This window comes from Neofelis nebulosa, chromosome 3, assembly GCF_028018385.1.
Source record: "Neofelis nebulosa isolate mNeoNeb1 chromosome 3, mNeoNeb1.pri, whole genome shotgun sequence".
NCBI classification, from domain to species: domain Eukaryota; kingdom Metazoa; phylum Chordata; class Mammalia; order Carnivora; family Felidae; genus Neofelis; species Neofelis nebulosa.
Window position 1 is genome coordinate 1,056,749 of NC_080784.1, and position 70,795 is coordinate 1,127,543.

At 45.8% G+C, this 70,795-nt stretch overlaps 1 protein-coding gene and 2 long non-coding RNA genes across 14 annotated transcripts; 2 read left to right on the plus strand and 1 right to left on the minus strand.

Annotated features, from left to right (window-relative positions):
- Nucleotides 1-2,648: 2,648 nt before the first annotated feature.
- LOC131506291 (zinc finger protein 596-like) lies at nt 2,649-23,112 on the minus strand. Of its 12 annotated transcripts, none has more exons than XM_058719759.1 (8): nt 21,131-21,517; nt 13,249-13,293; nt 11,124-11,210; nt 10,180-10,345; nt 9,386-9,512; nt 8,562-8,657; nt 7,973-8,055; nt 2,649-7,525 (listed from the first exon to the last, which is right to left on the minus strand). In XM_058719759.1, exons 4-8 carry the CDS (start codon nt 10,291-10,293, stop codon nt 5,735-5,737), a joined length of 2,211 nt encoding a protein of 736 aa, XP_058575742.1. In that variant the 5' UTR covers nt 10,294-10,345; nt 11,124-11,210; nt 13,249-13,293; nt 21,131-21,517; the 3' UTR covers nt 2,649-5,734. The 12 variants fall into 12 exon arrangements, with proteins under 12 accessions (XP_058575742.1, XP_058575740.1, XP_058575743.1 ...); XM_058719757.1 differs by having other exon boundaries at nt 12,900-13,293; XM_058719760.1 differs by lacking the exon at nt 21,131-21,517 and adding an exon at nt 10,717-10,853 and having other exon boundaries at nt 12,900-16,160.
- An 844-nt stretch (nt 23,113-23,956) lies between these two features.
- On the plus strand, nt 23,957-27,134 carry LOC131506302 (uncharacterized). Its single transcript, XR_009258846.1, has 2 exons — nt 23,957-24,054; nt 24,792-27,134. It is a non-coding gene; the product is annotated as an uncharacterized LOC131506302 (long non-coding RNA).
- A 14,027-nt stretch (nt 27,135-41,161) lies between these two features.
- Nucleotides 41,162-49,675, plus strand: LOC131506304 (uncharacterized). Its single transcript, XR_009258848.1, has 2 exons — nt 41,162-41,294; nt 48,615-49,675. It is a non-coding gene; the product is annotated as an uncharacterized LOC131506304 (long non-coding RNA).
- Nucleotides 49,676-70,795: the final 21,120 nt, after the last annotated feature.

Genomic DNA, 70,795 nt, shown 5'->3' on the forward strand with positions numbered 1-70,795 from the left:
CCATAAGAGAATCTTTTTAAAGTTTATTTTTGACAGGGAGAGAGAGACAGAGCATGGGTGGGGGGAGGAGCAGAGAGAGGGAGACACAGAATCTGAAGCAGGCTCCAGGCTCTGCTGACAGCACAGATCCCGATGCGGGGCTCGAACTGAGAGACCGTGAGATCATGACCTGAGCCGAAGTCAGACGCTCAACTGACTGAGCCACCCAGGCACCCCTAGAGAATCTTAAATAAAGAGAACAAACTGAGGATGAATGGAGGGACGTGGGTGGGGGGTTGGGCTAGATGGGTGACAGGCATTAAGGAGGGCACTTGTGTTGAGCACTGGGTGTTGTATGTAAGTGATGAATCACTAAATTCTGTTCCTGAAAGCGGTACTGCACTATATGTCAACTAACTTGAATCTAAATAATCATGTAAAAAAAATCATCATCTCTTCTAGTGACAGGCTGTATACTGTTTGGCAAAACTCGTAGCGCAGAAAGAAGCTATGAAAATCTGATTTTTCTCAACAGCCATGAATCCCCAAATCACTAAATGGGAATGAGTCCCATATTAGTCCCTCCCATAAATACATGTAGAAGTCCGAGATGAGAGAGAGAGAGAGAGAGAGAGAGAGAGCGCTTCTCCTCTTTCAGGAGGACAAGGCAGTAACTGGCTCCTACTGTTCATTTAGAAATGACTAATATCCCTCTTTCATATGTGGAAACACTGAGAATCTAATTATCCTGTGCTTTTTGAAGGGTATTACAATGTCTTTCTCAGTTCCCCCACTTTATCTCTTGGGCTTTTGTGTGAATATTTCATATAAACATCCACGAGTTCACTAGTTTGGTTTTCTATTTTTTTTTTTAACATTTTAAAAGTTATTTTGAGGGAGAGAGAGAGAGAGAGCATAAACAGAGGAGGGTCAGAGAAAGGCAGAGAGACAGAGAAAGAGACAGACAGACAGAATCCCGAGCAGGTTCTGCGCCATCAGCCCGAACTGTGAGTCATGACCTGAGCCAAAACCGAGTTGGGCACTTAACTGACTGAGCCACCATGCGCCCCACTAATTTGGTTTTCTATGTAAAGCCTGTTAACCTCCTCCATTAATTTCACTTATAGACCAGAGTTCGCTAAAACCAGAGCCATTGCACTTGTCTCTATTTAAATATATTTTTATTACTTTATTCTATTTAACATAATTATTGTAAATTCCTTTCTTCGTGACTCCAATCTAAAAATATGCATGGGTTTTTTGGTCTTGTCTATATTTGTCCTTTACTCCCACCTCCCATCACGTTTCCTTACTTTTTTTCTTGTATACCTGAGATTTTCTTCTTCCTCTTCTTCTCCTCCTCCTCCTTCTCCTTTTTCTCCTTCTTTTTGAAGACTTTACTTTTAAGTAATCTTGATTTCCAACATGGGGCTTGAACTCACAACCCCGAGATCAAGAGTTGCATGCTCCACCGACTGAGCCGGCAGGGCGCTGCTCTGAGATCTTCTAAAAGGGAGACGCTGGCACTGATGTTGTTTTACATAGAGGTGGTGACTATCCCCTTCCTTAGGCAGATAGAATTGGGACACATCACATTTTCCCCATTCGGTAATCGGAATGCGCTCTGCCTGTGTTGCCACTTTGATTGGAGTGAATCTGACCTTCATGCCTTCAGGTTCATTCTTCTAAAATCACTGCGGATGTTTTCCTGCTGTTGGAAGTAATCTCCCAAAACCATGGGATTGTATTATACCACCTTTCTTGCCAGTCCCGACCTAATAGCCTGTAAAGAAAAGCAGCCCCGTTTGGGGGGACTCTTGCTGATTTCAAGCTGCCACGACAGTCTATGTGCCTATCAGCTTGTTTTTATTCCCTGGTGATGTCTTTCTCCCTGAGACTGTCAGTGTCCATACTAAGCAATTTCTTCAGGTGTGGAAATGTCTGGTGATCTCACCTCCACTAACGAAGGCTTTTACCCGGGTGGAATCTCAGTTCAGGTAATCCTTTCTGGTTCCACAACGTTTTAGACTTTAACAAATACACCTTTTAAGTGAATATTTAATTTCCACTGTTATTCCACCTCTACTCACACCTTATCTGGAAGCAAAAGCCCCAATATTTTGCATGCACAAAATTCAAACTCATTTCTACCAAGCCCAGAAAGGCTCCATCTTTTTTCCTGGAATTTCATTCTCCCACCACCCCGCTAATTTTCAATTGCCTCAGTAGAAAATCCAGTGTGGATGTGCCAATCATCTCATTGGATTTCCCTAGTCTCATGGATTGTACCTCAAAAACTCCTGTTTAAACAGGTAACATGACAAATCTTCAAAGATCTGTATATTTTAATCAGGTTTTGATGTTGCTTTTTATGGGTAAGACCAATAAAATCTACTCAGTCATGGCAGAAACTGAACTTCTTTTACTCCAAATACTTTTTATTTCTATTTAATTTTTTTTTAACGTTTATTCATTTGTGAGAGACAGAGCACAAGCGGGGGTGGGGCAGAGAGAGAGGGAGACGCAGAATTCAAAGCACGCTGCAGGCTTCAGGCTCTGAGTTGTCAGTGGGGCTCGAACTCACGAACCGTGAGATCATGACCTGAGCCGAAGTCGGACGCTTAACCGACTTAGTCACCCAGGCACGCCAAATATTTTATTTTTTTAAATTTATTTTTGGGAGAGAGAGAGAGCGAGCAAGCCTGCACAAGCAGGCGAGGGGTAGAGAGAGGGAGACACAGAATCCGAAGCAGATTCCAGGCTCCAAACTGCCAGTGCAGAGCCCAATGTGGGGCTCGAACCCACTAACTGTGAGATCATGACCTGAGCCAAAGTTGGGACACTTAACCGACTGAGCCATCCAGGTTACCCCTACTTGAAATATTTTAACGCAAAGAATGCTTCAGTGTTTATATGTATACAACATTTATATGCAAGTTTTAAGAGCAATATGAATCTTCTGAGGAAAAATCCTCAGCTGACAGTTTGGACTCATACTGAATCCTTCATGCATTCTCACGGGACCCTGGCCAAATTTTCTGCATGTTTTTCTACCAAAAAAAATTTTTTTGGCTGGTATGTTTGTACCAAACACTTAGTATGCAGATCCTTAGGCTCCACCTGCCTCTTACACAATATACCAAGAACGAGCACTGCCAGGCTCTGATGGGCATCAGCACACATTCTGTGCCTTGAGCCTCTCCCCTCTAAGCCCTGGGTTGTCATGTTGATGGCAACATGTGAAACGCCTCAACACCAAAACACACATGCACAGCCAGATTCCCTTTATATGATGACTATATGTGTGTCACCAATTCTGTGTGGTCAGAAACTATATAGTCATATGATCTGTACACAGTTGTGTGTCCCTGCGTTGTTTGACTGTGGGGGTGTTGGCCATTATTGCGTCTGTTGAGAGTGTGGTCAGGGTGGAAGGTCTACATGTGATTGTCAGAACATGTTATCAGATTGTGTGTGTCGAGGGCGTTTTGTTCACCGTGGGATCAGTGCATGCAGGAGGTGAAAAGCAAGGTCTGCCTGGCAACAGTCAAACCCCGGAGCACCAGTAAGTCCACTACAGGCCCACAGGCCACTGGGAAGCCTGGGAGAAGGGAAAGTAGCATCGTGGCATCAGGCCTGTGAGACTTGTTAGGGCCGTGGTGAAGGAAAGGCCAGATCCTGACCAGTGTGAAACTGGAATCCAGGGTCTGAATGGTTCAGAGATGGGGAAATCTGTGTGCACCAGTGATGGGGGCTGTGAGTGGCAGAGTTGTTAAGTTTGAACACACCGGTGCGGGGCAGTCATCAACACATGTAATGGAGGGGCGCCTGGGTGGCTCAGTCGAGTGAGCATCTGACTCTTGATTTTGGCTTAGGTCATGATCTCAGTTCGTGAGTTTGAGCCTCACATCGGGCTCTGCACTGACAGCGTAGAGCCTGGCTTGGATTTTCTCTCTCCCCCTCTTGTCCCTCCCCTGGTCATGCTCTCTCTCCTTCTCCCTCTCCAAAATAAATAAATATTAAAATGTTTTTTTGAACTATTATTTTTCTTCAATCGTTTGGTGGCCTATGATGGCACGTTTTGAGGCAGTGGCAGAGTGATCACACTCATTCTGGAGCTGCGGGTTGGATCCTGAAAACTGGGAGAGCCAGAATAGAGAGTTCCTTCCAAAGTCAGCTCTCCCAGGTCATGCTCTGTAGCGCCTGGCCAAGAAAAGAAAAGAAACATTACTTGTCCCCATTGCCAACTGAAAACAAGAGCTGCAACGAGAGGCAGATGAGTGTTTACTTGGGATTAAAGATTTGCAGTTTGGGGAGCACCGATTCCAGCAGTAAACAGAAAAGTGTCCTATCTGTGGGGTGAAAGCAAGGGCTTTATAGGAGAACGAGGAAGAGGGGCAATTACATGGCTTGGGTAAAAGAGAAAAAAAAATTACTCATTGCTACTAACAGGCAGTAACTATGACCAATTCTGGAGAATGTCTCATGGAAACTTGCCAAGAGTATGTTATTCTGCTGCTTTGGGATGAAGTGTGCGGTGTACCTCTGTGAAGTCCGTCCATCTCATCTAACGTGTCACTTATGGTAGATGTTATCTGATTTTTGTCCGAATGATTCGTTCATTGATGAAAGTGTGTATTAACATCCCCCTTCTACTGCATAACTGTCTCTCCCTTGACATCTGTTCGTATTTGTTTTATATATGTAGGTGCTCCTATGTTGAGCGCATAAATATTTATAGATGTTATATCCTGTTGTTGAATGGACCCCCTTATTGTTAGGTAATACCCTTTTTGTTTCAATAATGGCATTTTAAAATGAAAATTTATACAGGGTTCAGTCACAAACTATCTATATAAGAATCTTTAATTCATCATTACGACCTACATACGTGGTTAACAATATGTAGTAATGACGCATCATCTTGTGTTCTATGTTTTTCAGTTAATATTCAAAGACACTTTCTAGTTGAATCCAATCATAATTACTATTGCTGCATGAAAAATAGGACCCTGACCAACATAATGGATTTTTCAGCAACAAGTTTGCCTCATATGCAGTTCCAAGAACTACTGCAAAAAAATTATTGTTACAAAATACTGAATTTAGAATTCCCAGATGATGTCACAATTCTACATATCTTTCTTATATTTTTATAATAAGAGGCCATTAGGCAAAATTACAATTTAATGACTAAACTCTATTAAGACATTCTTGATAAATGTTTTTCCTAGTCAGGGATTTCTAATGCAAAGTCTAACGTTTCATCTGATTCTATCAATGTATATATACAGTGTGAGAAACTACATGTTGACTACGGAATTAAAATCACTGAAGACTTTCATTCATTCACTATTATATAGAGTGTGAAACTTCACATGCCTACAACAGTTTTTCTACTAGTAAAAGTTTTCCATGCATATAATAATGAATAACTTCTTCAGCATTAATTTTTCTGTTATTGTCCTGGAGTGATCTCCTTCTGTAAAGATTTTCCTGTGTAATTTCCCATTTAAGGGAGATTAGATTATTATTCATACTGGATTTTCTTGTCCACCCTATGACCAGAGACCAGCTAATGTCTCTTCCTCCTTGATTATAAATATAGGGTTCCTCCACATGCAGTTCACTCATGTTATGTAAGGATAAATTAAAAATGAAGGCATTTCCATAATGAATATGACCATAGAACTTCCCCCACATGAGTCTTGTGGTTGATATTACGTTAGAGCTGTGGCTAAAGGCACTTCCATGTTCACTCACTATAATTAAAGTGAGTTCCCTCATGGTCTCTAAGATCGGAGCTTGTAACAAAGGCTTTTCCACATAGATGACAAATATATTGTTCCTCTCCAGTGTGAGTCCCCTCATGGTCTCTAAGATCAGAATTTGTAACAAAGGCTTTTCCACATAGATGACATATATATTGTTCCTCTCCAGTGTGAGTCCCCTCATGGTCTCTAAGATCAGAATTTGTAACAAAGGCTTTTCCACATAGATGGCATATATATTGTTCCTCTCCAGTGTGAGTGTCCTCATGGTCTCTAAGATCAGAGTTTGTAACAAAGGCTTTTCCACATAGATGACATATATATTGTTCCTCTCCAGTGTGAGTTCCTTCATGGTCTCTAAGATCAGAGCTTGTAACAAAGGCTTTTCCACATAGATGACATATATACTGTTCCTCTCCAGTGTGAGCTCTCTCATGTTTTCTAAGACAAGAGCTTTGAACAAAGGCTTTTCCACATAGATGACATGTATATGGTTTCTCTCCAGTGTGAATCCTCTCATGTTCTCTAAGATAAGAGCTTTGAACAAAGGCTTTTCCACATAGGTGACATGTATATGGTTTCTCTCCAGTGTGAGTTTTCTCGTGCTTTCTAAGATTAGAGCTTGTAACAAAGGCTTTTCCACATAGATGACATTTGTATGGTTTCTCACCAGTGTGAGTTCTCTCATGTTCTCGAAGATTAGAACTTTGAACAAAGGATTTTCCGCATAGATGACATGTATATGGTTTCTCACCAGTGTGAGTTCTCTCATGTTTTCTAAGACAAGAGCTTGTAACAAAGGCTTTTCCACATAGATGACATTTATATGGTTTCTCTCCGGTGTGAGTTCTCTCATGGTCTCTAAGATAAGAACTTTGAACAAAGGCTTTTCCACATAGATGACATTTGTATGGTTTCTCTCCACTGTGAGTTCTCTCATGTTCTCGAAGATTAGAGCTTGTAACAAAGGCTTTTCCACATAGATGACAAGTGTATGGTTTCTCTCCAGTGTGAGTTCTCTCGTGGTCTCTAAGATTAGAGCTTTGAATAAAAGCTTTTCCACATAGATGACATGCATATGGTCTCTCTCCAGTGTGAGTTCTCTCATGTTTTCGAAGACAAGAGCTTGTAACAAAGGCTCTTCCACATATAGGACATTTATACGGTTTCTCTCCAGTATGAATTCTCTCATGGTCTCTAAGACAAGAGCTTTGAACAAAGGCTTTTCCACATAGATGACACTTATATGGTTTCTCTCCACTGTGAGTTCTCTCATGTTCTCGAAGATTAGAGCTTGTAACAAAGGCTTTTCCACACTGATGACATGTATATGGTTTTTCTCCGGTGTGAGTTCTCTCATGTTCTCGAAGATTAGACCTAGTAACGAAGCCTTTTCCACATAGATGACATTTAAATGGTTTCTCTCCAGTGTGAGTTCTCTCATGTCGTTTAATGGAACTTCGAACAAAGGCTTTGCCACATAGACGACATTCATAAGGCTTCTCTCCAGTATGAATTCGCTTATGTCTAGTTAAAGATGAAAAATACCTGAAGCGCCTCCCACACTGATTACAAGCAAATGGATTCTCTCCTGTGTGAGTTATTTTATGAGTACGAAGGTTGGCATTTCGGGTGAAGTGTTTTCCACATTCATTACATTTATAGGGTTTCCGTACAGTGTGAGTTAAGACATGTTGAGTCAATGTGTACGTGTGAGTAAAAACTTCATCGAACCCACTATATATGGAGAGGTCTTCTCCCGTGTGACATTTCTGCTGTCGGGAAAGAGATGGAAGACTGTTATAGGACTTCTCCCAAAAATGCATGCACCCAGTTCTCTACCTATGAATTCCAGGCTGACCACTCAGTGATAATCTCCAACTAAAACCTTCCCCAGATCACTTACATATACATGGGGCATTCATCTCCAGCATGCACATTTTTACCCTTTGTAGCATCTTTATTGGAGGGCTGAGAGTTTATGAAGATATCATTACGTGTCATGCCAATAAACCATAGTTATACAATTATCCGCTTATCAGAATAATTTTATCTTAAGTCCAGGATAATTTCTTCCCCATATTTAAATTTTCAATCACATTCTCTGAGAAGGTACTTATATCAAACTGTGACAATCGTTATATGATCCTTCTAAATTGATAATTTAGGCTCCTCCCAGGCCTTGAACGTGGATAGGCAAGGTTCCTCCTCATGACACTTACTACTGTCCAGCAGTTAGGTGGGTCGTTCATGCAGATATCTTGCATAGGTATTATTTCTTGCTTGTTATGGCTGTTTTTCATGCCTAAAATAATTGAGGAAAAAAAGAAATAAACCTAAGAAATACCTTGAGTAGGAAATTAAAGTGTTGAAAAGCTCATGAGACCAGGTAAGCACACGTGACCAAATGATGTGAAATTGAGGAAAATACTGGTGAACAGACATATATTTTAGAATAATATCAATTAGAACAAAACTCAATGTTTAAGTTAAAGAAGAATAAAATAATGATGGGCTGTTGCAGAGAATATCAAGAGTGGAAATCCTAAAAGAAATCATGACAAAGACCACAATGTGAAATTTTACCTCCAACGAGGACAGGAACATTTGCTTGCCTGAGGTGAAATGTAAGTACAGGTACATGAAGAGAAACTGATATGGAAGAAATAATGACACAGTCTGAGGAATGTTGTCTCATTGGCCACTCACAGTTTCTGAAGCTGTCGTTCACTCAAGGAAATCTGCACTGACATCAATAAGACCCTGCTTACTCACTAGCCTTCTCACACTGAGCGCATGTCTGCAGCTCACCTGGACTCCAGCCTTGGGGAGGTCCTCTTTCTTCCCTCCACAGCTCCCCTCTTTGCTCCCACTGGGAGATCACATCTGATCTGAAGAAATGACACCCTATATCAATGGAGAATGGTATGTGAATTTTCAGTTCTGTGCCAAGAACAGCGCCTGATGTTCTACTGTACAGGCAACCAAGGAAGAACATGAGCGTGGAAGAACAGCCCAGAAAATAACACCTTGAACACTAAAAACATTGATAAATGTTCTCAGCCTGACACTGCACCCAAGGACAGTAAGATCTCTGATTGCTGATGCTCCTGCCCAAGCTGAGAGAGAGCAGAAGGCTTAGTGTTTGCATCCAGAAGAAATGAAATGTTCTCACAAGGGGATTAACACTATTTTCAAAGGAATACAATACACATAAGCTCCACCAGAATATTCTGTGGAGTTTTATGTGGAAAGTGATACAAGATGTTATATTTTCTACTGTGCTCACGCTTCATCATACTGCCCAGGACAGAAAATATTCAGGATATTTATTTATTCATTCAAAAAATATTCATTGTATTCCCAGCATTGTTCTGGGTCTTGGAGAAAGTGCAGTAGATACACACTTGTGGCCAAGAAGACTGTATTCAAATTATCATGTAACACACAGGATGAAAGTAAAGAAAGTTACAAATTCCATCTAGTATTCAGAAATGCTACAAAAGATATGAGTTAGGGCAGACAGCTGTATTAGAATATGTGGAAGCTCTCCTGGATACAAGGTTAATAAACAGAAAGATGGATGGATGTATGGAAGGATGGATGAATGAATGAATAGATGGTGACAGACTCACCCACAGAGACCAGATGACTAATGTTTTCCAGCGTCACATCTCTGTACAGCGTTCTCTGGGATGTGTCCATCAGGGCCCACTCTTCCTGGGTGAAGTCTACAGCTACATCTTTGTAGGTCACAGATTCCTAAAATATCAGATATTGTTTCAGTAGGGCCAGGCTGAACAATCCCTAGGGGGCAGCTGTCAACATGATAGTGATAGCAGATGGGGGAGCTGTATGAATAGAAAACTGAAACTCCATTTGTGGTTCAAATCAAATGTTCCTACTGTGCCGATCTGCCTTCTGCCCTTCAGACACATTCAAACAGAAATACACACACAATTACTTCATCATAAAGGAATCTCAATATGAAATAACCTGGCAATTTTCCAATAAGCTGGTAATTTTGACATCCTGGGTGGCAATTATAACATAGGTTAAATAGTAAGTACTATTGAGAAGCACTTGGCTGGCTCAGCTGGAAGAGCATGTGACTCTTGGCCTCAGGATCATGAGTTTGGGCGCCAGGCTTGGTGTAGAAATTACTAAAAAAAGAAAAAAATATGTATATATACGTATATACGTATATATATATACACACACACATATATACATATGTAGCGGTACTGAGAGTTCCAGTGAGCTAATGTGCAGATGCTTCTTTTACAGCAAACACTTCATACATACAAGTGTAGGTATATTAACATTAAAGGTAGACACCTATGAAGCAATGCCCAGCATTCTGCAGGATGAACAACTCTCATGCAGAACTTGGGGTCAACAAGTCACACCTCTCATCTTAAAAACTCACTTGTTCTTTATAAGGTATCAGGGCAGACAGGTCCTGCGGTCCGGTTAGGGGCTCCTGAGATGGCTCGTCCGAAGGATGGCCCCACAGTGATCTCTCCTGCAGTGAGCTCTCCATTCTTAACAACAATGATCACTGCATCAATCCTCTGTATGTTAATCCCGTTTTTCTGTTGAAAGGCAATAGAATCCTCTCGATTACTTGTAGCCTCTCTAATCCTTCTAAAATTGCAACAGGATTCTAAATTTGACTCTAGTTTTATCCACATTCTGCCAAATACAGAGTTAATTTTTTGAAAAATACTCCCTAGGCACTGTTTGCAGATTTCCAATTTTAAAAAGTTTAATTATAATGGGGAAAATGGGTGAAAAGGGATAAAGGTAGTAAAGAGGATTTAGTCATCTTTGGAAGTTTCCAGATTAGTCAAGTGTATGTTACCAAACCTTTAGTAAGCTTAAAACTGAGGGGAAAAGAAATGATGGCTGATTTCCTCTCTCATACAAATGTTTCTTGTACTCTCTGGAAAACTGCAGAGCTGACCTGCTCAAAGGCCCGCCTCCTCAGTGGAGTGTAAACTGCTGGTCCTGCTCATCTCTAGCACCTGTCACCACGTGCCGAGGTCACTGCAGCCACTACCATGGCCCACAGGTAAATCACCCCCCAACCAAGCCCATACACTGCATGAGGAAGGAAAACTCTGCATATTTCTTTTCTGCAAGGACATCCTTAAGGAGCATGAGATGCACTGGTGTAAATGCTGGAAAGGAGACTTCTTCCTGATCCATCCCTGACCAACAAAAAGTATCTGCGCGTCCTGGCAACAATGAACTAGAACCCAGACCCTTGAAAACTGCCTGGATGCACTTCGAAGACTTGGGCCAAGAGAAGCCTTCCCAGCCACAGGCAACAGAGGCATCATTCAGGAGAAGGATCGCATATCCACCCACCTGCAGTTGCATCATCAAGAGTTCGGCCACCACGTCTCTTCCTCCGGATTTCCACTCACAGAGAGTGCAAACCATATGCAGGAAAAGCTGGGCAAGGAGAGAGAAGCCAAGAGACTCCAGTCTTACCCACAATTCCCAGACCCCTTGGTCATGAATCCCTGATACGCCTGCATGCAACCCCCCAGCTCCCCCTACAAGAACACGCCACATGCCCTGAGACAATTGCGGGAGCTCTCACTTCTGCTTGGGTCAGAAGTAACAAGGCTTTGGGGCGCCTGGGTGGCGCAGTCGGTTAAGCGTCCGACTTCAGCCAGGTCACGATCTCGCGGTCCATGAGTTCGAGCTCCGCGTCAGGCTCTGGGCCGATGGCTCGGAGCCTGGAGCCTGTTTCCGATTCTGTGTCTCCCTCTCTCTCTGCCCCTCCCCCGTTCATGCTCTGTCTCTCTCTGTCCAAAAATAAATTAAAAACGCTGAAAAAAAAAAAAAAAAAAAAAAGTAACAAGGCTTTGGCTACTGCTGCTCGTCAATAAGATAGAAATATTCTTTTTTATTTTCAGACAAGGCAATGAAAATCATTATTTCTAAGTTAACTGCCAACTTTTTCATAGGGATATTTAATTCCCTCCCTGAACCCCAAACCTAAAAGTGCCTGACTTAGAAAACGTACAATGCAGAGGTTTTGTTTTATAAGGGAATATATTTGTTCAATCTGACATTTTAGTAAAGTTGTCACTGGAATATTGTTGTATATTAGTCATCACCACAAATGAGACCCCAGCATTTCATAAATTGTATATTTAAACATATTGGTAAACTGAATTCTTACCAAAATTTTGTTTCTACTTAAATGTATTTCATGGAAAAATGATTTTGTATCACACACAAAAGTAGACGTAACTCACCTCCTTATACCTGGAGTCCAAAAAATAAGGAAGACAAATTCAAAGTTTAATAATAGGACTCTCTGCTTGGAAACTTAAAAACATTCACTTAATTAATCCTCACAAAGACTCTGCTGATTTCAGCATAGTCACTCCTACGGACTGAATTCCTGTGTCCCCTCCACTCCCACCCAAATCCCTATGTCAAAGCCCTAATTCCCATGATGGTATCTGGACGTGTGGCGTTTTAGAGGTAATTAGGTTTAGATGAGGTCATGAAAGGAGGTCCCCCATGAAGGGATTGAAGTCATTCTTTTTTTTTTTTTTTATTTTTTTATTTTTGGGACAGAGAGAGACAGAGCATGAACGGGAGAGGGGCAGAGAGAGAGGGAGACACAGAATCGGAAACAGGCTCCAGGCTCCGAGCCATCAGCCCAGAGCCTGATGCGGGGCTCGAACTCACGGACCGCGAGATCGTGACCTGGCTGAAGTCGGACGCTCAACCGACTGCGCCACCCAGGCGCCCCGGGATTGAAGTCATTCTTAGAGGAACAGACCACAGCTCACTTGCTCTCTCTCTACCAAGTTGGGACACAGTGAAAAGACAGGCTTCTGCAAGCCAGGAACTGGTCTGTCTGAATCTGCTGACACCTTGGTCTTGGGAGTTCCTAGTCTTGAGAACTGTGAAAAATAAATGTGGGTTGCTCAAGCCCCCACATATTTTATTATTGCAGCCCAGAATGACATTAACAAATGACAGGAACAGTTTCAGAAAGCATTAGTAATATGAGAAAGTTACATGGTAAGGAATGATACAGCCAGTATTTCAATTATGTTGTTTCCCAAATTCAATTTCTAAACATGGTCACAGGTACAGCCCCCTGCCAGGACTTACCAGGAATTCCCCCCCTCAGATGAAGAATCTGAGATCCCTCCAGCAATCACAGCCTCTCTCATTCCAGCTTGTCCACAGAATCATTCCCCATGCCCAGGTTCTCCTCACACCTGGGAACCTACAATCCTCTGACACCACTTGAAGTCTATCAGCCCCTAATTCCATTCCTTTTAGTGCCCACTTCAATCCCCATGTAATCCTTTCTGCATGCATCCACCCCCCAAAAATAAAAAAAGCTGTTTTATTCTAACTGCATACGCATGACCTATCCCAATGCCTGGTTACATGGCTCGTGCTCAATAACATCTGAGACAAAAAAAAGCGTATTTTGTTAGTTCTGCCTTCTTACCTTCCTTATACGTCCATTTCTTCCACCCACTTACTGACCAACACCCTGTAACAGACAACAGTCATAGATTTCTCAAAATCTAAAAATTCGTATAGTTTTCTTCATACCAGCAACTAATTCTCTGACACTGCCTGGGTGTCCAAGGATTCAGTTCATTCTGACACCATCTTCCTGGAGTCAGCATCAGATCCCACAAGTTCAAAGTCTTAGCCCCATGAGACTTCCTCTACTTCAGATGCCAACCATAAATGTAGTGCCCAGGCCGCCCACATTTTCTGCCGAGAGCATTGTGGATTCAAGGGTTCCCACAATCCCTCAAATTAGGCTTGGCAATTTTCTAGAATGACTCCTAGAATTTAGGAAAACACTTTACTCAGTTTTACTGGTTTATTACAAGGATGAACAGTCAGATGAAGAGGTACACGGGTGAGGTCCAGAAGGGTCCCCAGGGCAGGATCCATCAGTCCCCATGGAGGTGGGCAGGATTACCCTCCAGCAGATGGAAGCTCTCACCAGCCTGCAGGTTGGTCTCCAGTGTTCAAGAGTGTTTCTAGAGCTCAACCTCCATCAACCACTCCCCTCTCCAGAGGCTGCTGGGTGGGGCTAATATCACTTACAAGCACAAATTTCATTCCTAACACTCTCCAGCTTTAACTTCTTCCCTGCTTTCTCACTGGCCTTACAAGAAGGACCTTTAGACCTGCCATCATCTTCAGAAATCCACTAGCCTGCCTCCCCATCCAGTCCACCCAACTCACCTGACTGTAGTTTGCTCTCAGCCCCTGGGACACAAATGGTTTGGCTTCTCTCAGCAATTTTACACAAGTTCTGTTACCAGGGGAGGGGGGAAAGTCTCTAATAGTGCTCCTGCCTACCTCCATGGGGAGTCCTAAGGCTTTGCTCAAATAAGTTTTTAGGAAACTGACTAAAACATCTGTATTTTCTACTACAAGTTTTCCTAAAAGATATGACATCCTTTGGGATTCTGTACACAAAGTTTTCTTGTTTTTTAAAAATTTCTTTAAATGATCTCTTCTAAATGAGCTTTTAAACAACGCAGGATCTGACCACGTATCCTTTTTACTCTCTAATAGAGCTCCACTCTCTGTGTGGCACAAGCCTGGTCCACAGTCTCCTACCGCAGACACTCCTTTCTGATGAGCAGAAGCCCTCATTGCCTCAAGGATGGTGCAGTGTGACCAGGCTGGCAAGACAGGAACGTGTCAGAGAACCAGGGAAACGAGAACCTGATTACCTTAAATTCCCGCTGTAAAAATTATGCTCCCTTTTGAGAGTTACTAGAGGTTCACTTTTATATTTGATACAAACACATTAAGAAGAAAAAAAGGACAAACTGTTCTTTTGGGAACCAAATGCCTGTGCCTGAAATGAAAATACATTGCCTGATTTTCCTTCACAAGTAATTTATTCTTTTATATATGAAGACAGATCCTAAGACGTATATACTTTTTCGTATTATTCAAAAATAGTTGAAACACATCCTATGTATGGGAAAATGAACATTGAAGGTATAATTTATTCATGGAACCTATCATATTTTGTGCGTGTAGAGCATGGCAGTCGGTAGCATGTCAACTAAATGTGACTTGGAGAAGAGGAAGGGTCTGCTCTAGGATTTCATTTGCTTGCCTGGAGATGAAGAGGAGGGGGCTGCTGAAGGCGGTGGCCTGGGCCCAGAAGAATAGAGAACCTCTTCTCCTCCAGGTCTTAACTACAGGCAGGCACACTTTGTTGTATTGTGCTTTACAGATACTGCTTTTCACAAAGGTGTGTGGCAACGCCATGTTGCTCGGTGCCATTTTTCCAAGGGCAATTGCTCACATTATCTCTGTGTCACATTTTGGGAATTCTCACAATATTTAAAACATTTTCATTATCATATTTGTTACTGTGGTCTGTGCTCAGTGATCTTTGATGTTACTATTGCAATTGTTTTGGGGTGCCACGAGCTGTGCCCATAGGTGTGGGCTACCTTAATCAGTAAGTGTTGTGTGTATTCTGACTGCTCCACCTACCAGCTGTCCCCCTCCTCCTCTCCTGGGGCCTCTTTTCCATGAGACAGCCCTACACCGGCCTCCTAAGTGTTCAAGGTCTGTCCCGTTAAATCAAGAGCTAGAAATGAATGAGCTTCGTGAGAAAGGCACGCTGAAAGCAGAGACAGGCTGAAAGCTAGGTGTCTTGTGCCAAAAAGTCAGCCAAGCTGTGAATGCAAAGGAAGAGTCCTTGAAGGAAATTAAAAATGCAACTCCAGTGAACACATGGGTGATAAGAATGTGAAGTGAGGGGAGCCTGGGTGGCTCAGTCAGTTAAGCGTCCGACTTCGGCTCAGGTCACGATCTCACGGTTCATGGGATCCGGCCCCGTGTCGGGCTCTGTGCTGACAGCTCAGAGTCTGGAGCCTGCTTAGGATTTTGTGTGTGTCTCTCTCTCTCTGCCCCTCCTCTGCTCGTGCTCTGTCTCTATCTCAAAAATAAATACACATTAAAAAAAAGAAAGTGAACTGAAACAGACCTATTGTAGATATGGAGAAGGTTTGTGTGGTCTGTATAGAAGGTCACCATTCCCTGAAGCCAAAGCCTAATCCAGAGCAAGGCCCTGACTCTCTTCAATTAATTCTCTGAAGGATGAGGGAGGTGAAGAAACTTCAGAAAAACATCTGATGCGAGCAGAGGATGGTTGGTGGGAGTAAGGAAAAGAAGTCTCCATAACATAAAACTGCAAGGTGAGGCAGCGAGTGCTGATACAGAAGCTGCAACCAGTTATCCAGAGGATCTGGCTGAGACAATTCATGCTGGTGGCTGCACCGACCAACAGCTTTTAAGTTGGAAAATCTACTGGAAGCCTTCTGTTGGAAGATGCCATCCAGGACTTTCATAGCCAGAGAGAAGTCAGTGGCTGGCTTCAAAGCTGCAAAGTACAGACTGACTCTCGTTAGGAGCTAATGCGGCTGGTGACTAAGTTGAAGCCAATGCCCATGTATCATCCTGAAAATCCTGGAGCCCTTAAGAATTATACTAAATCTACCCTGGCTGAGCTCCATCAACAGACAACAAAGGCCGGATGATAGCGCATCTCTTTACAATGTGGTTTGCTGAGTATTTTAAGCCCACTGTTGAGACCTACTGCTCAGAAAAAATAACCTTTTCAAAATATCACTGCTCATTGACAATGCACCTGGTCACCCAAGAACTCTGATGGAAATGGACAATAAGATTACTGTAGTTTTCATGCCTGCTAACACGACATCCATTCTGCAGAATGGCAGGGGCAGTGGGGTCAGACATATGGATTCAAGACCCAGAATGTTGGTAAATTATACAGGAATAAAAACTTACAAAGATTTCTATAAGAAAATAAATCCAAAAACATATATAAGAGATTCCCCTTTTTGAATTTAAGGCAGTTCTTCTTTTTTTATTTAACGTGTATTTATTTGTGAAAGAAAGAGGGAGAGAGTGAGAGAGGCAGGGAGAGCAGAGGGGCAGAGACACATACACAGAATCTGAAGCAGGCTCCAGGCTCTGAGCTGTCAGCACAGAGCCAGACATAGTGCTTGAACCCGTGAACTGTGAGATCATGACCTGAGCTGAAGTCGGATGCTTAACCAGCTGAGCCACCCAAGGGCCCCTAGGCACAGTTGTAAATATGACCTACTTGAATAAATCCTGAAAATATTTGTTGTTAGAAAAGAAAATTTGTTGTAAAAACATGTGTTCAGAGAATGCGGTTCTGAGAAAGTAGAGAAATGATAGTGGCAGGCATTCATGACGAGATCTGGGGAAGAGCCATACAGAGAAGAACAGACAAGTACAAATGTTCTAAGGTGGGACAAGCCAAACAGGACTGTGAATGTGCAAGTGAGTCTAGGCACTGGGATAGAAAGTGACAGTAACAGCCCTCCGGTGACAGCTAATAAGCTAGCTAGGTTTCAGCATTTATTAAATATCTTTTGTGCTGTTTTCATCACTGGCAAAAAGTATTAAAACCAGTTTGTGTAATTTTTAGGCAAACAAAAGACAATATGGAAACTTGTTTTGAAAGGAAAATGGATAGAAGGATTATGATACAATTACTGAGACAGAGCTCCTTATATTTATCCCAATACAATGATATCTGAGGCAGAGAGGAGAAAGCAGACACTGATCTTAAAGTAATAAGATAGAGACACTTATATTGGGTCTGAGATAGTTGGCTTCCTACTGCTGGTTCCTTCTATCGTTTTTAAAATTATTATTATGTTTTATTTATTTATTTAGAGAGAGTGTGAGAGGGGAAGCGGCAGAGTGAGAGGGAGACACAGAATTGAAAGCAGACTCCAGGCTCTGAGCTGTTGGCACAGAGCCCGACGTAGGGCTCAAACCCATGAACCGTGAGATCATGACCTGAGCCAAAGCCGTTTGCAGAATCAACTGAGCCACCCAGGAGCCCGTGGTTCCTTCTACCCTTTAACTCAGCAGTGCAAGATAATTAGTGTTTATCAGACAGAACATAAGCAGCGTTCAATCTGGAAAACAATAAGAGAATATCAAATCCCTAGGCTCTGCCCTGTTGATATATAATTCCCAACGATTTCCCAGGATATCCTAGTTCTTATGTTGCAATGTTTTATGCATCTTTGATATCTACAGGGCTTCTAATGGAAAAGGCAAGCTTCCTTGATGGAAGCTCAATGTGACTGAGAGACAGCTGCTATGTCCCGGTGTCAGGAAGAGGCAGAGTGGCTCAAGGTTTCAATACAGGAGTGGTGGGTCATCTGAAGTTCTGACATCCTGATTTTTGTCTCAGTTATGCAGTCGAGTGTTAACATTCAGTCACAGGACAATGGTCATTCAGGTGAGAGAGGAGATGCTATCTTCAACCTATCAGGTTCAGTCATCCTTTTGAGTCTTTACAGATCACCAATGTGATTTGTCATGTGTTGAGTCAGCTGACATCACTCATCATTGTTCTCCATGCCATTAAAGCATCAATAATCCTTAGGCCTGACCAGCTACTACATTTCAGCAAACGCTACCAGTGGTTTATGTGTGTATGCTCTGTAGCCATGTGTTCAGAGCTCTTTCTTCAGAGAGTTTTGATAACATGCAGATTCACACATGAAAAAGCCAATGCACAAGTCAAAATTCACAGTTATGTGAAATAACTTGTAACCCCAATGAAAAGTGGTTTAATAATAGTTTCCATTATAATAAACAGTACTTATGTAGGGTTGAATGTTCTCCTGAAAAAAGGACCCAGGAAAACAGAGACTTGAAGACACTGTGTACAGAGTTTGGTTTACTCAAGATACCCACCTTTTGGGCTCAGTTACTCATAGGGATATGTACCCCACATAGACCCAAGAAAACTCCATCTAATGTGGAGACTCCCAAGTGCATATTATGTACACACCTAAACACTGAAGATTTAACAGAGAAGGTGGTCTGGAGGCTGGATGGGTCAGAGACAGAATTCTATCACTGGACTCGTAGGTAAGCATAGAGGGAAAAAGAAAAACCAAACGGAGAGTCCAAATGTCAAGGTCACTTAACCACCAATGATGTAAAGTCCTGGCTCCTTAATGGAGTCCACTTCCCAGCAGGTCTGAGTGGAGTAAGTTGAGCTCAGGGGAATGGAGATTTGGAGACTTGGAGGAGCATTGGGTCCCCTTCTTTATAGGACCTCCAGGGTGGTTACTCTTCTGTTGCCTAACAGAAATATATCTCCCAATTTCTGAAATGATTTGAGTTCAAATACTAATATTAAATCAACTTAAAACTTTTGAGAAAGAGGGCACCTGGGTGGCTCAGTTGGTTAAGCATCTATCTGACTTAGGGTCAGGTCATGATCTCATGTTTCATGAGTTTAAGCCCCACATTCAGCTCTCTGTGGTTAGCATGTAGATCGCTTCAGATCCTCTGTCTGTCTGTCTCTTTGTCCCTCCCCTGCTTGCTCGCTCTCTCTCAAAAATAAGTAAACATTAAAAAAAGAAACTATTAAAAAAAGTTTTGAGAAAGCCAGAAGAATGTCTTCTCTTGTAAATAACCTTTGAGAAGTTATGCAGCAGAGTATTTAGAGTCAGGTAGTGCCAAGTTCCAACCAGGATCAGATTTTCCAAAGGAAATATAAAAAAGAGATGTTAACTTACACTTCCATGTTAAAGTTTATGACGTGTACATTGGGGCACCTGGAGAGGCTCAATGGGTTGAGCGTCCAACTCCCGATTTTGGCTTAGGTCATGATCTCATGGTTCATGAGTTTGAGCCCCACACTGGGCTCTTTGCTGACAGTGCAGAGCCTGCCTGGAATTCTCTGTCTCCCTCTCTCTCTGCCCCTCCCCTCTCATGATCTCTCAAAATAAATAAGTCTTTTAAAAAGATATAAATGAAGCTATTTAAATTTGAAAATCTAATTTCCTTACTGATTTTTAATGTTTATGGTGTGAAACCTAGTAATAGGAAACCTCCCTAAAATGGAGTGGGCAGATGTGGCAGGGAAAACTTTCACACCCTAGAACACACAGTCAATTGCAGGCCCAACTGGAAGAGGGACTGGACCCTTTGGGGACTTGGCCTTGCACGTGGATACTACTCAACAAGTCCAGAAGGAGGAAGAGACATTTTCCTTATCCCCCAGAACAACAGTTCAGCCAGTGAGAAACCACCACACTTCAAACTCTGTTTACTCCAATGGACTTTTAGTTCACAGCAACCTTCCCAAATTACCCCTTTTCTCCTTAAAAAAGCAAGCCTCCCCTTGGTTCCCATGCTTCCCTACAGTTTTTCTAAAGCTTTGTTTGTCCCGGATTGCAATTCTCTTTTATTCATTCCCCAATAACCCCATCAGTTGCTGCTAAAATAACAGGCAGTTCTTTTTTTTTTTTTTTTTAAGAGAGGGAGAAAAAGCGAGCGAGCAAGCGCTCTCGCGCAGGGGAGGGAAGAGGGGCGCAGGGAGAGAGACAATCCAAGCATTCTCCACACTCAGCGCGGAGCCCGACTTGGGGTTCGATCCCATGACCCTGCCATCAAGGGATGAAAAATCCAGAGTCCCATGCCCACCGACTGAGCCACCCAGGCGCCCCCTGGCAGTTTTGTTTTTAAGGTTAACAATGGGAAACAAGAAAACATCCCTCTCAAATGTCCTCAGATATTGAAAATTAAATTTTCATCAATTAAAATCAAAATCCACACATTCCCTAAATGGAATCCATTTTACAGGCCTCATTCATTATCCCACCTTGACATAAAGCATTAAGAAACAGAAAACAAAAACAGTGATTAAAATACCCCATACTTCTCTGGGCGCCTGGGTGGCTCAGATGGTTGAGCATCGGAGTTGATTTTGACTCAGGTCATCATCCCAGGGTCTGAGATTCAGCGCTGTATTGGCTAGGTGCCGGGTTGCAGCCTGCTTTGGATTCTGTCCCTCCCTCTGCCCCTCCCCCACTTGCACTCTCTCTAAATACAACAAAAAGAAAAGAAATGAAAGAATATCTCATACTTCTCAAAATAAAAAAACCATCTTCAGATAGCTCTGGGAGTCGCCCCAGGAAAACGTGAAGCTGCAACACCGACGACTTAACCACCCAAAGCGATTCTCGGTGGCACCCACGCTTCTCCCCAAGTCCCGGACACTCAGCCTCCCGCTGAGCAACCCCTGCTCTGGGCCACGTCGCGCTGATCCCGCCGGCTCTCCGCCAACAGCACAGACCCCGCCTGCCCTGGTCGGCCCACTACCCGCGCCAAGGGCGGCCTCCGAGGTCCCGCGAGGCCCGCACCCCCAGCCCGGCGTGTCCAGTCAACGGGCTATACACACACCTGTCACCCTAACGAGGACACATCGGCGCGTTCAGTGCAAGAGGCCCCAGGGCTCTGAGTCTCACCTGGAACTGCCCGAAACAGTCTCTGTAGGTAGAGAAGCAGCAGTAGGATCCCTCGGACACCAAAAACCCACAAACCGACCAGAGCGGCCAGGCTGCCGGCGCGTGGGACGGAAGGAGGGGAGGACCCGGAAAGGCGGGGCGGCACGGGGCCACGCCCCGATCAGGCCCCGCCCCACGCCAGCCACGTCAGGAACCCGCCGGACCTTGGCTCAACTTCTCTAGGCCACGCCCCACGCTGGAAACGTCCTGCACAAGCACCGCCCCTCCACTGACGTACGGTTCCCGCTCTTCGCTCACCTTCTCTAGGCCCCGAATCACGCTGGCCACATCCTACACCGGCCACGCCCATCCGGTGACGTACCCTCCCCGCTCACCCCCCCCCCCCCCCAGACCCCGCGTTACGCTGGCCACGTCCTGGACCGGCCCCGCCCCCACTCTTCTTCCTAGCGCCCGCCCCTCCGCTGACGCCTTGTTGGGTCCTCCACTCACCCTCCCTATACCCCGCCTTACGCCAGGCACGTCTCACGCCGGCCACGCCCCTCCGCTGACTTCCTTTCCCCTCCCCCACAAATCCTCCCAAGCCCCGCCTCAAGCTGACCAATCCCTAACCGGCACCGACCCCGCCCCGCCCCCGCTAAATACCCTAGGCCCTGCCCCTATGCAGACGTTCCCGCTGTCTCACCCTCCCTTAGCCCCGCCCCACGCTGGTCACGTCCTGCAACAGCCCCGCCCCTCAGCTTACCTCCCATTCTGTTCTCTGCTGACCGTCCCTAGACCCCGCCCTACACTGGCTACGCCCTGTACCGACCACGCCCTTCGGTCAACGCCCCTTTCCCCGCTCATCCTCCGTAGCCCCGCCCCTCCGCTTACGTGTCCTTCAGGTTACACTATAACGTCCCCAGGCCCCGCCTATGCCGGCAGCGTCCTAGACCGGGCCCGCCCCATGGCTATGGTCCCGTTCCCGCTGACCGTCCATTGGCCCCGCCCAACGGTCGCCGCGTCATGTATTAGCCCCGCCCCTCCGTTTACGCCCCGACCCAGTTCTTTACTCTCTCCCCAGGTCCCGCCACACGCTGGCCACGTCCTTCACAGGTCCCGCCCCTCCTAACGCTTCTGGCACCCCCCCCTCCCTGAAGTCCTGTCTGAGCCCTATGATCAACCTCCCTAGGCCCGGCCCCTCCGCTGACGTACCTTCCCCGCTTTGCCTCCCTTTGCCCCGCCCCATCTGTGAGACGTCCGGCACCGGCACCGCCTCTCCGCTTACGTACCCTTCTGATTTCTTCTTGCCGTCCCTAGGCCCAGCCCTACGCCGGCTACGCCCCGCACCGGCCCCGCCCTTCCGCTGACGCCGGTCCCCACATCCCCTGCCTAAGTGCCGCCTCACGGTGTCTGCGTCCTGCACAGGCCCCGTTTCCGCTCACCTTCCTTAGGGTCCGCCCCACGCTGGTCACGTCCTACACCGGCCCGGCCCCTCCGCAGACATCCCCTCGTGGTCTCTGCTCTCCCTCCCTAGTCCCCGCCCACGCCGTGTCCTCACTCAGTATATGAAATCTTGGTCTTCATGTTCCCCCACACACACATCCCGCTAGCGCCGGGGCTGCCGCCTCCCGCCCCTGGCCATGACATTCGGCCGACTCCATTCCTCACACAAGACTCACATCCGAGCCATTTTCATCCTCCTGCAGTGAGGCCCTGCCGTCGCCAGGCCTTCCATTCGCGGTCACCTTGTGGGCGAGGCCCCTGGGCCCCGGGCTGGGGGAGGGGACGACCCCGTTGTGTGACACCTCGTGCTGTTCTGTCCCCAAACCTGTTCCCCCGGCCGTACCTGCCAGAGTGTGCCTACATTCCCGATATCCCACTGGAAAGTGAGCTGCTAGGACGTAGACGGCATCCGTTCCGTCGCCGAGTGCCTAGTGGGCGGCGACTTGAGGGAAGAAAGACCGGGAGGGAGACGCCGGGCGACCGCGAAGGGAGAGTGAGTAAAATGAGCAGCCTAGAGGATGCCACGTGGGGGGTCCTGTGCACTGCGGGAAACGGTCCTAGCGGACGGGAGTGCCCGGGCTCGACCCAGCGGGAGCAGCGGAGGGCTGGCAGAGGGGCGGGGGCGGGGGCGGGGGGGTGGGTGGGTAGCAGGGGGCACATCCCAAATGCATTCCCTTTTAACCTTATTGTGTGAGGGTCATGCTAGAAGTCTCCGTGCTTTCCCAGCCTGCGTTAACATTTTGAAAATATTGTTGGGTCCTAAGTAATTTTACACCAATTTCATGTGCACTCCGTGAGGATATTGATCATTTGTTACATTAACAGAACTAGTGTAACAGCTTCCCGTCGTTCTTGTCATCTTTTGACTGAGCTGGCCGTGAGCTAAGGTTTCCAACTGTATTTTCAAGTTTCCTGTGGCCTTTTTGTACAAATGTTCAGGGATGGTACAAGTTGTTCCCTGCCTCCCCCTCCCTCCCCTCAGGACTTAGAAAATTTGTTGTCGTTCTTTAGTGTGCTCACCACCTTCTCAGCGGCTTCTAGTCCAGCAGCAGCCTTTCCAGGCAGGCCTAGAAAGCTTCCCTTGAGATTCCCATTTGGGGCAGTGGCATTTCCCGTGCTCCTGAAGTAACCTAGGAAGTTCTGGATAGGAATTCAGTAGCATAGACACCGTCTCCCACCTTTCCAGGCAGACACTAGTGGCTCTTGGGTCCTCATGGCCACTTAGAATATTTCCAGAGTCAGGCAGAGCATCGGTGAAGTTCGCGGGGGTCCACAGTAACCACAGAAAGTGGTTCCTGGCTTGACTTAGATCCTCCCCCCTTCCCCCGTGGCTCTGATGGGTCAAAATTGCCCTGGCTGCTGTTTTCACTGTTCCCGTGGCCCACTGGAAAAAGAAGCTGAAATACCGGATGTAGGTTGTCTAATGGACCTGGAAAGACGGAGTAAGTGAAAGGGAGTGAGTGAATATCCTATTTTGGTATTCAGTTTTTGCTATGGTACCACACATACAATATCCATTTTTTTCTTCAGATGTGTTTTTCATATGGTACGACTGCAGTGAGCTTGTTTCAGTATTTTTAGAATGGAAATACAAATATGAAATTTATGAGGCTTCTTTTCAAGAAGTGATATCTATGAAGTGTGTACCATGTGTGAGATATGAAAGACCAACAGGCCAACAGTCAGGACAAAGTTTTTATGTTACACATAATGTGTCATGTGTCGTGGAAACCTTATTAGATAATACTTATACCTTATTTAGCATCATTCATTAGAAACAGTTACTTAGGGGCAGCAAGAACTCACTTTCATAGAGCTCAGGGTTTTTGTCATCACTAGGTCAAGTGATGCATGGAAACTATGAAACTTAATGTAAAAAAAGTACTCATGGGTTTTATTTCCTTATGATGTGGTTTCCAAATGGCACATTATATGTTTAGCATAAGGTCCTAGAATAGATTGTCATCCTTATTTCTTATATAATCCAATTCATATCCTAGGAGCAATATTCATTTTTCTTCTCTCTTCTAAAAATACCAGATTACTATTTATATGTGTTCATTTTTCCAAAATGCTGAAAATAGAAATTCACAGACTAGGCTAGGGCATGAAAATTCGTCTGAAAACAATCTGTCATTCAGAGACAATTCTTATTTTGGTTTGTGCATGTGTTTTCCAGGGAAGCTGGACTTAGGATCCATTTCTGCCTGTCTCCAAAGCCCTGCCTATACCAAACATCAGGCCACAGCCCTGTCTCCGTGCTGACTGCCTTTCTGCACTTCCTGCCAGCCACCCTCATGTCTGGACTTCTGGGTTTGTGTTCTTTGTCTGGGGCTGTTGATGGACCACCAGGAGGTCCCTGGGTATCCTTTCAGTGTTTCCCAGGCACTAGAGGATGACTTGGGATGGCATCCCAGGTTCTGACACGTACTTAGAAAATTCTGCACAGGCAGCAGCAGGTAGGCACCGATGTTGAAATGAATTCTTTCCAAGCTGACGGCCAAGAAGGAATTCTTGAGATGTTTTTGGTGCAAAAAAAAAGTGGTTTTGTTAAAGCATGGGAACAGAACCTGTGGGCAGAAAGCACTGCACTGAGATTATGAAGACTGACTACTAGAAGGTTTTCCATCCTGTAGAGGGGAGGGTGACCTTAAGGCTCCAGGAAATTGAGCCTATAGGTTCCTGGAGGTCTATTGTTAACATGGTGTTTTTCTTGTAAATCATTAAGACAGTTAGAAACTGGGCGCCTGGGTGGCTCAGTTGTTTGAGTGCCTGGCTCTTGATTTTGGCTCAGGTCATGATGCCAGGGTCATGGGACTGATCCCTGCCTCGGGGTGCTGGCTGAGCATGGAGCCTGCTTAAGATTCTCTCTCCCTCTGCTCCTGTCCCCTGCTCACGCTCTCTTTCTTAAAAAACAAGCAAACAAAAAAGACAGTTACAAACCCTAGTGGAAGTTTCATACCCAACATGACTGTAAATGATGTTATCTGCATTTCCTTTTGCTTTTGTTTTCCACATCAACTAACTATTTCTTTTCTCCCTGCCTCTGTTCTCAGGCAGTCACCAGTACCTGAGGAATAGTCTACACATCCCATCCTAACTGGGGGATGTTTGTAGCGTGTCTGCTCAGTGTAACTCCTCTCGCATTCTGTACAACGCAGTTTCCCAGAGTCTAGATTAGGAAAGTGAATACAGTGGGGCGCCTGGGTGGCTCAGTTGGTTAAGTGTCTGACTTCAGCCTAGGTCATGATCTTGCTGTTCCCGAGTTTGAGCCCCATGTCCAGCTCTGTGCTGACAGCTCAGAGTCTGGAGCCTATTTCAGATTCTGTGTCTTCCTCTCTCTCTACCCCTCCCCAACTCATGTTCAGTTTCTCTCTCTCAAAAGTAAATAAACATTAAAAAAATGAATGCAGGTGCAACAGAAATTAGCATTAAACTTTTTACCCCCCTCCTTTTTTTTTTGTTTTTGTTTTTTTTTGTTTTTTGGGTTTTTTTTTTGTTTTTTGCTTCAGCTATACAGTTTCTTGCAAGGTAAGAAAGAAATGCAAAGCCGTGTTAGGACATAGGTTGTCATGTGTTTTTGTCTTGAGCAATGTAAAGTTAAATTACTTACCTAAAATATTTTACATGAGGGAAAGTTAAACACAGAATATCAGCCATCATGTTAAATAAAATATGAGATAGGACTAAATAACATTTTACAGAGACCTGGTTTACTCTTTAGAAGAGAAACACACTTCTACAATGTAGAGAGTAACGACATGCAGGAGGTTTTCCTAGTTGTTCCCCTTTTACCTTGCACTGAACCTGTATTACATCATTTTGCTTTAAAAAAATGGAAATGGACTAGGTTAGGTAATTATTAATTGGCAACATGATACTGATATAAAACTGCTTTTGGCCAGAGATACGATAATGGTCAATTTTGGCAACCTAGATAAAGGGAGAAGTTATTATGTCCCCTTCCCAAAATCATTGTGCCAATCTGTGTTCAGCTCACGATCTCAAGTATTTAAAACTTCCGTTTCTATAAATATAAATAGAATAACCTTTTAAAATAGGGTACAAAGTATAAATCCATTTTTTTCTAATTCAGCAAGCACATGGGATATTCTCATTTCTTTTCAGAAGACTACCTGTAGACACACAGATAGACACGGGGCACCAAGTTTGAATGCTACCAGAACAATTTCGTCACAAATTAACATTTTACCAAGTACTAATATACATCATGTCAAAAGAGGAAGTGCACACAGCTGAAATCAAAACCGTTTTTAAAATGCAAATTATCAGTGTGATACATTATTTTGAACAAAGGAGAAACTGGCAATATATGAAGTTGTGTGCTATTAGAAGGCCTGTCCCCTTGCTTAAAACAAATGAGAGAAAGTGACTTTGAAAGCTGGTTAGATATATGTGAAGCTTTAAAAGAACTTAGAAATACACTTTCTGAATTTGGAAAAAACGGTAAGGTACTGGAATACTTCTGTTTGGGGTGTAAATAAAATTTTGGAATTTCAAATATGTTAGTACATCTGTTTTTTCAACTACTTTATATAGAGTTATAAGGAAATGAAACATTAAAAGGCAGTAGAAGCATGTACATAGGGGCCCCATTTCCCCTTGGTGTGCTAAAAAAACTGCATTCAACCCTGTCAATTTGAAGATCTAATTGGCTTTATTAAACGGTTTGTGGGTGGGGGCACATCGCGTCAGGCAAGGAGAGGGGGCTTCTCTGAGCGAAACAGGAAAAGGTTTTTAAAGGCCAAAGGCGGGGATTAAAAAGAAAAAGTGTACTAGCAAGGAATGCGTGTTCAGGCAAAGTTGCCTCTGGGTGGAGGCTGGGGTCCATCTGGACCTGCTCAGACTGCCCCGGAAGTTCCACTTTGGCCTCGCAGACTCCCGCGGTGGCTGTCCTTTGAGCGCCGGCGCCGAGTCCCCCTAAAGCGGCACTGCGAAGGCGGAGAGTGGCCCACGCGGGGACACCCTGGAGCGAGGCTCTGCGTTCCCTGCCTGAGAGGAGCCTCCAGGAGGCGGGGCGCAGCCCCTCCCCAGCCCATAGCCGTCAGTGCGCGTGTCCCCGGTGGTCGCTCTCCAGGGTGCCCCGGCTGGCGCAAAGTGCACGCGCCCCCTGCTGGCCGCAGGGAGCAGCGCAGGGGCTCAGAGCTTCCCGTTTAGTGCTGCCTGGCACCCCTCCTGGTCTTCGTGGGTGTGGATGTTAATGAAATGCACCCGCCGCTCCTGGCTTTGACTGCAATGCACTCACAGACCAGGAATCAAAGCATAAAGTCAGCTTATTAAGGCCAACTGCTTTCCCACCCACTAATAATTAACAGTTGGAATTTGAACATTTAAAAATGCCATTTTTAATAGCCATTTGGCAACCTTCAAATTGAAGTTCCTTTGGCATGAACCTAACGACGTATGTAAAAATCTGCATTCAGTAACATCATAACCCTGCTGAAAGGTCGCAAATAAAACGGAAATGCGGAGATGTTAGTTTTTCATGATCCACAGACTCAATATTCTTAAAATGAGGATTCTTCCTAATTTGATGTACAGATTCAGCTAAGTCCCAATCAAAATGTGAGCAAAGGGATGTGCTAGAATACACAACATAGGACTGAGGAACAAAGCTAAAGAACTCACACACCCACATTCCAAGACTTACATAAGTATACATAATGAAGTGAGTGATCTTGGCGAGGAGCTAGATGCAGATGATGAAGTTTTGGGGTGATGGTGGGGTGGTCCAGAGCCGATGGCCAAGAAAGAATTCCTGAAGATGTCTTTGGTGCAAAAAGGCGATTTTGTTAAAGCATGGGGACAGGACCCACGGGCAGGAAGAGCTGTTTGGGGTCATGAGGAGTAACTCATTCTATACCCTCAGGTTGGGAGGGGGGCAGGGATAGAGTAAGTCTCTAAGGTATATTGGAAGCAAGGTTTCCAGGGCCTTGAGGGGCTAGCTGTTGCTAGGGAAATGCCATTTGTTACCGTTTAATAAAACCCCAGTCATGAGACCCTTCAGATGTATATGGGGGGGGCGGGGGTGGGGGCATACGCTTGGAGTATGATTGCCAGCATATATCTTGGGGGACTTGAGATAAAGAAAATAGAGTTACAGGAGCCTCGAGGTTGGGATCATGTTAAGCTAAGGTTCTCTTTTGCCCCCAGCAAAGTGTCGTCATGGAGGCAACTGAGCCCCTAGAGGGAGGTCACTCTGCTGGTTCCAAGGACTTGTCAATGGGCTGTAGGCAATTAGGGAATTTAATTTTTCATTTGCCTTAGTTTCCCACATCATTATGGCAAGCACCTAAACCCTTTTCCTTTGTTCTTGGGTAGGCAGGAGCATCCTTGGAATACCACGTATTCCGTGTGTGTGTGTGTGTGTGTGTGTGTGTGTGTGTGTGCCCCAGCATGTATTTTGCCCTCAGCTTGCCCCAAGCTCCCTCATCACAGAGCAAACAGGAACAATGGGAGCCCCCCCAAAAGACCCATATGGGAAAAAGTGAACATTTTATACCAGCCTTACAAACTACACAAAAATGTATTCAAAGTTGTCAATAGACTTAAATTTAAAATGCAAAACTGAAAATTCTGGAGGAAACCACAGAAGAAAAGCTACATGACCTTGGGTTTGGTGATATTTTTATTTACAACAGCAAAAACCAAGCCATGTAAGAAAAAAATTGATTACACGGATTTTAATAAAATAAAAAATGTCTACTCTGTACATGTCAGTCTAAATTTGTCAAAACTCATACAGTATACAATGCCAAGAGTGAATTCTAATGTAAACCGTGAACTGTGGGTGATAATGATGTGTCACTGTTCATGGACCCAACAGATGTACCATCTGGTTGATAACAGGGGAGGCTGTGCATGAGTGAGGCAGGGGGTGTATGGGAAATCTCTGCACCTTTCTCAAGGCGGGGGTCCTGGAGGGGGCTGGGAGTGGGCTGCAGGGCGACCGAGAAAGGGGCTGAAGGGACTGGAAGCAGTATGTGGAGACCAAGAGTGGCACGTGGCGGGTCAGGGTCTGGAGAGGGGCACTGGGGACCAGTTCGTGGAGTGGGCATGAAATAAAAGATGGATTGTGTTCATGAAAATATCACCTAGAGGGGCGCCTGGTGGTTCAGTCAGTTAAGCCTCCATTAGGCTCAGGTCATGATCTCACAACCGTGAGATGGAGTCTCACATGGGGCTCCACTGGGCGTGACTGTTGCTTGGGATCCTCTCTCTACCTCCCTGTCTGCCCCTCCCCCCATTTGTGTTCTCTCTCTGTGTCTCAAAAATAAAGAAACATTAAAGAAGAATATAAAATAAAATATCACTTAGATCCATTACCAGACAAGAAGACCCAGGCACCAAGAAGTGTGCGTTGTATGAGCTAATATGGTCAGTGACCACATGGCATCTGCCACAGAGCAAACACCAGGCTGACAAGTGGATATCCTCACAAGTCTTGTTTTTTACAGCCTTGGACAGAGTTTGCTGTAAAAAGCCGTCTTAAGCATCTTCCCTAAAAAAAAAAAAAAATGCACTTAATGCATTCTAAAAACCTAATGCAGTAAAATCAGGTTATACAAAAGGCAAGAGACAGCTCTGTTTTTCACACATAGTTACTTAAAAATAATTAAGCACTTTAGGAACTTTGAGGAACTCTTGAGTCTTTCTGGGTAACTTACCCCTCACAGTAGTGACTGGAGCTCTCGACATGCAATCCTACATGTTTTCACACACACACACACTAGCTGTGCCCCGAGACTTGCATAAGTGAATGAAACTCTTGGCTTCACATTTCATCTTCAACTATCGTCCTGTAACATATGTAGTGGCTGCCCTCTGGACCAATGCCAATACAATGGAAAAGTTAATTTTAAAAAGTTAGGGTGCTGCTATTTATTGAATTTTCTATATATTGCATTTGTTGCAAAGGCACTTTGACACAGTTAATTATGATTTACATGCGGGATTTCCAAGGCTGCCTCCTCAGAACTCCGAAACTGCACACAGAATCCCCAACTTCACGAGAGGTCACCGTGCTTGCCAGTGTTCCCGGCACACCTCGCCAAGTGGCCGAGTGTTCAGGCTGTGGAGACTCGGCCCTGTACCCTCTCCAGACTGCCAGGCAGGCGATGGCTCAGTGACATGGAGCCGACACAGGGGTTTTGGGGAACAAACACTCAGAACCCCCAGTTCTGAAGCCGCCTCCCCTCAGCACGCCTACTGGGTCATTGGGTCACCTGTGCCAGCTGGTGTCTCCGTGTCCCTTCCCCGTTCGTGCCGTGAAGCATCTGTATGGAGGGAGCAGAGAGACTGTTGTGTGTGTTCAAACAATACCCAGCAAACAGACGGTCCTTGGAGGGAAAAGGTTTGTGTCTGTTCAGTTCCTGAGGCCTGGCTGGGTGTGGCGCAGACGACCAGCAGTAGGGACAGCCAGAGCCATCCCCATCCACTGTCACCCTCCTGCCCAAGCCTGGCCTCCTCTTCCCTTGACCACCGACCTCCACCCCCAGCCGCAACTCCCCAGGAGCTCCTCCTGCTCTTCCTCCCCTTCTGGGACCTTCTCTCAGACAAAGCGTGGGTTTCTCAGCTGCTGTGTCCACCTTTGACTTTACCTGTGACTCCTTTGTCCTGTGTCCTTCCTCCTCGTCCACAAGGCTGGATGCAGGCCTGGCTGCAGTCCGGCCCCAGGTGCTCCCTGCCCACCCCTGAGGCACTGCATGTGGCTGGACACCGGCACCTGCTCCAGAGGCTGTTGGTGGGGGACCTTTGGCATTCTGCTGGCCGTTGCTGTCCCTGAGGCTCTGGGCAGCACCATCTACTCTCCCCGGATTCCCAGAACACCATCTTAACCACTTGGTGACCTCACCCTCCATCCTCTGGCATGCAGATCCAGCACTGACATGGTTGTCCCTGACAAGCTGGGTCCCACTATGTCTCCCTTTTACCCAAATCCCTGGTGGCTTCAGCGTTGGAGTTAAAGCCACAGTCTCCAGGGCACCAAACCGGCCCTCCAGAATGTGCACCCCTACAGCCTCTGTGATCCAACCTGTGGCTGTCTTCTCACCGTGCCATTCTTCAAACACAGAGAATGCACTTGGGACGCCTCCCCATGCCTCCCCGCTGCCTGGAGAACTCTCCCCTGAGAGACGCACCAAGGGTCTCCAGGTGTGCGGACCACCGAGGAGCCACCACAGCATCTCCAACCCAGGACATCTCTTCTCTGCTTTCTTTGGCTCCTTAGCACTGACACACCGCACGCTTCCTTGTACACAGTCTGGCTCCTGACCTCAGCCTGTGCAGGGCTCTTCCTGGGCCAAAGCTGACTCTGAGAGAGATGAAGGCTTGCGTGAAGACCATGTGAGATGTGACCCCGGGCCACATCCTGAGGGGTGGGGAGGAAGAAAGGAGAGAAAACCAGCATGAGGGGAAGGACGGGGCTGGCTTCTGCTGGGGCTGGCTTCTGCTGTGACTGATGGTGCTCAGCCTCAGGGGGAGGGAAGGAGGGGCAGGTGCCGCTGGTTATTGGCCTGTGGTGTGGGAGGGACGTCACAGGGGGACGCTGGGCAGTGACACCTCCGGATGCTGGCTGGAGCCTGCCTGGCGTGGGTTACCACAGCAGTGCTCCGTTAGCCAGGCTTCTGCAGAGAACCGTCTGGATATGTGGGAAGATTCATCACGAGGGACTGGCCCATGTGATTATGAAGGCTGAGAATCTGCTGTCTGTGAGCTGGAGGCCCAGCAAAGCTGCTGGTGTTGTTCAGTCCAAGTCCAAAGGTCTGTGAGCTGGGGAGCGGATGTCTGAGGGGAGGCGATGCTGTCCCAGCTCACACAGTCAGATTCGCCCTTCCTCTGCCCTTTTGTTCTACTCAGACCCTCCGTGGATTGGTTGATGGCAGATTCTATTTCAGTCACTGAAGCGCATTAATGCATTTAATCCCCCCTCAGCCCTGAGGCTGGTGTCCTCTTCTGTATCTACAGAAATGGACACAGACCTACTGAGAGACCAGCTCAAAATGATTTGGCTCATAAGCATTAGAAACAAAACCTGGACATTCCCTCTCCCAAACCTGTGCTTTTACCCCATGCCACAGACCGATGCCAGGAACACTGTTGGTGCCAAATAAACCTTAGTGTAATGAATGAGTCTCCCGGGGTTCTGGTCAAGCAGAGACATCCATGCCCTGCCCTGCCCTGGGCGACTGCAGGCCTTTGTTCTCACGGCATCAGACCATCCCACAAACACTGGTATGCAGCCCAGCCTTCCCAGGAGATTGAAGGACCCATCGGGAACTTCAAACTCTTGTCGAAATGCTGGACCCTTGTATGCACTCAGGATGCGGTTGAACTTGTGAGCTCATGGGCACATTTTATGATGGTTCTGCTGAAGGACAGGAAGGCTTGGTGGGTACTATTTGAAGAAGATCCATCCTCTGTGAGTTATCCCCAGTTTACAATCCAAAGCACAGAATTTTAGAAGTGAGCTGTTTCATCTGTTGGGAGTTTGGTGCTTTTGCGTTGATTTTTATATTTTGGTAATATATTCAGCATCAAGTTCTCTGGCATTTTTTGTTTTGTTTTTGTGGGTTTTTTATTAAAAATTTTTTTTTAATGTTTATTTCTATGAGAGAGAGAGAGAGCGAAAGAGAGAGAGAGAATGAGCAGGGGAGGGGCAGAGAGAGAGACACACACACAGAATCTGAAGCAGGCTCCATGCTCTGAGCCGTCAGCACAGAGCTCGATGTGGGGCTTGAATCCACCAACTGTGAGATCATGACCTGAGGTTGGACGCCCAACGGACTAAGCCCCCCAGGTGCCCCTTGTTTTTGTGTTTTAATGTGTCCTTGATCTCCCCCTACCTCTCGGGTTTGTTGAAATAATCTTGCATTTTTGTGTCAAATTATTATTCAAATTCTTTTAACATTATGAAATGTTTCTTTCAGAAGAATGTGTATTATTCACATTAAATTAGGTTTTATAATCGTATAGGAAACAACTATTTCCACATGAACTCTCAGTAGTGTGGGTTGTTCTGATCACCACTATTTCTTTATATTCTGTGTCCATCATCCTCAAATATTCCGTAGGCCCTGATCCTGCAGGAGTAAGGGCAGACCTCTCACGTGCTGGATCCTACAGCCTGGCTTGTCCTCACCATATTACTCAGAAATCTCTAAAATTTCCTGACAAGTCTATGATTCTCCTTTCTACTATCAAAAAAGATTTCCTCATTTTTGGTCATTCTCCTGTCATTGTGGGAAGGAGAGGAAGTTAAATATATTGCCTTATATGAGGATCTTGAATCTTGACAGCCTTCTAAACGGTATCACTTAAAAAATAAAGATGAGGGGTGCCTACATGGCTCAGTCGGTTAAGTGGCCAACTTCGGCTCAGGTCATGATCTCACAGCTCGAAGGCTTGTAAGTTCCAGCCCCGTGTCGGGCTCAGTGCTGACAGCTCGGAGCCTGGAGCCTGCTTCCGATTCTCCTGCTCGTCTTCCATCTCTCTCTCTCTCAAAAATAAATAAACATTAAAAAAAATTTTTTAAATAAAAAAATAAAGATGCTTGAGGGTCAAGAAATGCCTACTAGGCTGCCATGGAATTGGGGCTCTGGCATGAACAGTTCATTGTGCACCATTGTGTCCCCTGCCTGTGCGAGTAGCACACCTTCCGTGGAAACCACACCTCGAGAACAGGGACCAATGAGATGCTTCCTTGTGTCCGGGCTGCAGCACATGTTCTGACGCATTATAAAAAATGCTTTGTTTAACCAGTCGTGGATCTTCCCCCGCCCTTCCCTGAGAGAGAGCAGGGGAGGGGCAGAGAGCGAGGGAGAGAGAATCAGAAGCAGGTTCCCCTCTCTCTCTCTCTTCCATGTGTGTGTCTGTGTTTAACCCACTGGGCCAATTTAGAAAGTATAATATATATATATATATATATATATATATATATATATATATTTTTTTTTTTTTTTCTCAATTAAAGATTTGATTTCTTCAAGTATCTGAAAACATTCTACAATAAAAACTGTTATTAGATGCTGCTTGTACTGTGCTGTGGACCTCACACATACTGCCACACTGTTTTCAGAAGACCTGAACTGCCACCGATAGTATAAAAGGTGTGCACGTGATGGAGAAGGGAAGGAGACAATTTAATGTTTCGTCCAGATCCAGAAGCGTGTCAGTGAAGGGCAGCGGTGGCAGCGACAGAATCCGTGGTCGGGTTCAGTCGTGCGCTGGACAGGACCCTGGCTCGGCTCACTCTCTCAGCTGAGACCTGGCACTGAGGTCGGGGAGGAGCAGCTCTGAGAATATGATATACTTTTGAAATTTGTTTCAATCTGAACTTCAGCTTGTTTATTAGGGGCCAAATAATGTGCTCGCAGTTCTTATGTAAGACCCGCAACTGGTTTGGGGCCCCCAGGTGACTCCGTTAAGCGGCCCCGATCAGCACAGTGCCCCCTGTGGGGCTTGCGCTCACCAGCCATGAGATCATGACCTGCAGGCCCACCTCAGCCTTCCAGGAGCCTGCTGCCTGTGGGGACATTTTCTGGAAGGGCAAACGCACTGAGCACACCGGCCTAGGTTCTGGAACCTTCCCCACATTTCCGCCACGGCATCGGCACCTCCACCGGCCTCCTGCAGAGCCCAACTGGAGCACGTCAGATCCTTCACATCTGTGCCCACGGGAGAGGGTCCTGCGAGCCGAGAGTCGGTGTTCAAACCGGTGCGGCAAGAACACACAGAGAAGTCCCACATAAAGTGTTACAGTCTCTGCCCCATTCAGCCATGTCACTCTACTCAAGGGCAAAGGAAGTCTCATTGCCGTGTATCTGTGTCCCTCTGCACCGGGACACGCAGCTCCTCCGATTCAGGGAGAAGCAGGACAGCCTGAGTTACCCGTGTGGGTAGAACCCTCCAGGCAGCCCTTGTGTGCTCAAGCTTGCACAGGTCAAATGGGCCAAACATGTCACCAGAAACATCTTCTCCCTTCTCTGCACCCAACCCCCTGGAGGCTCTGTCACACTCTGCCACCGTGTCTCCTTTATTTTTTCAAAGAAATCTTTGTTTAAGTTTATTTATTTATTTTGAGAGAGAGAGGGTAAGCGGAGGAGGGACAGAGAGAGAGAGAGAGAGAGGGAGAGAATCCCAAGCAGCCTCCACGCTGTCTGCACAGATGTGGGGCTTGAACTCACGAACTGTGAGATCATGACCTGAGCTGGACCCAACAGCCAGACGCTTAACTGACCGAGCCTCCCAGGTCCCACCATGTCTCTATCTTGACACCCAAACCATTTCCAAGTGTACAACTCAGAGGTCTTGTTTATTTTCACAGCTCATCACTTATGATTGTGTCTAGCATGTGATTATATAAAAGGCACTGATGCAATATCCACCAAACTCATTGTATATGTGAAAAAAAAAATTGAGGGCCTACATGAGTTTTGACCAAGGCTCGTCCTCCCCTCCCGTCCCAGCCTCCAGGGGCCTAGCGCCTGTGACTGCAGAGTCCTCCAAGCTTCAAACAGCCCCCCTTAGCCGCGGGGTGTACTCCTGCCCCTAGCAAAGGCAGCGATGGGGGGACTGAGCCACCAAGAGCCCAGGTCCTGCTTAAATTCTCGCACAACTGCCAGCCAGCCTGCTGTGTGATCAGGACGGGTGAGTTCTTCTCTGGCAGCAAACAAGCAGGAGTCCCAGTGTCCCAGGTCACGTGGTACCGGCACCGTGCATCCCGCCTGTCGGCCAGCATGCGGGGAGACAGGTGGTGAGGGATCCTCTAGCTCTAGATGGGCCGCCTGGAGAACGCCCAGCACTGCTCACGGCATCCACGGCATCCAAACACCCACAGGACACGGTCTGACCACATCTGCCCTGAGCCGGGAACTGGAAACCTCTGCCACATGGAGATTCTGGGGCCGCTGAGAAAGGCAGTGCCCCGCAGGCACCCCCTGTGGACTGTTCAGTTGGTGGAAATTTCAGAAACCAGTAAGGGCCTGGAAGGGAGATATTTTAAAATGTCCCCACAGGCAGCAGATCAACCACCCGCTGCCTCTGTTGTGTCTCTGATTTGAGTTGTTTTGGGGGTGCAGTGAACCTGAGGTCTGCCTCAGGGACCCCAATGCCTGGTGCTCACCTTGGGTGGCTTCCTTCTGAAGGAGGCAGCCGGAGGCACCAGCACATCCTGGAGCCTGGGACTCAGCAGACGCCTGCCCCACCCCCCATGACCTTTGGCAGGCTGACAAACATCTCTGAATTCAGTTTCCTGCTGAAAAGGGGCTGTCAGGGAACTGAAATAATGTGGGAGACAGATGTGGATAGGGGCTCAGTAAATGTCCTTGCTGTGCTCTTGTGGGTCTTCTCCCCCAAGGACCCTCCTCCAAGCACCACGAGGGAAGTGGGGGACCCAAACACATCTGGTGAGTGCTGTGGTCCGTACGTCTGTGTCCCCCGAATTCACTCCGAGGTGATGGTACTGGGAGGAGGGCCTCTGGGAGGTGATGGGGTCACAAGGGGGGGAGCCCACAGATGGGATCAGCAACCTCCTAGGAAGAGATGGGGACAGTTTGCCCCTCCCTCTGCTCTCTGCTTTATGAGGACACAGAGGAGAGGAGTCTACAAAGCAGGAGGAGCCCCACCAAACACCGGGTCAGGCAGCACTTTGGTCTTGGATGTCCAGCCTCTGGGACTGTGAGAAAGTGTGTTGTCTAAGCCAGCCGTCTGGCCATGGTACTTTGTTTTAGTGGCCCAAGTGGACTAAGACATCTGTCCCTTTGGCCCAGGGGCTTTGGGGAGACAAATAAAGTGTAAAATCTCAGAAAATCTTTGAGCCAGGTGGGAACAACACCAGCCGATAAATGATGAAGACTGAATTCAGAGTCCAGTCAATGTTCTCTTATTGCTCAGAAAAGGGGACACACAGAGGAACCTGTCTAGGGACGGTCTGCAAATGGTGGCGGCCACCAAGCCCCGGAAACGCAGGTGGGCTGAATCGGGAAGTGGCGTCAGTGTACAATACACACTACAATCCAAAGACTTCGTAAACAAACAAACAAGCAAACAAAAAACAGTGTAAAATACCTTGCTGATAACTAGATTGAGTAGATGTTGAAAGAATAATATTTTGGATCTATGGCTTCAATGAGATACATTATAAAATCAATTTACCTGTTTCTTTCCGCCTTTTTTTTTTTTTTTTTTTTTTACTGTAGTTACCAGAAAATTTAAAATTGCGTTTATTCCTACTGGACAGTGCTGACCCAGGACAGTGTGTCAGGCTCCACATTTTTGCCACTTTGGGTAGACAGTCCTCTGTCTGGGGGGTACTAGGTCAAGCCGCATCTCTCTGTCACCCACCGGATAAGCCAGGAGCTGGCATCCGTCTCCTCCGTGACAACCAGAACATGTGCAGGCATCACCCAAGTGCCCAGGCCCCTGTCCTGTGGGCGTGACTGCCGCTGACTCCCCAGTCCCTGGGCAGGAGGAGATGTTGTAGCGAGACTTCGGCAGGAAGTCAGATCTGTCCCTGTCTTGTTTGCAGCACCACGGGGGTGGGAAAGTGAGTTCTGTTGGGGTTCCTCACTCCTTGCTGTGAGCCCGACACCCCAGCTGTGCATAGGGACCATGGTGATTCCTTCACATTGGAGGTCTGGAGGCAGGAAGGAAGGAGCTGGTGCACTCTCAGTAGGAAAGGGAGCCGTCCCCCCTTGCCCCTCCAGGGTGTAGGGTGTCAGGTGCAGATCACAGAGGAGTGGGAGGACCTGGGTGTGGTGAGCACCTGTCGTGGCCAGGTGGGATGCTGAGGGCACTCCGTGCACCTTCCCCTCTGCATCAGTATGTGGAAGCCAGCATCACCCCCATGTACTGGTGCAGGAACTCCAGTTCAGAAAGGTAGAGTATGTTGTCCCCAAAGTACTGAACGACAAAGCCATGATTCAAACCCAGGTCTAGTTTCCGCCTAAGCCCACATTCCTTCTGTGATCCTGCAATTCCCCTGGCCTCTGCCCCATGGAGCTCAGGGACTGGATCCTGAACACAGTATGGGGGTCCCTTGATCAGACACATTCTCTGGCCCTCTGGAAAGCCACATGCACTGTGGTGAGGCCAACGTACAGAAACAGGGAAGCACACGGCCTTTCCCAAAGCATGCATTCTCATGCTCACCACTCACTAATATCCCTCTGGTGGCCAGGCCTGTGACCAGGACGAGGGCAGGACCCTGCCGGCTGAGAGGAAGGAGGAAATAAGCCAGAGCAGACAGAGAGCCCACGCAGGGGCGGGGAGGTGCAGAGGGTGTAGCAGTGGGGCCCCCCAGCTCCTCTGCAGACACATCCCTGGTGCCCTCCCTAGGAACCATGTAATCCAAACAGGCGGGGCAGACTCTCAGACAGGATTAGCATGGGGAAGCCTGCATAGCAGTCGAGGGTTTGAAATAATTCAGCTGTGGAAAAATGTCTACGCTCAGTTCTTTTCAAAGCCAGGTGCTTCCTGTGACCAGCCAGGCGTCCCAAGAGGCAAATGAACTCGGTTAAATAAGGATTAAATTCACTTTTCATGCAGACTCCAGGCTTTCCCCAACATGTAAATCTTTCCGGGGCCCTTGGATAAGAAGGCCTCATGGCAGGAAGGCAGTTTGGGAAAGACTGTCAGCCCAGATGGGGATCAAGCCAACAAAGCAAGCTGATCTGCTGTTTGTTTACACAGCAAATTACATTTTTGAATAATGTATCTTGGCTGATTAAGCCTGAAAAAAATTGTTCTTTCCAGGCCAGTGAACATTTTAAAGGATTTTCAGTCAGAAGGGACTCCTGACTGTCCAGCACTCAAGGTCAAGAGAACAAAATTTCCTTCTGGAGGCATCCAGTCCCAGTCTGAACTGAGATACGCAGCGCCCCCCCACCCCCACCCTCCCCGCAGCCAGGGGCTGCTGCGTGTATGCCGCCTTTTTCTAGAAGAGGCAGCAAGCTTTTATTTAAAGCAAACAGCGCACACTTTGATGATTGTTTTTTATAGTTACTTATTTTTGAGAGAGGGGGAGAGGGAGAGAGAGAGAGAGAGAGAGCGAGCGCTCCTGCCTGCACGCGAACAGGGGAGGGGCAGAGAGAGAGGGAGCCAGAGAATCCCCAGCGGGCCCTGTGCTGTCAGTCCAGAGTCTGAGGTGGGAACTGTGAGATCGGTTCTTGAGATCGTAACTTAAGCCAAAGTTGGACGCTCGACCCACTGAGCCACCCAGGCGCCCCACTGGTGATTTTTTTTTTAATTAACTTGAAATAACTGCAGGAGTTTGGGTTTGATTTTTCCATAGAAGGAATGTTTCTTCCAGCAGTTGGGGCTGGTGAACAGAGACCTGACTTGTCCATGAACATCAGATTCCCCAGTGAGACTCTCTTGGGGTCCAATGTTGCAAGGGCTCAGGACAGATCTTGTCTCTTGACAGCCAGTAACAGGAGAAGGAGGGACAGCATGCTTTTTAGAAGGACAATGAATTTGGGGCCAGGGGGTGTCTGCAAGTGGCCCAAGGGCATTTGGGGCGCTTGCTTCTCAGCTCCCCTTGCACAGGTCTCAGCACACTCCTGTCCCACAGCGCCACACCTCACCTTTCTCATGCTGTTTGTAAACAGACTCAGAGGCTCAGGAAAGGCTGCCTGGTGCCCCCAGATACACTTTCTAACAGCCTGCACACAAGGAAAATCCACTGAGGGGCGCTTGGGTGGCTCAGCCGGTTAAGCGTCCAACTTTGGCTCAAGTCAGGATCTCACAGCTTGGCTAAGTTGGAGCGCAATGTTGGACTCTGTGCTGACAGCTCTGTGTTTGTGTGTGTGTGTGTGTGTGTGTGTGTGTGTGTCTGCCCCATCCGGTTTGCACTCTGTCTCTCTCCCTCTGTCTCAAAAATAAATAACAGCAAAACAAAAAATTGAAAAAAGAAAAATCCGCTGAAGTGAAATCTGTCCTTGGCTTAGGAAGGCTTTGCACCCTGCCTCTCACTTTAAAAAAAAAAAAAAAAAAAAAAGGAGAAACTGTCCTGTGGGGGGAGTTCATAGAAAGTTTCTCTGGGGAAACAGCAGGACCCCCATGCTCGCTAGGAGGGCACTGTCCTGGGCTCCATTAGGAGGAGGGGGCCGCACAGGAGCCAGGAGGAGGGCCTAAGGCTAGTGGGCAGAGGAGGAACAGACAACACGGGTGTGGAGTCTGTGAGTCGGGAGCGGCTGTGTCCCATCTGCAGGGACACTGGAGAAATGTAAGACCTGCAAAAGTGAGAGTCAGGGTCCTGGGGGGGGGGGGGGGGAGGAAGGGCCCTTAGTTCAAAGAGGAGCCCAGGGAGGCTGGAGCCACGTGACTAAGGGGGCGCTGGAGGAGCAGAGGGGTTGCCGGGAGCTCGGACAGACCTACCTAATTCACCTCACCTGTCTGTGCAGAGGGTGGGCAGGAGGCAGACCGGGCGGAGCAGCCCCGAGGCCCTGGAGAGGCTCCCCTGAAGGGTGGCGCAGGGATGGATCAGCCACCGGGAAGTGCTCTGGGACTGGAGGGAGGGACGAAGGAGGGAGGGAAAGGAAGTTTGCAGGAGGCCCACCCAGCTGCCAGAGCTCTCCCAGGCGTGCAGAGCCATCAGGCCCAGGCTATGAGGACAGTGTGCCTCGTCTGGGAGACCCCCCCAGGGATTCAGCCCTGAGGAGAGGTAAGTGCGCCTCTACTCGTGGTGTATGGGAAGCGGCTCTGCGAGCAGCTCAGGAGGAGGAGGAGGAGGAGGAGGAGGAGGGGGGGGGTTAGGGGAAATAGGGGGTAGGAGGGGGAGGGGAAGGAGTAGGAGGAGGCAGGAGGGGGAAGGATAGGAAGGGGGAGGAGGGTTAGGAGGGGTAGCGGTAGGAGGAGGGAGAGGGAGAGGGGAAGGGAGAGGGGGAGGGGGGAGGGGAGGAAGGAGAGTGGAGGGGGTGGGGAGGGGGCGTGGAGGGGGTGGGGAGGGGAGGGGGAAAAGGGGGAGAGAAGGAGGGGTGGGGGAGGAGGAAAGGAAGAGGGGGAGGGGAGGGGGAAGAGGGGAAGGTGAGGAAGGGGGAGAGGGAGGGAGAGGGGGCGGGGCAGGGAGGAGGAGCCTGAACATGCTGGAGAAGAGGAAGTCGGATCCCAGCCCCACACCTCCCTCCTTGGAGCCCCCAGGCACCAGGAGGGCAGAGGGACTAGGCAGGGCCCCACCTCTCAGCAGAAGCTAAGGTAGGACTGCATCCCGCCCCCCCCCCCCCCGGGGGGAGGGGGCTCCTGAGCAGAGGAATTTAAAGCGCATTGAAAAATACCGTCATGGGGCGCCTGGGTGGCGCAGTCGGTTAAGCGTCCGACTTCAGCCAGGTCACGATCTCGCGGTCCGTGAGTTCGAGCCCCGCGTCAGGCTCTGGGCTGATGGCTCGGAGCCTGGAGCCTGTTTCCAATTCTGTGTGTCTCCCTCTCTCTCTGCCCCTTCCCCGTTCATGCTCTGTCTCTCTCTGTCCCAAAAATAAATAAAAAACGTTGAAAAAAAAATTTAAAAAAAAAAAAAAAAGAAAAATACCGTCGTGAATGTGTACGGTGTACAACACGATGTTCTTTTTTTTTTTTTTAATTTTTTTTTAACGTTTTATTTATTTTTGAGACAGAGAGAGACATAGCATGAACGGGGGAGGGGCAGAGAGAGAGGGAGACACAGAATCGGAAGCAGGCTCCAGACTCTGAGCCATCAGCCCAGAGCCCGCGGGCCTCGAACTCACGGACCGCGAGATCGTGACCTGAGCTGAAGTCGGACGCTTAACAGACTGAGCCACCCAGGCGCCCCGCAACACGATGTTCTGAGGGCCGCACACAGCGGAATGATTCCCGCGGCCAAACGAATTCATGGCTCCTGTCCTCACGGGCATGCGTTCTGAGAGCACCTGAGACCTGCTCTCCTACCAAGTTCCAGTATTCAGTGCGGTATTGTTCACCATGGTCACCGTGCCCTGCAGGAGGTCCGGGACTGACTCCTCCCCCATGGCTTTGTTCCCCCCCCCCCCCCCCCCCCCCCCGGTCTACACCTGCTGCTTCAAGTTGCAACAGATAAAACTGACATCCTTGTTGTGCTGAATCAGGGAGACTCTCACCGATGAGAGTTTGGGCACCGGGTAAAGTGCTGCGCGCACAGCAGGTGCTAGACCTGTGGCCAGGTTCGGCCACTATTGCAGTTGCTCCAGCACACGGGAGCCCTGGAGCACCCAGTGCATTCCTGCTCTCATTTAAATGAGCCTGGGGCTTGGTGTGTACTTGTTTTGTTTTTTCTTTGTATTATGGAAATTTACCAGCACATGCAAAAATAGAGAAAGATGTGCATCAACCAGCTTCAACAGTTCCACAGCTTGGTGAGCCTGCGTCTGTCCTTACCCTGCCTCCCTCTCCCCCAGGGTATTTGCATATCCTTTCATCTACCCTGAGGGTCTCTAAAGGATGGGAACCCTTTGCAAAGGTAACTGCAGAACTCCCTGCAAGCAAAAGTTAATAGTAATTGCTTAGCAAAATAAAGCACCGGCTGTAGTCATCTCTTAGGCAGCTGAGTCCTGTTTAGCCAGTAGGATGGGGGGCGGAGCTCCTGGGGGGCGGAGCTCCTGGGGGGCGGGGTCAGCCTTCAGGACTGACTCCCTTTTGTCCAACGCCAGACATCACTGTGGCCTTAAGGACATGGGAGAGACCTTTTGGGAAAGGAGAGAGGAAGCGCCCACAGGCCTCCAACGTGGGAGGGCCTCACACCTGGGTGGAGGGGCCATCAGGGCAGGTCAGCCCCCCCCCCCCCCCCCCCCCAGAGTGCCTCAAAATCAGCCGTCCTGCTGTGCCTGGCTCCAAAATGGGAGCAAACGAAGCGTGCTAGTTTAAGCCATTAAGTTTGGAGTGGCATTTTTGCACAACAGAGGAGCAGAATTCAGCGTTCTTCCTCCAGTGGCTCGAAATTATACTTTTTTGGTTTGGATTGGAGGGCCCCAGCAATGATACGTCTTCCAGTCAGAACGTCATCCCTCCCTCTCCACGTTCTCTAGCTTTACAGTTTGTATTGCCCAGATGCTTTTAGGTGCCCACAAGGCACACACCACTGACAGCTCTCCTGTGGGGGTCATTCCACGTTTCACCGCGTCCTGCCTTAGACCTGGAGGTTTGATGCAACTCAGACTCGTGGCTTGTTTCTTGCCAAATGATGATGGACAAACGTGGGTGGCTGGAGCGTCCTTTGTCTCTCGTCTGGGGTCTCTGGAGAGAGTGGATTCAGCTGGGCCTGTGGTCCTTGGAGCCAGGAGGGCCCTGGTGACTGGGGCCCTGTGACAGACTAACGGCTTGTGTCCTCAAGTTCTTCTGTTGAAATCCTGACTCCCGCCGAGGAGACAGGTCCTGATGGAGTTAGTGCCCTTACACAGGAGGCTGCAGAGCTACCCACCCACTACCCCCTGCACGTGCGGACACAGCTGGAAGGTGGAGGCTGCGCACAGGTGCCTCCGATGTGCAAACGCGCACACGACTGAGGGTCCGAGTGGGCATTCGTGGGGGGAGGTGGGGTGGAGGGAGGGTCCTTGGGGTGTTTGTGCCGGGGAGGGTCTGCTCAAGTGAGGGTCTGTGTCTTCCTGGCACGCTTTCCTCGTTGGCAGGGATCGGACAATGGTTACATAGATTTTCCCATGGTCCTTTGCTGTGGCTTATATTAGAAGTACGAAAAGGCGGGAAGGATGTGCCTGCACCTGCAGGAGAGTGTGGCGTGCGCACAGCCGCTGGTGCTGTTCTTTCGTGGTCCGGCACCCCCGGAGGGCCCCCTCCCCTCCTGCATGTGGGTGTTGCCCCTCTCTGACCCCACTGCGCCCCCCACGTGCAGTTGGCCGTGAGTTCAGTTCCCCCAGCTTCTCCCCGGTGAGGGAACTTGGGGCTGCAGGGGCCTTGTCTGTCTTGCTAGTTTATGGGGTCTGGATGCCCCAGAGCTATGGGGCCCTGGCCCCTTCCTGTATGCGAAGCCACAAATAGAAGGCTCTGTCTCCGTGGTCCCTTCCACTTTCCTGTGTCTACTCCAGTGGCTTCGGTCCAGGAGGCCACCAGGAGCTCTGTTCCCTTTCCCAAATCCCTCCTGGATGCCTTCAGCTGCAGGCGGTTCACCTGACCTGCCACTGGGGTTGGTGGGAGCATGTGGTCCTCTGTTTAGTGGTAGCTGTCCTCAGTAGGCCATCAGTTTTCCTGTCAAGTCTACTGTGTCTGTTTCTGGGAGAACTGGGGGAGGTAAAAATGACACCACACTGCCACCATCTCCCCAGTCTCCCTCTAATGGGCTTTTAACTAACTCCCTGATGAAACATGGGACTGGGCTGGTTATAGGAAACATCAATACATGTCCATCTCTGCAAAAACTCCACATGGAATGTATTCCTGTGCGCGAAAGGGACAAGAGTGCATTGCCCTGTTGCGCAATATAAACTTTCACTAAAATTCAAACTCCGTGTGACTGTCTGGTACCCAGAAGTCTGATCCCCAAAGGTTGTGGCAGGCAGTGAGCTCTCAGGATTAGGAAGTGATTTTCCTGGGGCTCCTGGGTGGCTCAGTCGGTTGAGTGTCCGACTTCAGCTCAGGTCATGATCTCACAGCTTGTGAGTTCAGGCCGCAATCAGGCTCTGTGGAGCCTGCTTCCAGATTCTGTGTCTCCCTCTCTCTGCCCGCCCCTCCCCCCGTCTCTTTGTCTCTCTCTCTCTCTCTCTCTCTCAAAAATAAACATTAAAAAAATTTTTTTAAAAAGGAAGTGATTTTTCGTGGCCTATGACGTGGCCAATGTTACTCTGTCTTCCTGCAGAGCAGAATGTGCCACACTGATCACCACGTACCATGAAGCAGGTGCAGAAACCAGAGAACGGTTCATGAGGAAATGAGTGACGAATTAGGCTTCTATTGCTGCTGTAAAAAAAAAAAAAAAAAAAAAAAAAAAAAAAACCACCAAAACTTCACTGGCTTAACACAACACAGATTTTATTATAGTTCTGGAGATCAGAAGCCTAAACTGAGAGGGCCAGTTCCCAGGAAGCTCTGGGTGAGAATGTTTCCCCGCCTTTGTCCAACTTCTGGAGGTGCCTGTGTTCCTTGGCTGTGGCTCCCTTCCATGCAATATTGTTGCTTTTTTCTGGACCCTGCGTCCCCCCTCAGCCTCTCTCTTGGACTCTGATCCTCCTGCCTCCCCTTCATAAGGACCCTTGTGCCTGCTCCGTGCCTGGCAGATACTGCGTCCTCAGCTACAGGGGTCCTGAGAAAAAGCTTTGGGGCCACTGGGGTGACTGTGGGACTCTGACCAAGGTGGGAAGGCAGGAAAAAGGAGCGTGACTCACCCAGCCCCGCTCCTGCATCCGAGGCAGGCGTGGCTCCAGTGAGTTCAGGGCCTCAATGTGACATTATTTGAAAGCACTCATCTGGAAGAGAAAGACGGAAATCATTGTTTCAGTTAAACCAGTTACAGCCTTGGCCATGGGACCACACCTGAGGGAGAGGGGACTGGTGTGGGCATGGGGGACGTGTGGTCCCGATGGAGTTGTGGGCACAGGCGGGGTGGGTCCAGCAGGCTGCTGCCCTGAGCCCCTTCTCATGGGATCGGTGTTTAGGAGAGGGCTCCGTGTAAGCAACCTGCACATGGGTGCCAGGCACCCCAGATAAGGGCCGGGTTTTCACATCTGGCACCTGGGCCTCGGGGTCCTCGGTGGGAGGGCGGGGGGTGGTTTCCTGCCCAGCTGGTCCTGCCGAGAGTTGGTCTGAGCCACTCAAGGCCCTGCTGACTGGAATTTGCTCCTCGTATCATTTCTGTTGAATTCTGTGTATTGCTTTTCCACCACAGGGTCCTCTGCGTGTCACAGTGCTTTACGCAGTCTGTTGCTTCTTTCACTTGGTGACCTGTGTCCAAGTTTCCTCCATGTTTTCATGGCCTCATAGCTCATTTCCTCTTTAGTGCTCAGTTATATCCATTGTCTGGGTGAATCCATTTATTTATGTATCACCTACTGAAGGATGTCTTTCTTGGCTGCTTCCAAAATTTGGCAGTTATGAATTAAGCTGCTGCAAACACCCACTGCAGGTTTTTGTGTGGATATGTTTTCGACTCCTTTGAGTAAATAGCAAAGAGCGTAATTGCTGGATTGCAAGATAAGAGCATGTTTAGTTTTGTTTTTTTTTTAAATTTTTTTAACGTTTATTTATTTTTGAGACAGAGAGAGACAGAGCATGAATGGGGGAGGGTCAGAGAGAGAGAGGGAGACCCAGAATCTGAAACAGGCTCCAGGTTCTGAGCTGTCAGCACAGAGCCCGACGTGGGGCTCGAACTCATGAACTGAGAGATCATGACCTGAGCCGAAGTCGGACGCCCAACCGACTGAGCCACCCAGGCGCCCCAGAACATGTTTAGTTTTGTAAGAAACCACCAAACTGCCTTCCAAGGTGGCCGTGCCATTTTGCATTCCTGCCAGCAGTGAGTGTGAGTCCGTGTTCGTCCAGGTTGTCAGCACTTGGTGTGGTCAGTGTTGTGGGTTCTGGCCATTCTCACTGGACAGTGGTATCTCCTTGTTGTTTTATGTGTCTTTCTCTGATAACTATAATGTGGAGCATCTTTTCATGTGCTCGTTTGCCATCTTCATGAATTTTAGCTTCCAACATCCCTAGGGGAGAAAGAGAGGTAATTTTTGGTTAATTTTTCTGGCAAATTGAAGAAGTAGCTCATATGTGTTCACATCTGCTGATGGTTTGCCTCTGAAATGTTGCTATGCAAGACTCCACAAATATCTGGAGAAGTAGTTTCCACAAGCGGACACAGCATATTAAACTCTGAGTATTTTGACTTCAGCTCATCTTGAGAAGCTCCTTCAGGTTCAAGAAATAGAGTGCCATGGTTTTAACCACAGCAAAAGGAAGCTTTCTGCAAAGAATGTAATAAGGAACTGGAGTGTTGAATAAAATGTTCCCTTCTTATAACAGACATCATGTGTTGATAAACAGAATGTGTGTGTGTGTGTGTGTGTGTGTGTGTAAGCAAGAACACTGCTCTTGACTCCCATCAGCCCAAGTGTCCAAATACTGTGGAGAGGAGGATAAGGACTGAGGTTGCCATTGGGTTTTGCCAACGGGGAGTTGATGGAGACTCTGTCAAGAGCAGTTTCAGGCGGGCTCTGGGGTTGGAAGCCTGCTTGGCTATGTTCCAGAGAGAACGAGAAGGGGAATGGAATGTGCAATTCTCCTGGAGAATCTGAGGACCCCAGGTTGTAGACCTCACAAGACATGTGCATCACCATGCCGGCACCAAAGCTCAGCCTTATTGCAATGTGTCTGCTGCAAGAGGTCCACAGTGCCACACTCGATTTTAAGAGGCTGGAGAGTTTGAAGTAAGGGAGAACGGAAAAGTGAGTGGAATCTGGAGGGAGAGTAAAGTCGGGTTTTTGTTTGATTCCTGTTTTGGTTTTGGGCAGAGATCAGCATGTCTGCAGATTGATGGGTTGATCCAAGACAAAGAAAAAAATAAAGCCACGGGGATATGGAAGGATGTCCTTGATGAAGGTAGAAGTTCTCAGTAAGCTCGGGGTTTAGTAACTGGTGTGAATCCTCTTATCAGTATTTCTAGCCTGTGCGAAGGGGTGTCTGTGGTCCCTGTTTTGCTCCTTGTTCGAATGGCTGGCCGAAGTGTCCACTGCAGTTATTATCAAATCCTGACTCGTTCTGTCCTACTTTCTCAGAGGGGCCTGTTCTTCTGCAGTCGGCAGGAACTTGAGATGGCAGGGGCCGTGCCTTCCTACCCCAGTGCGCCCCATGCCTCGCTGGCACAGAGCTGTGTCCCAGGCATTGCTGGGAGCCTAAACTGAATAGTGGTTTGCAGGAAAATGTCGATCCGCTTTGGCGCACGTGGATCAAGTCTAACCTAAATTCCCTGCCCTATGGGACAGAGGAGACGGGCTGCCTGATGGCAGTGTCCCTCTGCTCGGAGACTTGGTGGCCGATGTCTGATTTCCTTAGCCAGATGCTTCCCTGGCCTCACAGACTGCACAAGAACCGTGGCCATTGCACTCCGTGCCAAAGGGCAGCTTGGAAAAGTGAACTCTCGAGAGAAATGAAGATTCGACCTCAAAGGAACTTACGGCCTGTGCAGATGTATTTTTTTCTAGTGGAGGGTACGTAGAGGCCACAAGGCCCCACTAGCCTCTGTCTGAGGCAGAGTACAGACAAGCGGGCTGCAGCACCTCTTCTCACAGACAGCTGCCACCCAGACAACGTTCTTGGTCCCACCATGAGGGGAACACTGGAGGCTCATTTCTCTGCCTTTCAGGGTGTGAAGTTAGGACGCTCCAACATTAGAATCAGATGTAAGAAGACAAGACACGTGCTGGCATTTAATTTTGTTTTTAATTAAAAAAAATGTCTATTTTTAAGAGAGAGAGCACACAAGCTCTCTTGTGTGGGGAGGGGCAGAAGAGAGGGAGACACAGAATCTGAAGCAGGCTCCAGGCTCTGAGCTGTCAGCACAGAGCCGGATGCAGGGCTGGAATCCACGAACCGCGAGATGACGACCTGAGCCGAAGTTGGATGCTTAACCGACTAAGCCATGCAGGTGCCCCGAATTTTCTGTTTTTGAGAGAGAGAGAGAGAGAGAGAGAGAATGAATGATCAGGGGAGGGGCAGAGAGAGAGAGAGAGAATCTCAAGTAGGCTCCAATCTATCAGCACAGATCCCAACGCAGGACTGGAACCCATGAACTGAGATCATAACCTGAGCTGAAACCAAGAGTCGGACGCTTAACTGACTGAGCCATACAGTTGCCCTGAAAAGCATAATGTTCTTTAACATAACTAAGATTTGAAAATGAAAGTAAGTTTTTCCGCACATTTACGAATTACGTTTGTGTTGTTGGCATCTTGTCTGTTTCACAGTTCTGACTGCCCACGTCTCCACCTCCTGAGTCCTCACTCCCATGAGTCTCGCGAGGCTCCTCTGTGGATGGGTGTGCAAGAGCCACAGCCCCGAACCGCAAGTCTCTGTGATCAGGATGTACCCATGGAAATGACAAATAAATTCAGATATTAATCCCTCCTGCTTCCCTCTTCGTTTCTGCTTCTGAGTCCTCTCCACAGGCACCAGCTCTTGCACTCCAACACACGTGCGCACACACACATACACACACGCAGGCGTACACATGTGCGGGACACAGGTGCACTAGGAAACTCAGGCATCTGCAAGACAATGGACGCCCCAGGTGCCAAGCCACTGCGTCACCCCCAGGGTGATGGACACACAGCCCTCCGTCTGAGTCTGAGGACCGCAGGTTGTAAACCTCACAGAACACGTGTCAACACACCAGCACCAAAGTTCAGCCTTATCACAACATGTCTGCTGATAGAGGTCCCCAGGGCCACACTGGTTTTAAGAGGCTGAGGTATTTGGACAGTGTCACAGACTGAATTGTATCCCCCCAGATTCATATGCTGAACCCTTAGCCCCCCAAACCTCAGAGGGTGACTGTGTTTGGACCATTAGGGGACCATCAGGGCGGCCCTAATGCAACAGGGCTGCTGTCCTCACAGGGGGAGGAGGGAGGACACAGACACGCAGAGGGACGACCGTGTGAGGACACGGGACACACGGTGTCTGCAGGGCAGTGAGTGGCCTCAGGAGGAACCGGCAGGCTCACACCCAGGTCTCCGGTTTCCTGACTGGTGTAAGCCGCTGTGTGTGCTACTTTGTTGTGGCGGCAGACCTAGTACAGACTAGGAGATGATAGTGTGCGTGGCAGCCTTTATATGAAATCCATTTTGTATCTTCTGTCCTCATTTTTCTACCTTATCTTTCAGATCCTTCTCCACACCCTCTATGGGCTTGTCCTTATGTACAGAGAAAGCACACAGGCTGTCCTCTTTTCAAAGATAGAAAGACAACGTGTTTCCTCCTTGAGTAGCTCATGCTGAGCACCTGTAAATGCTGACGGTTGAGATGCTTTCAAAGCATGAAACCTATTCTCCGCAGCTTTATGACTGATCACGGGTCATGTTTGCTGTTCAAAATGGAATTATTGAAGCCTGAAGATAAAGCTGTCTATCAACTGGCAAATGTGCTCGTCACCTTCATTATCACATGGTTGTGATAAACCTCAAAGGGTATGGGACATTATCACAGTCATAAGAAGGGGTTGATAATGAGAGTGTTAGTAACATGACCCATGTGTTGGCTGGGTTTTACTTCTCACGTGTCTTCACACCTGTCACCTCTCAGGTGTCAGTTCTTAAACTCTTCTGAGAAACAGGTGAGGCAGGCATCGTCTCTTTTATTTTACGGGCATGGAAACAGGGCCTCAAGGAGGCTAAGTGCTTGCCAAAGTCACACAGGGGAAGAGAGAAACCCACACATCCTCATGCCGGCACCAGGCAGGCTCTCACCCCTGGCCTGGTGGAGAGAGCGTGTGTCACACATGTTCCTGTCAGGATGAGTAAGTGGCCGGGGTGGTCGTGAAGGTCATCTGCAGACAGGACATGCAAACAGGAGTGGGAGGGCCTTCTCAGAAAAGAGAGATGCATGCTGTCACCAGGTGCTGGTGAGAGTCTCCATCAGAGGCCGGGGGTGGAAGACACTGGGAGGGTGCTGAGGCACTGGAAGCTACTCCTGTGGAAACGACGTGGAGGCAGCCCAGGCCCTAAGTGGTAGGCATAGGTGACAAGAGGGACCCAGCAAGGGTCGGGGGGGGGGGCGGGGGGCAGGACGGCACTGGCTTCAGTCACAAGCCCCAGCAGGAGAATGAGGGTGTGGTGGTAGCAGAGCTGGAGGAAGATCTACTAGAACAATCCATGCCTTGAACTACAAGAAACATGCAATTGAATCAGGTTCATTTTTAGCACGTTTTTAGCAATTATGCAGGTGTCCTCACAGAAATAATCAGTTAATTGACGGGATCTTAGGTGAAATGACACAAAATAGCTCTAATGTCATTAATGCCACTGTGGAGTTTTTACTTTTTATTCATTTTCTTCTTTGTCTTTTTCTTTTTTTCTTTTTTTTAATTTACATGCAAGTTAGTTAGCATATAGTGCAACAATGATTTCAGGAGTAGATTCCCTAGTGCTCCTTACCTTATCCATGTAGCCCATCCCCCCTTCCCACAGCCCCTCCAGCAACCCTCTGTTTGTTCTCTGTATTTAAGAGTCTCTTATGTTTTGTCCCCCTCCCTGTTTTTATATATTTTTGCTTCCCTTCCGTTATGTTCATCTGTTCTGTGTCTTAAAGTCCTCATATGAGTGAAGTCATATGATATTTGTCTTTCTCTGACTAATTTCACTTAGCATAATACTCTCTAGTTCCAACCATGTATTTGAAAATGGCAAGATTTCATTCTTTTTGATTGCCGAGTAATACTTCCTTATAGATATATATACATACATGTATATATAGATGTGTATATCACATCGTTTTTTAAGTTTTATTTTTAATTTTTTAAATTAAAATTAATTAATTAGTTAAAATTTTTGCTTCCCTTCTGTTATGTTCATCTGTGTCTTAAAGTCCTCATGAGTGAAGTCATATGATTTTTGTCTTTCTCTGACTAATTTCACTTAGCATAATACCCTCCAGTTCCATCCACGTAGTTGCAAATGGTAAGATTTCATTCTTTTTGAATGCTGAGTAATACTCCATTGTATATATATACACCACATCTTCTTTATCCATTCATCCATCTATGGACATTTGGGCTCTTTCCATACCTTGGCTATTGTTGATAGTGCTGCTATGAACATGGGGGTGCATGTGTCCCTTTGAAACAGCACACCCATATCCCTTGGATAAATGCCTAGTAATGTAATTGCTGGGTCATAGGGTAGTTCTATTTTTAATTTTTTGAGGAACCTCCATACTGTTTTCCTGAGTGGCCACACCAGTTTGCATTCCCACCAGCAGTGCAAAAGAGATCTTCTTTCTCCACATTCTCGCCAACATGTGTTGTTGCCTGAGTTGTTAATGTTAGCCATTCTGACAGGTGTCAGCTGGTATCTCCTTGTGGTTTTGATTTGTATTTCCCTGATGATGAGTGATGTTGAGCATTTTTTTCATGTGTCGGTTGGCCATCTGGATGTCTTCTTTGGAGAAGTGTCTATTCATGTCTTTTGCCCATTTCTTCCCTGGATTATTTGTTCTTTAGGTGTTGAGTTTGATAAGATCTTTGTAGATTTTGGATACTAATCCTTTATCTGATATGTCGTTTGCAAATATCTTCTCCCATTCTGTCGGTTGCCTTTTAGTTTTGCTGATTGTTTCCTTTGCTGTGCAGAAGCTTTTTATTTTGATGAGGTCCCAGTAGTTCATTTTTGCTTTTGTTTCCCTTGCCTCTGGAGACGTGTTGAGTAAGAAGTTGCTGTGGCCAAGATCAAAGAGGTTTTTGCCTGCTTTCTCCTTGAGGATTTTGATGGCTTCCTGTCTGACATTGAGGTCTTTCATCCATTTTGAGTTTTTGTGTATGGTGTAAGGAAGTGGTCCAGGCTCATCTGCATGTTGCTGTCCAGTGTTCCCAGCACCACTTGCTGAAGAGACTGTCTTTATTCCTTTGGATATTCTTTCCTTCTTTGTCAAAGGTTAGTTGGCCATATGTTTGTGGGTTCCTTTCTGGGTTCTCTATTCTGTTCCATTGATCTCAGTGTCTGTTTTTGTGCCAGTACCATACTGTCTTGATGATTACAGCTTTGTAGTATAGCTTGAAGTCTGGGATTGTGATGCCTCCTGCTTTGGTTTTCTTTTTCAAGGTTGCTTTGGCTATTCAGGGTCTTTTCTGGATCCATACAAATTTTAGGATTATTTGTTCTACCTCTGTGAAGAATGCTAGAATGTGTTATTGTGATAGGGATTCCATTGAATATGTAGATTGCTTTGGGTAGTATTGACATTTTAACAATATTTATTCTTCCTATCCAGGAGCATGGGATCTTTTTCCATTTTTTTTTTTTTGTCTTCTTCAGTTTCTTTCATAAGCTTTCTGTAGTTTTCAGTGTATGGATTTTTCACCTCTTTGGTTAGATTTATTCCTAGGTATTTTATGGTTTTTGGTGCAACTGTAAATGGAATCCATTCCTTGATTTCTCTTTCTGTCACTTCATTGTTGGTGTATAGGATTGCAACTGATTTCTGTTCGTTGATTTTGTATCCTGTGACTTTGCTAACTTGTGAATCAATTCTAGCAGTTTTTTGTTGGAATCTTTTGGGTTTTCCATATAGAGTATCATGTCATCTGCGAAGAGTGAAAGTTTCACCTCCTACTGACTGATTTGGATGCCTCTTATTACTTTGTGTTGTCTGATTGCAGAGGCTAAGACTTCCAATACTATGTTGAATAATAGTGGCGAGAGTAGACATCCCTGTCTTGTTCCTGACCTTAGGGTGAAAGCTGTCAGTTTTTCCCCCATTGAGGATGATATTAGTTTTGGGTCAGTTTTTCCCCAGTAAGGATGATATTAGTGTTGGGTCGTTCATATATGGCTTTTATGATCTTGAGGTATGCTCCTTCTATCCCTACATTTTTGAGGGTTTTTATCAAGAAAGGATGCTGTATTTTGTCAAATGCTTTCTCTGCATCTATTGAGAGGATCAATCATATGGTTCTTGTCCTTTATTTTATTGATGTGATGAATTGCGTTAATTGTTTTTGCAGATATTGAACCAGCCGTGTATCCCAGGTATAAATCCCACTTGGTCGTGGTGAAATATTTTTTTTAATGTATTATTGGATCTGGTTGGCTAATATCTTGTTGAGGATTTTTGCATCCATGTTCATCAGGGAAATTGGTCTATAGTCCTCCTTTTTAGTGGGGTCTCTGTCTGGTTTTGGAATCAAGGTAATGCTGGCTTCATAGAAAGAGTTTGGAAGTTTTCCTTCCATTTCTATTTTTTGGAACACCTTCAAGAGAATAGGTGTTAGCTCTTCCTTAAATGTTTGGTAGAATTCCCTTGGAAAGCCATCCAGCCCTGGACTCTTGTTTTTTGGCAGATTTTTGATTACTAATTTGATTTCCTTACTGGTTATGGGTCTGTTCAAATTTTCTATTTCCTCCTGTTTCAGTTTTGGTAGTGTATATGTTTCTGGGAATTTGTCTGTTTCTTCCAGATTGCCCATTTTGTTGGCATATAATTGCTCATAATATTCTCTTATTATTGTTTTTATTTCTGTTGTGTTGGTTGTGATCTCTCCTCTTTCATTCTTGATTTTATTTATTTGGGTCCTTTCCTTTTTCTTCTTGATCAGATTGGCTAGTGGTTTATCAATTTTGTTAATTCTTTCAAAGAACCAGCTTCTGGTTTAATTGATATGATCTACTGTTGTTTTTTTTGTTGTTGTTGTTGTTTTTTTGCTTCGACAGCATTAATTTCTGCTCTAATCTTTATTATTTCCTGTCTTCTGCTAGTTTTGGGTTTTATTTGCTATTCTTTTTCCAGCTCCTTAAGGCGTAAGTTTGGGTTGTGTATCTGAGATCTTTCTTCCTTCTTTAGGAAGGCCTGGATTGCTCTATACTTTCCTCTTATGACCGCCTTTGCTGCATCCCTAGAGGTTTTGGGTTATGGTGTAATCATTTTCATTGACTTCCACATACTTTTTAATTTCCTCTTTAACTTCTTGGTTCACCCATTCATTCTTTAGTAGGATGTTCTTCAGTCTCCAAGTGTTTGTTACCTTTCCAAATTTTTTCTTGAGGTTGATTTCGAGTTTCATAGCGTTGTGGTCTGAAAATATGCACAGTATAATCTCAATCTTTTTGTACTTGCTGAGGGCTGATTTGTGTCCCAGTATTTGGTCTATTCTGGAGAACGTTCCATGTGCACTGGAGAAGAATGTGTATTCTGCTGCTTTCGATGAAATGTTCTGAATATATCTGTTAAGTCCATCTGGTCCAGTGTGTCATTCAAAGCCATTGTTTCCTTGTTGATTTTTTGATTAGATGATATGTCCATTGCTGTGAGTGGGGTGTTGAAGACTCCTACAATTATGGTATTACTATCGATGAGTTTCTTTATGTTTGTGATTAATTGATTTACATATTTGGGTGCCTTCACATTTGGCACATAAATGTTTACAATTGTTAGGTCTTCCTGGTGGATAGACCCCTTGATTATGATATAATGCCCTTCTGCATCTCCTGATACAGTCTTTATTTTAAAGTCTAGATTGTCTGATATAAGTATGGCTACTCTGGCTTTCTTTTGTTGACCATTAGCATGATAGATGGTTCTCCATCCCCTTATTTTCAATCTGAAGGTGCCTTAAGTCTAAAGTGGGTCTCTTGTAAACAGCATATAGATGGGTCTTGTTTTCTTATGCATTCTGTTACCCTATGTCTTTTGATTGGAGCATTGAGTCCATTGACATTTAGAATGAGTACTGAAAGATATGAATTTATTGCCATTATGATGCTTGTAGAGTTGGTGTTTCTGGTTGGGTTCTCTGGTCCTTTCTAATCTTTGTTGCTATATATATATATATATTTTTTTTTTTCCATCTTTTCTCCCCTCAGAGAGTCCCCTTTAAAATTTCTTACAAGGCTGGTTTAGTGGTCACAAACTCCTTTAATTTTTGTTTGTGTGGGAAACTTTTTATCTCTACTTCTATTTTGCTGGTTAGAATTCTTGGCTGCATATTTTTCTGATTCAGCACACCGAATATATCCTGCCACTCCTTTCTGGCCTGCCAAATTTCTGTGGATAGTTCTGCTGCAAACCTGATCTGTCTTCCCTTGTAGGGTAAAGACTTTTTTTTTTGCCCTTGTTGCTCTCATGATTCTCTCCTTGCCTGAGTATTTTGTGAATTTGACTATGATATGCCTTGTTGGTGGTCAGTTTTGGTGAATCTAATGGAGGTCCTCTGTGCTTCCTGGATTTTGATGTCTGTGTCTTTCCCCACGTTAGGAATGTTTTCCACTACGATTTGCTCACATAACCCTTCTCCTATTTCTCTCTCTTCCTCTTCTGGGACCCCTATGATTCTGATGTTGTTCCTTTTAATGAGCCACTGATTTCTCTAATTCTTAATTTTTTTTGACGTTTATTCATCTTTGAGAGACAGAGCATGAGCGGGGAGGGGCAGAGAGAGGGAGACACAGAATCGGAAGCAGGCTCCAGGCTCTGAGCTGTCAGCACAGAGCCCAACGTGGGGCTTGAACTCACGAACTGTGAGATCATGACCTGAGCCAAAGTGGGACGCTCAACCGACTGAGTCACCCAGGTGCCCCTGATTTCTCTAATTCTTAAATCGTCCTCTTTTGCCTTAATCTCCTTCTTTTTTCTGCTTAATTATTCTCTATAAGTTTGTCCTCTATATCGCTGATTCTCTGTTCTTCCTCATCCATCCTTGCCACTGCTGCATCCATCCATGATTGCAGCTAAGTTATAGCATTTTTAATTTCATTCTGGCTATTTTTTACTTATTTTATCCCTGCAGAAAGGGATTCTAATCTATTTTCGACTCCAGCTAGTATCCTTATTATCGTGATTCTAAATTCTGTTTCAGACATCTTGCTTGTATCTGTGTTGGTTAAATCCCTGGCCGTCGTTTCTTCGTGCTCTTTCTTTTGGGGTGAATTCCTTCATTTTGTCATTTTTGAAGGGAGAAAAGGAATTAATGAGGTAGAAAAAGTAAAATTAAAAAAATTAAAGTTAAAAAATATTAAAATTAAAAAATTAAACACACACACACACACACACAGAAATTGAATAAATGATGCTAGATCCTAGGTGTGTTTTGGTCTGGGTGTTGAAAGTGGTTTGACAGATTAGAGAAAAAAAGGGGGGGGAATAAAAAAAGGAAATCGTTTGAGAATTTGAAAAGATGAATACACTGAAGTAGCCTAAAATGAAATGATGGAAGAAGTAAAATAGAATTTGAAAAAATATACACAAAAGTAAAGAACATAGTAGAAAATTAAATAAAAACATCTTAAATAAAAATTAAAAATGATGAATTTTTTCTATATTCAAGAAAAAGAAAAGAAATGAAAAAGAGAAGAAAGAGAAAAAAGAAAAAAAGGAAATCGTTTGAAAATTTCAAACAGTGAATACACTGTAGTAGACTAAAATAAAATGATGCAAGTAAAATAGAATTTGAAAAAAGTTACATAAAAGCAAAAAGTATAGTAATAAAAATTAAATAAAAATATATTTAATAAAATTTGAAAATAAAAAAATTTTTTTCTCTTTCTGTATTCAAGAAAAAGAAGTGTAAAAGAGAAAAATAAAAAGAAAATTGAATAGATGGATCTGCTAACAGATTGAAGTAGGACTGAAATTACTTCGTTTTCTCTAGAAGTCAGTCTATGTGGCACTTTATAGTCCATAAACTAAGCCTGCAGTGAGACTCCTGTTCTTGAAGAGCGAAGTTGGCCCAGTTGGGCGGGGCCCAGTGTAACAGCTCCACTCTCCACTAGGTGGTGCTGCTACCCTACTGGGGTGGGTTGTTGCTGTGCTTGTAGGTGCATGCGTGGGAGTGGTGAAATGGCGCCACCCAGCTACCCAGTCTGTTCTCCCAGGTCAGCAATCGTGCACCCGTCCTCTGTCTTCAGCTCTCGTCTACTCCCAGCTTTTTCAGTCTCCGTGACCAGGCTGCGGGCAGTACCTCTCTCCCGAGTTTTGTCCCAGATCCAGCTGTTTTCCCTGGCCCCTTACTTCCAAAGGACTGTGGCTTTGACCCCTTCTGCCCCTCTGCGGGAGGGTCTCACTGAGCAATGGCCAAATGTTGGCTGCACCCAGGAATGCTTGCTGGACCCTGCTGCTGCCAGTGCCCCGAGACTATGGCCAGGTGCCAGCCCACCCCAGAAAAAGTTCGCGAGATAGTGTAGCAGAAGCTCTTTAGGGATTATGGAAAATCACAACACACATCTGGCACCAGGCTTCACCCTTAATGACCTTGTTCCAGCACCAGCGAATGTGGCCGTTTTCTGGGGTCTCCTGGGACCAGGTGGCTTCAATAGTCTCTACCAAATGTCTTTCCAGCAGTGGAACTGCTTTTCCGTGTGGGTCCCGAGAACCACCTGGACCCCACTCTGTTCCTGGGGATTTGCCCTTCCCACCAAAGCACCGCCAGGTATGGAGCCGCGGAGTTGCAGCCTCTGCGCTCCCCTTGTTTACAGTCTTAATGGAATTTAAACCCTCTCCTTTCTCCCTTTTTAGTTCAGTCCCTGCAGCTGTTTCCAATTTTCCACTTTCTCTCCAGCTTCTTTTGGGAAGGGGTGCTTTTCCCATATTCTCCCCCCCCCAACCTCCAGTCTCCGTCCTCTCTCTGCTCGCAAAAGCACATCCCTTCCTGCACCTTCTCGCTCCCCAAGTTCACCTCTCCACGTACCTGCTGAATTCTGTGGTTCAGGTTGTGCAGATTGTTGTGTTAATCCTCCAATCAGTTTTCTAGGTGTGTATGATGGTTTAGTGTTGGTGTGGCTGTATTTCATGGACGCAAGACACACAAAAAAACTTCCATGCTGTTCTGCCATCTTGGCTCCTCCTCTACCACATCTTCTTTATCCACTCATCCATCTATGGACATTTGGGCCCTTTCCATACTTTGGCTATTGTTGATAGTGCTGCTATAAACATTGGGGTGCATGTGCCCCTTCAAAATAGCATACCTGTATCCCTTGGATAAATACCTAGTGATACAATTGCTGGGTCATAGGGTAGTTCTATTTTTAATTTTTTGAGGAACCTCCATACTGTTTTCCAGAGTGGCCACACTAGTTTGCATTCCCACCAGCAGTGCAAAAGAGATCCTTTTTCTCCACATCCTTGCCAACATCTCTTGTTGCTTGAGTTGTTAATGTTAGCCATTCTGACAGGTGTCAGCTGGTATCTCCTTGTGGTTTTGATTTGTATTTCCCTGACGATGAGCAATATTGAGCATTTTGTCATGTGTCGGTTGGCCATCTGGATGTCTTCTTTGGAGAAGTGTCTATTCATGTCTTTTGCCCATTTCTTCCCTGGATTATTTGTTCTCTGGGTGTTGAGTTTGATAAGTTCTTTATAGATTTTGGATACTAACCCTTTATCTGATATGTCATTTGCAAATATCTTCTCCCATTCTGTCGGTTGCCTTTTAGTTTTGCTGATTGTTTCCTTTGCTGTGCAGAAGCTTTTTATTTTGATGAGGTCCCAGTAGTTCATTTTTGCTTTTGTTTCCCTTGCCTCTGGAGACGTGTTGAGTAAGAAGTTGCTGTGGCCAAGATCAAAGAGGTTTTTGCCTGCTTTCTCCTTGAGGATTTTGATGGCTTCCTGTCTGACATTGAGGTCTTTCATCCATTTTGAGTTTATTTTTGTGTGTGGTGTAAGAAAGTTGTCCAGGTCCATTCTTCTGCGTGTTGCTGTCCAGTTTTCCCAGCACCACTTGCTGAAGAGACTGTTTTTATTCCATTGGATATTCTTTCCTGCTTTGTCAAAGATCAATGGCCATACATTTGTGGGTCCATTTCTGGGTTCTCTATTCTGTTCCACTGATCTCAGTGTCTGTTTTTGTGCCAGTCCCATACTGTCTTGATGATTACAGCTTTGTAATACAGCCTGAAGCCCAGGATTGTGATGCCTCCTGCTTTTGTGTTTTTTTTTTTTCAGGATTGCTTTGACTATTCAGGGTCTTTTCTGGATCCATACAAATTTTAGAATTATTTGTTCTAGCTCTGTGAAGAATGCTGTTATTATTTTGATAGGTATTGCATTGAATATGTAGATTGCTTTGGGTGGTATTGACATTTTAACAATATTTGTTCTTCCTATCCAGGAACATGGAATCTTTTTCCATATTTTTGTGTCTTCTTCAATTTCTTTCATAAGCTTTCTATACTTTTCAGTGAATAGATTTTTCACCTCTTTAGTTAGATTTATTCCTAAGTATTTTATGGTTTTTGGTGCAACTGTAATTGGGGTCCATTCCTTGATTTCTCTTTCTGTTGCTTCATTGTTGGTGAATAGGAATGCAACTGACTTCTGTACATTGATTTTATGTCCTGCAACTTTGCTGAATTCATGGATCAATTCTAGCCGTTTTTTGTTGGAATCTTTTGGGTTTTCCATATAGAGTATCATGTCATCTGTGAAGAGTGAAAGTTTCACCTCCTCCTGGCCGATTTGGATGCCTTTTATTCCTATGTGTTGTCTGATTGCTGAGGCTAAGTCTTCCAATACTATGTTGAATAACAGTGGAGAGAGTGGACATCTCTGTCGTGTTCCTGACCTTAGGAGGAAAGCTCTCTGTTTTTCCCCATTGAGGGTGATATTATTGGTGAGTCTTTCATATATGGCTTTTATGACCTTGAAGTATGATCTTTCTATCCCTTGATTGAAGGGATACTTGTATCAAGTATCAAGATACTTTCTTGATGGTTTTTATGAAGAAAGGATGATGTATTTTGTCAAATGTTTTCTCTGCATCTATTGAGAGGATCATACGGTTCTTGTCCTTTCTTTTATTGATGTGATGAATTGCATTAATTGTTTTGCGGATATCAAACCAGCCCTGCATCCCAGGTATAAATCCCACTTGGTCATGGTGAATACTTTTTTTAGTGTATTGTTGGATCTGGTTGGCTAGTATCTTGTTGAGGATTTTTACATCCATGTTCATCAGAGAAATTGGTCTGTAGTTCTCCTTTTTAGTGGGGTCTCTGTCTGGTTTTGGAATCAAGGTAATGCTGGCTTCATAGAAAGAGTTTGGAAGTTTTCCTTCCATTTCTATTTTTTGGAAAAGCTTTATGAGAATAGGTGTTAACTCTTCCTTAAATGTTTGGTAGAATTCCCCGAAAGCCATCTGGCCCTGGACTCTTGTTTTTGGGAGATTTTTGATTACTAATTCGATTTCTGTACTGGTTATGGGTCTGTTCAAATTTTCTTTCTTCTGGCTTTAGTTTCAGTAGTTCATATATTTCTGGGAATTTGTCCGTTTCTTCCAGATTGCCCATTTTATTGGTGTATTATTGCTCATAACATTCTCTTTTTATTGTTTGTATTTCTGTTGTGTTGGTTGTGATCTCTCCTCTCTCATTCTTGATTTTATTTATTTGGGTCCTTTCCTTTTTCTTTTTGATCAAACTGGCTAGGGGTTAATCAATTTTGTTAATTCTTTCAAAGAACCAGCTTCTTGTTTTCATTGATCTGTTTTTTTGTTTTGTTTTGTTTGTTTCGATAGCATTGATTTCTGCTCTAATCATTATTATTTCCTGTCTTCTGTTGGTTTGGGGTTTTATCTGCTATTCTTTTTCCAGCTATTTAAGGTGTAAGGTTAGGTTGTGTATCTGAGACCTTTCTCCCTTCTTTAGAAAGGCCTGGATATACATCTCTCTTGTGACCAGCTTTGCTGTGTCCCAGATGGTTTGGGTTGTGGTGTTATCATTTTCATTGTTTTCCATGTACTTTTTAATTTCCTCTTTAAGTTCTTGGTTAACCCATTCATTCTTTAGTAGATGGTCTTTAGTCTCCAACTATTTGTTTTCTTTCCAATTTTTTTTTTTTGTGGTTGATTTTGAGTTTCGTATCCTTGTGGTCTGAAAATATGAAAATATTATAAGCAATTATCTCAATCTTTTTGTACTTGTTGAGGGCTGATTTGTGTCCTAGTATGTGATCTATTCTGGAGAATGTTCCAAATGCACTGGAGAAGAATGTGTATTCTGCTGCTTTAGATGAAATGTTCTGAATATATCTGTTAAGTACATCTGGTCCAATGTGACATTCAAAGATATTGTTTCCTTGTTGATTTTCTGTTTAGATGTTCTGTCTATTGCTGTGAGTGGGGTGTTGAAGTCCCCTACTATTATGATATTATTATCAATGAGATTCTTTATGTTTGTTATTAATTGATTTATATATTTGGGTGCTTGAACATTTGGAGCATAAATGTTTACAACTGTTAGATCTTCTTGGTGGATAGACTCCTTATTTATTATATAATACCATTCTTTGTCTCTTGTTACAGTGTTTATTTAAAGTCTAGATTGTCTGATATAAGTGTGGCTACTCTGGCTTTCTTTTGTTGACCATTAACATGGTAGATGATTCCCCATCCCCTTACTTTCAATCTGAAGATGTCTTTAGGTCTAAAGTGGGTATCTTGTAAACAGCATATAGATGGATCTTGTTTTCTTATGCATTCTGTTACCCTATGTCTTTTGATTGGAGTGTTTAGTCCATTGACGTTGGGAGTGAGTACTGAAAGATATGAATTTATTGCCATTATGTTGCCTGTAGAGGTGGAGTTTCTGGTGGTGTTCTCTGGGCCTTTCTAGTCTTTGTTGTTTTTGGTCTTTTTTTTTCCTGACTTTTCTCCCCTCAGAGAGTACCCCTTAAAATTTCTTGCAGGTCTGGTGTAGTGGTCACAAACTCCTTTAATTTTTGTTTGTCTGGGAAACTTTTTCTCTTTCCTTCTATTTAGAATCACAGCCTTGCTGGATAAAGAATTCTTGTCTGCATATTTTTCTGATTTAGCACAGTGAATATATCCTGCCACTCTTTTCTGGCATGCCAGGTTTCTGTGGATAGGCCTGCTGCAAACCTGATCTATCTTCCCCTCTAGGTTAAGGACTTTTTTTCCCTTGCTGCTTTCATGATTCTTTCCTTGCCTGTGTATTTTGTGAATTTGACTGTGATATGTCTGGTTGATGTTCAGTTTTTGTTGAATCTGATGGGAGTCCTCTGTGTTTCTTGGATTTTGATGTCTGTGTCTTTCCCTAGGTTAGGAAAGTTTTCCACTATGTTTGCTCACACAACCCTTCTACCCCTTTTTCTCTCTCTTCATTTTCTGGGACCCCTATGGTTTTGATGTTCCTTTGTAATGAATCACTGATTCCTCTAATTCTTAAATCGTGCTCTTTTAGTCTCCCTCTTTTTTTCTGCTTCATTATTCTCTCTAAGTTTGTCCTCTATATCACTTATTTGCTGCTCAGTCTCATCCTTCCTGCCACCATGGCATCCATTCAAGATTGCAATCAGTTATAGCATTTTTTATTTCATCCTGACTAGCTTTTACTTCTTTTATCTCTGCATAAAGGGATTCTAATCTATTTTCAACCCCAGTTAGTATTCTTATTATTGTATTCTGAATTCTGGTTCAGACATCTTGCTTATATCTGTGTTGATTAAGTCCTGGCTGTTGTTTCTTCCTGCTCTTTCTTTTGGGGTGAATTCCTTTGTTTCATTATTTTGAAGGAAGAAAAGGAATTAATAAGGTAAAAAAAAAAAGGTAAAAGTAAAAAGTTAAAAAACACACACACACACACACACACACACACACACAAAATCAAATAAAGGATGCTAGATCCTAGGTGTGTTTTGGTCTGGTTGTTGAGAGGAGCTTGACAGATTAGAGAAAAATGGGAAGAATAAAAAAAATAAGAACAAAAGGTAAACATTTGAAATTTTGATAAAATGAATGCAATAAAATAGAATAAAATGAAATAATGGAAGTAAAATAGAATTTGAAAAATTTACAAAAAAGTAAAAAATACAGTAGAAAAAAATTACAGAAAAATATTTTTAATAAAAATTGATAATAAAAATAAATTTTTTTCTCTTTTTTGTATTCAAGAAAAAGAAACAAAAAAGAGAAAAAAGTGAATAGATGGACCAGCGACAGACTGAAATAGGATAAAATTACATTGTTTTCTCCTAGAAGTCAAACTATGAAGCACTTTATAGTCCATAAACTAAAGAGGCAGAAAGACTTGTGTTCCTGAAGAGCAAAGTTGGCCCACTTGGGCGGGGCTTAGTGCATTGACTCTGTTCTCCACTAGATGGTGCTGCTTAGCTTACTGGGGTGATTGTTGTGGCGCTTGTAGGTGTGTATCGCATGCCCAGGAGTGGTGAAAATGGCGTCACCCAACTACCCAGTTTCTAGTACTGGAACTCTGTTTTCCCAGATCAGCAATTGTGCACCCATCCTTTGTCTCTGGCTTCCGTCCACTTCCTGCTTTTACACTGTGTGTGACAAAGCCATCAGATTGCCAGGTGGCAATCTCCCTCCTTAGTTTTATCTCAGATGGAGCTGTTTTTCCTGACCCCTTATTTCAGAGGGACTACAGCTTTGACCCATTCTGCCCCTCTGTGTGAGGGTCTCACCAAGCAATGGCCAGGTGCCAACCATACTGGGGAACATTTGTAGGGCCGTGCTGCTGCTGATGGTGAGAGCTTGTGGATGGGTGCCAGCCAGCCCCAGAAAAAGTTCACGTGATCTTGTAGCAGCAGCATTTCAGGGATTATGGACTATCAACACACACTTGGTGCCAGGCTTCCCCCTTAACATCCTTGTTCCAGCACCAGCGAATGTGGCTGTTCTCCAGGGTCTGCTGGGACCTTTGCCTGTGGGGTGACTACACAGCCTCTACCAAATGTACTTCCATCAGGGGAACCGCCTCTCCCTGTGTGACCCAAGGACCCTCAGACCTCACTCTGCTCTTGGGGATTCGCCCTTCCCACCAGAGCATCGCCAGGTATTGAGCTGTGATGTTTCAGACTCTTCACTCCCCCTGTTTATAGAGTCTTAATGGAATTGAAACCTTCTCCTTTCTCCTTTTTTTGTTCAGTTCCTGTGGCTGTTTCCTCTTTCACACCTTCTCTCCAGCTCCTTTTGGGGGAGGGGGTGCTTTTCCCATACTCTCCCCCATCCCAGTCTCCATCCTCTCTCTGCAAGCAAAAACAGCTCCCTGCCCTCCATAGCTTCTCTCTCCCTCACTTTACTTCTCCATGCTGCATACCTGGCAAGTTCTGTGGTTCAGAACTGTTGGGCAGATTGTTGTGTTAATCTTCAAATCAGTTTTCTAGGTGTGCAGGATAGTTTACTATTGATCTGCTTGTATTTCATGGACATGAGATGCAAAAAAAAACTTCCATGCTGTTCTACCATATTTACCCCTCCTATACCTCTTCTTTGTAAGAAATCTCTGGTAGGTAATTGTGTTGGATACTTTGTCTCATTCAAGGAATTTCTCCATGGATAAACCATTATTCTAAAAGTATTTCTGTGTCTTTATTCCATTGAAGGTGTGGTGCTTTATTTGGACAAATATTGTCATTCTAAAGGATGTAATTTCTTGTTTCCAACTGTGTAGTCACTGAGCAAGGCACTTCTCAGCATCTTTAACTGTGAAAATCTCATAAAATTTCAGTCTCTCAGAGTCTCGGATTCACTAAGCACAGACTCACTGTCAAGGATGGGGCCATCTTGGGGCGCCTTGGTGGCTCAGTCGGTTGAACATCCAACTTCTCAGGTTGTGATCTCACAGTTCATGGGTTCAAGCCCCTTGTCGGGCTCAGTGCTGACAGCTCAGAGCCTGGAGCCTGCTTTGGATTGTGTGTCTCCCTCTCTCCCTCTGTCCCTCCCCAACTTGTGCTCTGTCTCTCTCTCTCTCTCTCAAAAATAAATAAACATTAAAATTTTTTTTAAAAATAAAGGATGGGACCACCTCTGTTTACAGAGGTGCAGCCCCTGTCCCGCTTCTGAAGGGTGGAATTCCAAGGCTGGGATGAGAACCTGGGACAGATTTAGAACCACCTACAATCCAAGATGTGCAGACCTAGAATAGCCCACAGTCTGACTCATCTCTTGTTCATGACGTGATGAAGAGCAGCAGGGTGTCCCTGTTGCCTGTGACTCTGAGCCTTCCTGGATCCTCCTAAATTCCTGAATGTTCTAGGACCAAAGGGAAAAGCAGAAGGGCACACAGGAGAGAAAATGCTGTTTCTCAGATGGTCATTTATGTCCTGCATTCTCTGACTTCTACTTTTTAAATGTTTAAGTAAAAAATCTTATCAGTGCAGCATGAAGACTTTGACAGCCAGAGGGACCTGGCTGTCCCAGGCACAGATAGCGTGAGGAGCCAGCAGGGTGCGGTAGCAGCTCTTGAAGAAGCAGGTGACAGACACATGCATAGATCTGGATCTCCATGGAGAAGAAACCCTGTTCCTTCTATGTTTAGATCTACACTGTTTATTATTTGCTGACAGCCCAAGCTGAGTGCACAGCAGAGGTGTCTGCTGACTGATACTTGGAAAGACTATTAAGGAATAAGGGTGGGGGTTGCCTTAGGTTAAAGATGCCACACATGAATGGACTATCACAGCCAGCCCTCCCAGGAGTGGGAGTGCCTACTGGCCCCAGAGTGAGGGTGGCCTCAAGGCCCAGCCTCTGGGGACCACTGCCACAAACCACTGCTTCAGAAGAGTCTCCAAATCAGGATCCTCATCTAAAGGTTTTTCAGCCCATTTGGCACAGAACACTGGGTTTTAAGTCTCCAGATAATCACTTTTCAGGGAAGATGGCCGGTGATGAGTGATTGCAGACTGTTTGGGTATGTGATGAATCACTACCACGAATGAGGCTGTACAAAAATGGCCATCAGTAAAAAATGCATGTGTTTCTCTGAGTGGACACACTAACACTGCTTTCTATCAGCCCCTTCCTTGCTGCTCCCATTCATCACTCCATCTTTATGAGCCATTTTGACGTCATTGGAAATGGATATGTGTTTCTCACAGCTAGTCTTCTCAGAGAGGAGACCTTTTACATATCAGGTCGTTTCATCTTTTGGAGAGTCTTCAAAAACAAGGGAAAGAGAGACCAGAGGGAAAATATAATGAGTGAACACCACAGTTTGTCACACCCCAAATGGGAAAATGCACCTGTCTTAAATGAAGGAATAAATAGTCTTGGATGGTTTATAAGACCATGTAGTGGAATGCATTCTTCTTAAAACTGCCTATAAAAAGAGTAGACACACACATCTGTAGAGCAGGGGTGTTCTATTCAGAAGTTTCCTTCCTAATGCTAGAGTTACAAGTATAATTTTTCTCCTTGCGTCCCTCTTGTGTTGACCAACTATTGAATTGCGATACAGGGTGAGACCCACCAAAATCATCATATACCTTTGCTTTTGAATGAGACTACATTCGTTTTACAGCAGGGTCTCACCACATCCTTAGCTAATGTCAAAGAAGGTGAACAACTTCAATCCACTAGAGATACATTGTGAGGCTTCAAAGGAGGAGAATGATGTCAAAGCTCAGTCTTTTCTGTTTCCGTGTAAGCCTTTCCCTCTTGAACTGTATATGTCATAGACAAGTTAAGGGCTTTGTTTCTGTTGTGGGTTCAGAAGACAATGGAGCAGTGGAGAGAGACAACCCATACCTCTCTTCTGGCAAAATAGTCCCAGCAGAGCAGAGGGCTGGGCGGTACCCAGTGAGGGCGGGTTCCCAGTGAGGGTGGTTCCTGGCAAGGGCGTTTCCCGATAAGGGCGCGTTTCTGGTGGGGGCTGTTCTCAAAGAGGGCGTGTTCCTGGCGAGGGCGGTTCCCAGTGGAGGCGTGTTTCTCCTGAGGGCTGTTCCTGGCGAGGACGCGTTTTTGGCAAGGGCGTGTTCCTGGCGAGGGCAGTTCCCTGTGAGAGCTAGATGTGCTCAGGCCCACAGGCTACTCAGTGCAAAGCAACGTGTTTTTTGACATCTTCTTTCAGGAGCTGTTTTGACTGTAGTTTCTCCAGCTCTATCTCCCTGGTGCCTGAAATGCTATGACAGCCACTTAGACCAGTGCCATCAAATTGAGAAGTCAGAGTCCTCAAAGATTCCAGGGCCCCGAGCAGTTCCTACCTGAGAGACCAACATCTAATTCAACAAAACGCCTTTTAATTGTGAAATAACACTACAGAGGAGAGGTATTTTTTCTTCCTAACATTCAACTTAAAAATAACTCATCATGTTATGCAGCAGTTGAGTAAAGTACTCTGACCAGACGCAAGAAAAAAAAAAAAAACAACTCATCATGCGGTTGGTGCCTGGATAGCTCAGTCGGTTGAGCGTCCACCTTCGGCTCAGGTCATGATTTCGTGGTATGTGATTTCGAGCCCGGCGTCGGGCTCTGTGCTGACTGCTCAGAGCCTGGAGCCTGCTTGGGATTCTGTGTCTCTCCATCTCTTGCCCCCTCCCCTGCTCATGCTCTGTGTCTGTCTCTCAATAATAAATAAATGTTAAAAAAAAAAAAAAAACCAACTCATCATGAGCATGAGTTAAGAGATGTGGGATAATCCTCATCTTTCCACTAGAAATGTGTTTCTCAAGCAGGTAGAGATCCCAGAGCAGGTATCAAAGGACTTCATGGATTCTGAAGACCCCATTTAAGCAATGTACCCTCAAATGGTTACTTTTTTTAAATTTAATTTTAAAAATTTTTATGCAAGTTAGTTAGCATATAGGGCAATAATGATTCAGGAGTAGATTCCTTAATGCCCCGTACCCATTTAGCCCATTCCCCCCTCCCACACCCCCTCCAGCAACCCTCTGTTTGTTTTTCATATTTATGAGTCTCTTATGTTTTGTCCTCCTCCATGTTTTTATATTATTTTTGCTTCCCTTCCCTTGTGTTCATCTATGCTGTGTCTTAAAGTCCTCGTATGAGTGAAGTCATATGATTTTTGTCTTTCTCTGACTAATTTTGCTTAGCATAATACCCTCTAGTTCCATCCATGTAGTTGCAAATGGCAAAATTTCCTTCTTTTTGATTGCCAAGTAATGCTGCATTGTGTGTGTGTGTGTGTGTGTGTGTGTGTGTGTGTGTATATATATATATATATATATATATATATATATATATATACCACATCTTCTTTATCCATTCATCCATCAATGGACATCTGGGCCCTTTCCATACTTTGGCTATTGTTGATAGTGCTGCTATAAACGTGGGGGTGCATGTGTCCCTTCGAAAGAGCACACCTGTATCCCTTGGATAAATGCCTAGTAGTGCAATTGCTGGGTTGTAGGGTAGTTCTATTTTTAGCTTTTTGAGGAACCTCCATACTGTTTTCCGGAGTGGCCGCACCAGCTTGCATTCCCACCAACAATGCAAAAGAGATCCTCTTTCTCCGCATCCTCGTCAACATGTGTTGTTGCCTGAGTTGTTAATGTTAGCCATTCTGACAGGTGTCAGCTGGTATCTCCTTGTGGTTTTGATTTGTATTTCCCTGATGATGAGTGATGTTGAGCATTTTTTTTCATGTGTCAGGTGGCCATCTGGATGTCTTCTTTGGAGAAGTGTCTATTCATATCTTTTGCCCATTTCTTCCCTGGATTATTTGTTCTTTGGGTGTTGAGTTTGATAAGTTCTTTGTAGATTTTGGATACTAACCCTTTATCTGATATGCCATTTGCAAATATCTTCTCCCATTCTGTCAGTTGCCTTTTAGTTTTGCTGATTGTTTCCTTTGCTGTGCAGAAGCTTTTTATTTTGATGAGGTTCCAGTAGTTCATTTTTGCCTTTGTTTCCCTTGCCTCTGGAGATGTGTTGAGTAAGGAGTTGCTGAGGCCAAGATCAAAGAGGTTTTTGCCTGCTTTCTCCTTGAGGATTTTGATGGCTTCCTGTCTGACATTGAGGTCTTTCATCCATTTTCAGTTTATTTTTTGTGTATGGTGTAAGGAAGTGGTCCAGGTTCATTCTTCTGCATGTCGCTGTCCAGTGTTCCCAGCACCACTTGCTGAAGATAGCATCTTTATTCCATTGGATATTCTTTCCTGCTTTGTCAAAGGTTAGTTGGCCATATGCTTGTGGGTCCATTTCTGGGTTCTCTATTCTGTTCCATTGATCTGAGTGTCTGTTCTTGTGCCAGTCCCATACTGTCTTGATGACAGCTTTGTAGTATAGCTTGAAGTCTGGGATTGTGATGCCTCCTGCTTTGGTTTTCTTTTTCAGGATTGCTTTGGCTATTCGGGGGCTTTTCTGGTTCCATACAAATTTTAGGATTATTTGTTCTAGCTCTGTGAAGAATGCTGTTATTATTTTGATAGGGATTGCATTGAATATGTAGATTGCTTTGGATAGTATCGACCTTTTTTTTAAATTTAAAAAATTTTTTTTAACGTTTATTCATTTTTGAGAGACAGAGAGAGACAGGGCATGAGCGGGGAAGGGACAGAGAGAGGAGGAGACACAGAATCCGAAGCAGGCTCCAGGCTCCGAGCTGTCAGCACAGAGCTCAACGCAGGGCTTGAACTCACAAACTGCGAGATCATGACCTGAGCCAAAGTCAGATGCTCAACCAACTGAGCAACCCAGGTGCCCCAGTATCGACCTTTTAACAATATTTGTTCTTCCTATCCAGGAGCATGGAATCTTTTTCCATTTTTTTGTGTCTTCTTTAATTTCTTTCATAAGCTTTTTGTAGTTTTCAGCATATA

Bases quoted from the DNA above. Each gene is read 5' to 3' on its own strand.
- LOC131506291 (XM_058719764.1), bottom strand. From the start codon at position 10,293: ATGGAGAGCTCACTGCAGGAGAGATCACTGTGGGGCCATCCTTCGGAC. The intron at 9,513-10,179 runs GTGAGTTTTTAA...CTGATATTTTAG, and splicing joins TGATACCTTATAAAGAACAA to GAATCTGTGACCTACAAAGA. The intron at 8,658-9,385 runs GTGAGTCTGTCA...CCATTGATATAG, and splicing joins TAGTCATCTGGTCTCTGTGG to GGTGTCATTTCTTCAGATCA.